Here is a 72089-nt window from a genome sequence, read left to right on the forward strand (position 1 = left end):
ACTATAGCAAGGAATGGAAAAATGAAAAAGATGAAAAAGGATAGTGGCTAAATATGCATACCACTTACACTGCATGTTACATTCTAAAATGTTCACAGTACATTGTAAAAAATGAAATATAGTATGACTGGGATTAAACAAGAGAAATGGAATATTTATTGGATTAAATTAAATTTTCTTTCATGTTTAGCATAATCTATGGTTGATATAAAGTAAGTGAAACTATACAATCTTAAAAACACTTTTAAACGTCTGTTTTTCACTTGATTTAATAAAGCTAACACCTGGATTTGTATAAAAACAAAATATGTCTAAAAGCCTGTCAAAGCTATTATTATAGATGTTATAAGTAAATATAATGTATAAGTTAGCATTTTACTATAAGCTACATTTTAAAAGCTGCATGAGAGCCATGCAGATGACTTGTTAATTTATTTACTTGTTTAGAATCTCAGAAACTTTTTTTTGTGTGAATCTGAAGAAAGAAAAAATTTAATTTTTCAGGTGAACTTTAAATGTTATGATTTCAAAGTCTGCCCCGATCTTTTTATCTTTCTTTTTTTTTTTTTTTTTCTTTATGAGATGGAGTCTCGCTCTTTCTCTGAGGCTGGAGTCCAGTGACGTGATCTCAGCTCATTGCAACCTCCACCTCCCGGCTCAAGCGATTCTTCCGCCACAGCCTCCCGAGTAACTGGTTCTACAGTCACGCACTACCATGGCCAGCTAATTTTTGTATTTTTAGTAGAGACAGGGTTTCACCATATTGGTCAGGCTGGTCTCGAACTCCTGACCTCGTGATCTGCCTGCCTCGGCCTCCCACAGTGCTGGGATTACAGGAGTGAGCCACCATGCTAGGCAGTCTGCCCCGATCTTAAATGAATGCTTTTTAAAACCACAGGTTAGTCGTTATCCTAAAATGCACTATTTTACTTTACGAGCGCGTGTAAAGGCCAAGACCACTGACAAGAAAAGAGCTGCTCTAGGGATGTGGAAATGTGAAGAGACAATACAATACACAGATATCCAAGTTAAGAAGACACGGATGAAATAGGAAGAGAAAGAGAGTGAAGCAAATTCTGAAGTACTTACACTTCACAGATCCAGAAGAGCTGATTTGGGCCATTTTTTGAAGGAGGTACATCACCAGGAGACTTTTCAAGAAGAGTTGGGACATTATTGGATAGAAAGAAGTTGAAAATCGGTTTCAGGCAAGAATGAAGAAGAGATGGTGCCATATAGGGAGAATGAAAAGCAACTGTGAGAAGATAAGATCTTGGTGGATAGTACTTTCTCTTTGTCATGTTTATTTAATGTTGAATTGAACGAACACATTAAAATAAAGAGTTTCTCTGTTACTACTTCATTTTCATATAAGTGTAAAAAAGCCTTCTTAAACCTTTCAACACTTAAAAACTTCCTCAGCCTAAATCTCTCACACCCATAATTAACAAAATAAAGGCAAGTGTAAAATACAAATTAAAGAAAAGTTCTGAAAACTTATTTGGTGGAAAAATCTGACCTGGCCTGAACTAACACAAAGCTAGTAAATATACAGGTATGAACTTTGGAAAATCTGAAGCTTTCTGAAGTCTGAAACATTTGCTCCTGTGGGCTTCAGATAAAGATTGTGGATCAATTAGAATCAGTTTTCACCCTTCCTTTCTGCAGCTAATTAATACCAACAATTTTTTTTTTGGCCAGGGCGGGGATGGCGGGTCTTTTTTGAGGGTAATTATATTAACCATTTTAATCTATTTCCTGTTACTTCTTTTGAACTTTCTTCAAATTCTTTATGTCCCTTTCAAAGTGACTGAGTCCAAATTTGGATGCAAAACTGAAGTCAACATCTGACCAATTCATATCATATGGTTTATTCCATTTTCACCTTTTCAGCATCTATAAGAATTTTTATAAAGGATCGTTGTTTGTTCTATTTAGAGTAAACAGGCATGGTTCTTCCTCAATATCAGCTCATAAATGATCAGTATCTAGCTGATGCTTTGCATGGAGTAGGCTGTCAAGATATGTTGGTGAATTTATCAAAACATGACTGACTACTAAAGTTCTACTCTTGTTCATGCATTGCTATCTTATGCATACTTTTTTAAATGGTAGTTTATATGCATCCCTGTCTTATGATTCCTCTCTGTCTTCCATTTGGGCAATTCCTTTTATATTCCAAAGTATGTCATTCTAAACTTGTCTTTCCTAAACTTTGTCTTTGATGACTCCTTATTAAGATTGTTTAAAATTCTAAGCATAAGTTCCATGATGATAACAGTTGCTCTTAGCTTTGGGTCATCTGCAAATCTAGAGTGTATTTTTAGAAACTTGTTTATTTCCAAAAGGAATTACCAAAAAAGGCATAAGTAAATACAGAATAAGAGTATTTAAATATTCTGAAATATTTATTTTACACTTAATCCTGCTACCTTCATTCTGCAGGGAATACACTATAAACACAAATTCTCAAAACTGACAATATGTGCAGTTTTTAGACATGGAGTTTTTAGCATTTCGATCATGTTCCATTACAGCTGAATAATAAATATAGTCCCTTTTTTCAAGAAGCTCATGGTCTTTTGAGGAGGCAAACACATGAACAAATAATTGCAATACAGAGATTTGAGTGCAACGACATGAGTATGTCTAAGGTACAGTGTTTGGGGAAAATTTGAAAGGAGAATACTGAAACAGAATATGACTGGAACTGCTCCTGGTGAGGGAATAGAAAGGATGTTTTGGGGAGATGAAATAACCATAACAGAAATATTAGTGACAGAAAACTACAACTAAACAGTACACAAAGATGCAGAGATGTGAGGGAAAACATTTAGGGAATGTTAACCTAACCAGTGTAACAGAGTCAAATAAACATATGGGCAAAATTACAAGAGACCACCTGGGCTATGGCAGGACTTTGTCTGAAGGCAATGAAGCACACTGATATGGAACCTTGCATGTCATTTAAAATAAATTTATTTTTTATTTCCTTAGGTTTTGGGGGGAACAAGTGTGTTTGGTTATGAATAAGTTCTTTAGTGGTGATTTCTAAGATTTTGGTGCACCCATCACCCAGGCAGTATACCCTGTATCCAATTTGTAGTCTTTTATCCATCACCACCTTCCACTCTCCCTTCTAAGTCCCCAAAGTCCATTGTATCATTCTGGTGCCTTTGCCTCCTAATAGCTTAGCTCCCACTTATGAATGAGAACATACGATGTTTGTTTTTCCCATCTTGAGTTAATTCAATTAGAATAATGTTCTCTGATTCCATTCAGGTTTCTCTGAATGCCATTATTTTTTCCTTTATATGGCTGAGTAGTATTCCATGGTATATGTGTGTGTGTGTGTATATATATATGTGTGCATATATATATCACAGTTTATGTATCCACTCATTGATTGATGGGCATTTGGGCTGGTTCCATATTTTTGCAACAGCAATTTGTGCTGCTATAAACATGTGTGTGCAAGTATCTTTTTCGTATAATGACTTATTTTCCTGTGGGTAGATACCCAGTAGTGGGATCGTTGGATCAAAATGTGGTTCTACTTTTAGTTCTTTAAGGAATCTTGTCCTGTTTTCCACAGTAGCTGAGCTACTTACATTCCCACCATCAGTGTAAAAGTATTTCCTTTTCACCAGATCCCTGCCAACATCTATTATTTTTTAATTTTCTTTTATTATGGCCATTCTTGCAGGAGTAAGATGGTATGGCATTGTGGTCTTAATTTGCATTTCCCTGATCATTAGTGATGTTGAGCATTTTTTCATGTTTTTTGGCCATTTGTATACTTTTGTTTTGTTTTTGAGATAGTATCTCGCTGTGTCACCCAGACTGGAGTGCAGTGGTGAGATCTCGGCTCACTGCAACATTAGCCTCCCGGGTTCAAGTGATTCTCCTGCCTCAGCCCCCCGAGTAGCTGGGATTACAGGCATGTGCCACCACACCGAGTTAATTTTTATATTTTAGTAGAGACGGTGTTTCACCATATTGGTCAGGCTGGTCTTAAACTCCTGAGCTAGCCCACTTTTGGATGGGGTTGTTTTTTACTTGCTGGTTTATTTGAGTTCCCTGGATTCTGGATATTAGTCCTGTGTCGGATATATAGATTATGAAGATTTTCTCGCACTCTGTGGGTTGTATATTTACTCTGCTGATTGCTTCTTTCACTGTGTAGAAACTTTTTAGATTGATTAAGTCCCATCTATTTATCTTTGTTTTTGTTGTGTTTGCTTCTGGGTTTTTGGTCATAAAGTCTTTGCCTAAGCCAATGTCTAGAGGGGTTTTTCCAATGATATCTTCTAGAATTTTTTTTTTTTTTTTTTTTTTTTTTTGAGACGGAGTCTCGCTCTGCCGCCCAGGCTGGAGTGCAGTGGCCGGATCTTAGCTCACTGCAAGCTCCGCCTCCCGGGTTCACGCCATTCTCCTGCCTCAGCCTCCCGAGTAGTTGGGACTACAGGCGTCCGCCACCGCGCCCGGCTATTTTTTTGTATTTTTTAGTAGAGACGGGGTTTCACCGTGTTAGCCAGGATGGTCTCGATCTCCTGACCTCGTGATCCGCCCGTCTCGGCCTCCCAAAGTGCTGGGATTACAGGCTTGAGCCACCGCGCCCGGCCTCTTCTAGAATTTTTATGGTTTCAGGTCTTAGATTTAAGTCCTTGATTCATCTGGAGTTGAGTTTTATATAAGGTGGGAGATGAGGATCCAGTTTCATTCTTCTACATGTGGCTTGCCAATTATCCCAGCACCATTTGTTGAAAGGAATGTCCTTTCCCCACTTTATGCTTTTATTTGCTTTATCAAAGTTCAGTTGGCTTTAAGTATTTGGCATTATTTCTAGGTTCTCTATTCTTTTCCACTGATCTGTGTTCTTAGCTTTATACAAGGACCATGCTGTTTTTGGTGACTGGCCTTCCAGTATAGTTTGAATTCAGGTAATGTGATGCCTTCAGATTTGTTCTTTTTGCTTAGTCTTGCTTTGGCTATACAGGCTCTTTTTTGGTTCCATATGAATTTTAAGATTGTTTTTTACAGTTCTGAGAATGATTGTGGTATTTTGATGGAAATTGCACTGAATTTGTAGATTGCTTTTGGCAGTACGGTCATTTCCACAATATTGATTCATGATCATGAGATGTGTTTCCATTGGTTTGTGTCAACTATGATTTCTTTCAGCAGTGTTTTGTAGTTTTGCTTGTGGAGATCTTTTACCTCCTTTGTTATGTATATTCCTAAGTATTTTATTTTATTTTTGAAGCTATTGTAAAAGGAATTGAGTTCTTGATTTGATTCTCAGCTTGATCGCTGTTGGTGTGTAGCAGAGTCACTGATTTGTGTACATTAATTTTGTATCCTAAAACTTTGCTGAATTCACTTATCAGTTCTAGGAGCTTTGCGGAGGAGTCTTTAAGATTTTCTAGGTGTATGATCATATCATCAGAAAACAATGATAGTTTGACTTCCTCTTTATCGATTTGGATGACCTTTATTTCTTTCTCTTATCTGATTGCTCTGACTAGGACTTCCAGAGCTATTTTGAATACAAGTGGTGAGAATGGGCATCCTTGTCTTGTTTCAGTTTTCAGGGGGAACACTTTCAAATTTTCCCCATTCAGTTTTATGTTGGCTTTGGGTTTGTCCTAGATGGCTTTTAGGACATTAAGGTATGTCCCTTCTATGCCAATTTTGCTGAGGATTTTATTCATAAAGGGATGTTGGATTTTGTCAAATGCTTTGTCTGTGTCTATTGAGATGATTGTGTGATTTTTGTAGTTAATTCTGTTTATGTGGTGTATCCCTGCATCCCTGTTATAAACTCACTTGATCATAGTGGATTATCTTTTTGATATGTTGTTGGATTCTATTAGCTAGTATGTTAAAAGGATTTTTGTATCTATATTCATCAGGGATATTGGTCTGTAGTTTTCTTTTTCAGTTATGTCCTTTCCTGGTTTGGGTATAAGGGTAATACTGGCTTTATAGCATAATTTAGGGAGGATTCCCTCTTTCTCTATCTTGTGGAATAGTGTAAGTACGATTGGTACCAATTCTTTTTTGAATATGTGATAGAATTCAGCTATGAATCCATCTATTCTTGGACTTTTATTTGCTGGCAATTTGTAAATTACAATTTCAATCTCACTGCTGGTTATTGGTCTGTTCAGTCGAATTCTTCCTGGTTTAATCTAGGAGAGTTGTGTATTTTCAGGAATTTATCTATCTTCTCTAGATTTTCTAGTTTATGCATTTAAAGGTGTTCATAGTAGCCTAGAATGATCTTTTCTATGTCTGTGGTATTGGTTGTAATATATCCCATTTCATTTCTTATTGAGCTTATTTGGATCTACTCTCTTATTTCCTTGGTTAATCTCGCCAATGGTCTATCAATTTTATTTATCTTTTCAAAGAACCAGCTTTTTGTTTAATTTATCTTTTGTATTTTGTGTGTGCATTTGTGTGTGTATTTCCATTTCATTTAGTCCTGCTCTAATGTTTGTTATATCTTTGCTTCTGCTGGGTTTGGGTTTGGTTTGTTCTTGTTTCTCTAGTTCCTTGAGGTGTGATCTTAGATTGTCTTTCTATGCTCTTTCAGACTTTTTGATGTAGGCATTTAAGGGTATGAACTTTCCTCTTAGCACTGCCTTTGTTGTATCCCAGAGGTTTCAATAAGTTGTGTCACTATTATCATTCAGTTTAAAGAATTTTTTAATTTTCTTCTTGACTTCATTATTGACCCAATAATCATTCAGGAGCAGGTTATTTAATTTCTATGTATTTGCATGGTTTTGAGGCTGGAGTTGATTTCCAATTTTATTCCACTGTGATCTGAGAGGATACTTGCTATAATTTCAGTTTTCTTAAATTTGTTGAGACTTGTTTTGTGGTCTATCACACAGTCTATCTTGGAGAATGTTCCACGTGCTGATGAATAGAATGTATATTCTGCAGTTGTTGAGTAGAATGTTCGGTAAATATCTGTTAAGTCCATTTGTTCTAGGGTATAGTTTAATTCCATTGTTTCTTTGTTGACTTCTGTCTTGATGGCCTGTCTAGTGCTGTCAGTGGAATACTGAAGTTCCCCACTATTATTATGTTACCGTCTATCTCATTTCTTAGGTTTAATAGTAACTGTTTTATAAATTTGGTAGCTCCAGGATTAGGTGCATGTATATTTAGGATTGTAATGTTTTCCTGTAGGGCTAGTCCTTTTATCATTATGTAATGTTTCTCTTTGTCTTTTTTTTTTTTTTTTTTTTTTTTTTTGAGACAGAGTCTCACTCTGTCGCCCAGGTTGGAGTGCAGTGGCATGATCTCGGCTCACTGCAAGCTCTGCCTCCTGGGTTCACACCATTCTCCTGCCTCAGCCTCCCAAGCTGGGACTACAGGCATGTGCCACCACGCACGGCTAATTTTTTGTATTTTTAATAGAGATAGGGTTTCACCGTGTTAGCCAGGATGATCTCGCTCTCCTCACCTAGGGATCCGCCTGCCTCGGCCTCCCAAAGTGCTGGGATTGCAGGCGTGAGCCACTGCGCCCGGCACTTTGTCTTTTTTAACTGCTGTTGCTTCAAAATTTTTTCTGTCTGATACAAGAATAGCTAATGCTGATCACTTTTGGTGTCCATTTGTATAGAATACCTTTTTCCATCCCTTTACCTTAAGTTTGTATGTGTCCTTATGTGTCAGGGGAGTCTCTTGAAGATAGTAGATACTTGGTTGGTGAATTCTTACTCATTCTGCTATTCTGTATCTCTTAATTGGAGCATTTAGGCCATTTACATTCAATGTTAGTATTGAGATGTGAGGTACTATTCTATTCATTGTGCTATTTGTTGCCTGAATACCTTGGTTTTTTAAAAATTAATTGTATTTTATAGGTCTTGTGAGATTTATGCATTAAGGAGACTCTATTTTCATGTACTTTGAGAATTTGTTTCAACATTGAGAGCCCCTATTAGGAGTTCTTATAGTGCTGGCTTGGTAGTGGCTAATGCACTCTGCATTTGTTTGTCTGAAAAAGACTGTATCTTTCCTTCACTTATGAAGCTTAGTTTCACTGGATACATAATTCTTAGCTGATAATTGTTTTGTTTAAAGAGGTTGAAGATAGGGCCCCAATCTCTTCTAGCTTGTAGGGTTTCTGCTGAGAAATCTGTTAATCTGATAGGTTGTTCTTTACAGGTTTCCTGGCACTTTTGCCTCACAGCTCTTAAGATTCTTTCCTTCTTCTTGACTTTAAGTAACTTGATGACTATGTGCCTAGGCAATGATCTTTCTGCAATGAATTTTCCAGGGGTTCTTTGAGTTTATTGTGCTTGGATGTCTAGACCTCTAGCAGGGCTGGAGAAGTTGTTCTCAATTATTCCCTCAAATACATTGTCCAAACTTTTAGATTTCTCTTCTTCCTCAGGAGCACCAATTATTTTTACTTTTGATCATTTGAAATAATCCTAAACTTCTTGGAGGCTTTGTTCATTTTTATTGATTCTTTTCTCTTTGTCTTTGTTGGATTGGATTAATTCAAAAACCTTGTCTTCGAGCCTTCAAGTTCTGAAGTTTTTGCTTCTGCTTGTTCGAGTCTATTGCTGTAACTTTTCTGTACATTTTGCAATTCTCTAAGTGTGTCCTTCATTTCCAGAGGTTGTGATTGTTTTTTATTTATGCTATATTTTTCACTGAAGACATTTTTCATTCACATCCTGTATCATGTCTTTGATTTCTTTAATTTGGACTTCACCTTTCTCTGGTACCTCCTTGATTAGCTTAAGAGTTGACCTTCTGAATTCTTTTTCTGGCAGTTCAGAGATTTTGTCTCTGTTTGGATCCATTGCTGGTGAGTGAGTGTGATCTTTTGTGGGTGTTAAAGAACCTTGTTTTGCCATATTACCAGAATTGTTTTCCTGGATTCTTCTCATTTGGGTAGACTATGTCAGAGGGAAGATCTGAGGTTCAAGGGCTGCTGTTCAGATTCTTTTGTCCTATGAGGTGTTCTGCTGATTTTGTGCTCTTCCCCTTTTTCTAGGGATCTGGCTTCTTGAGAGCCAAACTTCAGTGATTATTATTTCTCTTCTGGATCTAGCTACCAAGCACAACTACCAGGCTCCAGGCTGGCTGGGGAGTATCTGCAAAGCATCTACTCTGGTGGAGGTGGCAGGAGAACAAAATGGTCTCTGTGTGGGTCCTTAGCTGTAGTGTTATTTATTGTACTAGTTTTGTTCTCATTGACCTCGAGCCAGTAGGTGGCACTCTCAAGAGAGCATCAACTCTGGTAGTACAGGGAGGATCAGGTGATGGGTGGGGCTCTAGAGCTCTGAAGATAAAATGTTATTTGTCTTAGGCTACTAGGGCATGTAGAGAAAGACCATCAGTTTGGGGCTGGACTAGGTATGTCTGAGTTCAGACTCTCCTTGGGCAGGGCTTGCTGCAGCTGCTGTGGGGGATCCGGGTGTGGTTCTCAGGCCAATGGAGTCATGTTCCCAGGAGGATTATGGCTGCCTCTGCTGCTTCATGCAGGTCACCAGGGAAGTGGGGGAAAGCCGGCAGTTATAGGCCTCACCCAGCTCCCATGCAACCGAAAGGTCCGTCTCAGTCTCACAGTGCCCCCATTAATACCACCGAGTTTGTTTCCGGGCAATGGGTGAGCAGGGCTGAGAATTTGTCTTATGCTTCCAGCCCCCTGGCTGTGTAAGTAAGCAGGGTTTTCAGGTTTCATGCCTCCCTGCCTGCTGTGGCTTCTGTGCTGTGTCTGCACTCCAGATTCACCCCTGCCCCCGAGTTCTGTCCAGGAAACTTTGTGTTAGGTTGAAATAGTTACAAAGTTCGCTGGAAGTTTCCTTCTCCCTGTGGTCTTTTCCCAGTTCCTCTAGCAGCCCTCCCCAAGGACCTCTGCAAGGCAAAGTCATAAATGGCTTTCCAGGGGACTAAGAGAACCCACGGGGCTCTTCCCATTGCTTCTTCTACCCCTGTATTTTGCACAGCTCTCTGAAATTGTCTGAGCTTCAGGTAAGGTCAAATCCTTCTCTTGTGATCTGTACCTTCAGGTTCCCCAGTGAGGGTGTGTGTTCAGGGGTGGACGATCCCCCTTTCACACTTTCACACTTTGGGTACTCGCAGTTTTTGGGCTGTCCCCTGGGGCCTGAACTTCCTTCAAAGGGTCTGTGGATTCTCTCGGCTTTTCTGGAACGTTCCTGCAGTAGTTCTTGGAGCAAAAGTTCACAATGTGAGTCTCCACATGCTACTCTGTCTGTCTGAGTGAGAGATGAAATTTAGTTCTGCCTCCTATCTACCATTTTCCTCTGCATTTCAGAAAGGTGTTTCTGGATGTATTACTGAAGATAGGTGGAAGGTACAGAAATTTGGAGTAGGGGAGTTGTCATAGTAAGAGAGAAGCACTGATGGCTGAACTGAAGTGATTTGCAAGAACAAAACAGAGAGGGATAGGGAAATAGGGAACGATGTGGAGGGTAAATGTGTATAGAGTATTGGTAGTTTAAAATCACTCATGGTTGGAAAAGCCACAACACATAAATTAGCAAACACAAAAACTGACTTTTTTTTTTTTTTTTTTTTTTGAGAACTCTTGGTTAAATATTTACTGGCATACATCACTGAGAATATATTTGGAATAGAAACAAATTTATATTCTATATTTCTTTAGCTTGTAAAGGTAGTCATACATTATGTTAGTGGCACTGAGAGCAAACTACCTATTAAATTATTTTCATTACTTGGAGTCTTTTACAAAGACTATCCCTTCTCTCTGTTTTGAAAGTAAAAAAAAAATAAAGGAAAATAATTGTGTTTGGGGGTTATCACATGACTGGAAAAAGTGTTGAAAAGTCTTCTGCAGGTCTCTGCAGCTTCAGGCAGCTTCTGAGTCACCAAGTATATTTATTTTTATGGGCTCAGGCATGTCTTATGGTTAGAGTTATATACCATGTGAATTTTTCAGTTTTATAATATGAACAAATAAAATAAATACATTCTCAAGAATGGGGTTATATTAAGAATGTTGCCTGAAATAATAGTCCCTGTAATGAAAAATAAAGGATAATACTATAATTCAAATGGATTTTGGGGGGTGTATATAAGTTACAATTATTGATATATGGTTCTATAGAAAGCCATTCATAAATAGATGTATTTACAATGTTGACCTGGTCTTTCCATTATAAATACAGATAACTACTTTAGTGTCTATCTCTGATCACAAGTGCATTTATAATAGGTTAGCTGATGTAATTATTTAAAGTTTATTCTGTAAATAGTCATAGAAATGAGACTTTGATACTGGAAGTAACTTTCATAAAATGTATTAAGACCTTTTTCTTCCATTTTCTGTATTAGATATACTTAAATCCCGTATGCTATAGCCGCCCTTCCTTTCCTTTCCTTTAGCTCCCTCTCTTCCTTCCTTCCTTTCTTTTTTCCTTCCTTCCTTCTTTCCTTCCTTCCTTCCTTTCTTTCTTCCTTCTTTTCTTCTTTCTCCTTTCCTTTCTTCCTTTTTTTCCTTCCTACTTCCTTCCTTCACTCTTTGTTAGGTCTTTAATTAAAATTTTGAGTTAATAATTTAATCACATGCTTCAAACATTTAAAAATCAAATACAAATTCACAGTGGAAAATATTTTCACCTTTCTGGTCCTTCATCCTTCCTGTTCCCATTTCCTTCTTCCTCACAAGTGACAAGCATGGCATGTCAAATCACAGCTTTAACCATACTCTTATGCAGAGATAGATAGATAGATAGATAGATAGATAGATAGATAGATAGATAGTTATGAGCATCTATATAAATATAAATATATATTTATATTTATATCTTATCTATAGATTGATCTATAGATCTATCCTATCTATCTTAAATGTGTATGTATTTAGATTTAGATTTAGATCTTATCCATATATAGATATTATCTATATATATATTTTATGCCAACTATGAAAATAACTGTTATTTTGCATTTTAAGTATTAGTCTATTTACTTTTAGTAAGGATCAAGATGCAATCTAGAAAATGATGTAGAACATCCCTCACTTATGCCTGGTAAAATTTACTTATAGATTCTTAAGGATCTACCTTCCAACAGGCCAACCAATCAGAGTCAAAAACCTAGTCAGATTTGAATAGGTCTGCCTTACATTCCACCTGGGAATTAACAAGGGTGACACAGCTGAGATTTATCAGAAGGTAAAACAAAAATAGTGGGGATGAGGTAGCCTCCAAAGTGAGGGAGAACGGCAGGAACAAGCCTTTGAAAGAATTGTCCCTTTCTACATGGCCTCTGCTTTCCTTCTGCCAAGCAGTTCTCCAAAATGAGAAGGTTAGAAACTTTGCCACAGACACAAGGACATATGTGTATAGAACCAAGAACTCTCAAGATAGGGGAAAAGAAAATAACTGTAGGAACCCCAGGGTAAGGTTCAAAAAAGAATGAAAATAACTTGATTTTAAAGAGATCTGAATATGTTATCTACCCCAAAACTATATTTCACAACTATCCAGTCTATTGATACACAAATTTGTCTTCTTGGTTTCATGTTAATAAATACACCAGCAGCATTCTGATAAAGAATATGTAGATCTCACACCTAGTTTAGCAATATCAATAAAACATACTTTTTCTCATGTTCTGTTTTATAAAAACCTGGTTGACATAACCTTTCTATTGTAGTTTATTTTTGGCTCCACTTATTTTTCAATCTTTTTCTTACTTATATGTTTTTTCATATCACATTCATCTTTGTTATCCACCATAAGTTCTTTATTTTTAGAGAAATACTGCATGTGGTTGAATTACAAAAGTAAATTATTCAAGTAGAGAAATGTTGATGGTGACATTTCATTTGAAAATTGTTTCTGGAACAATATGGGTACAAGTAAGTAAGTTAAATAATGCCCACAGGAAAATGTTAGAACACACATTTCATCCAGGATATAGCCACTTGAGTGTCTTGAGGTCAATTGTTTACACAGAAATACCAATAGTATCTGCTTGCTCCTTGGCTTGCTGAGTGGGTGTACATTCTCTTCTCTCTTCCTTTACACCTTATCCTTTGTAAATGCACACTGTTTTAAAATCTCGGATGCACAGATAGAAGATCATGACTCATAAATTTTGTTTTGTTTGGTTTTGATTCAGAATTATATACCTGTTGGATTATACTCAACAGTAAACTTTGCAGAGGTATGTGAAGCAAAACCTCATTATATTTACCAAAATGTAAACATAGAGATTGTTGATTAAAATAAACTGATTTCAAAACAGTATGTATAATATCACATTGTTTTGTTAAAAAAAATACACATTTCTTTGAAAGTATTTCTTTCACAGAGTAAGATCTGGGAGGACATCTACTAAGATATTAGCAGTGTAGATCTCAAGGTGATAAGGATGTTTCTTATTATTTTTCAAAAACTTCATTGTAGCATAAATTACCATTCTATGAACTCAGATGTATCAAGTGTAAACTGTTTCACTACTCATATGTACATTATATTCTACTAGTAATCATTAATACTGCAGGCTTCTTACATTAATGTCATTACAAAAACCAATTTTATGAAAACAAAAAATTTAATAAAAGCAACCAGTCAGGGCATGTGCTGGAACAGTGCTTGATGCTGGGATATAATAGAGAGCAAACTAACTATAGTCATTTTTCTCATGATGCCCAGAGGCTAGGGGGACAGAAAAACAGACAAACCAGTTAAGGATTGAACTTACCACAGTGTGTAACCATAGAAATGTACAATCTGTTCACTTTAATGTGTACATGTTTGGTATCTTAGAGGCTACTCATAATTTAAATTTAAAACAAATTTCAGGCTGAGCATGGTGGCCCATGCCTATAAACCTAGCACTTTGAGAGGCCAAGACCAGAGAATGGCTTGAGCCCAGGAATTTGAGACTAGCCTGGGGAATCCCATCTCTATAAAAGTTTTAAAGATCAGCCAAGCACAATGGCATGTGCCTGTGGTGGCAGCTACCTGAGAGGCTGAGGTGGGAGGATCACTTGAGCTCAGGAGGTCGAGGCTACAGTGAGCCATGTTTGTACTACTGCACTCCTGCCTGGGTGACAGAGTGAAATCCTGCATAAAAAAAAAAAATTAAAACTATAAACATAAATAAATAAAATACATTTAATGGGAGATCAAATAACCAGCTAGACCTCATAAGAATCTGAATAAACCATTTCTGATATTATTGATTCATACAATGCATTGAAAAATGAATTTCTATCCCTCCAGAAAACTTTTATGTGGCATGTGAATTTGTATATGCTTTCAGAAAAAACATATAATATCTGACAATACCTATTATTTGAATCTAGCTTTTCACTTAATATTACTGGGGCAGTTTTCCATATCGTCATATAAATCTACTTTATTCTTTTAAATCCTGCATTAAGCTTGGCAATTTATTTAACCAGTGATCAACATTGATTTCAAGTTTCTTGTTATTAAACACATTTCATGGAATATCTAATATCTATCTATCCATACATTTTTGTGGTCTGCGTAAATATACTTGTAAAATAAATTTCTAAATGGGTAATTATGGCTAAAGAGTGTTCAATATTAATTTAAATAAATAGAGCCAAATTGTTCTTTAAACAGTTTTGCCTCTACTCTCTGTGTATGAAAGTTTTTGCTTTATCACACTAATTTTGTCATATTATTTAATATTTAGTAGATTTCTTTGCATATTTTAATACTAAATACAGTTAAACATATTTTCAAATTTTTGTTAAATTTTTTAGTAAATTAGCATTTGCTTTTTTTCTCATTCCTTTCACTCCACATTCATTTCATGACAGTTATTTATGGCCAATAATGTGCTAAGCATAATTACAGATGCTAAGAGCATAACAGTCAAAAAACAGAAGAAAATATTTTCCTCATAGAAACTATATTATAGAGGAAAGACAAAAAAGAACAAAATAGATACGATAATATTAGAAACGTTAGGTGGTGATAAACTCAATGGTGAAAATATGATTAAGAAAAATGGGATAGGAAATGTGAGGCATGAGGTTGGGCTATTGGGTAGCACATTCAGGGAAGGCTTCAGAGAAGGTGACCTTTGCAAAAAGACCATACGAGGTAACAGGAAAACCATGTTATATCCAGGCCAAGAACAGCCCATACTGAGGACTGCAGGTGCAAAGACTCTGAGCAAAGACCAACCCAGGATGCTAGAGGGGCTGAAGCTGAGCAAGCAGGGAGGGGAGCCTTGCAGGACACAAGATCAGCTTAGTAATGAGAGGCCAAACCAAGAAGGGTGCTATAGGATTTTGCAGGCCATTGTAAGGAAACTTGTCTTTCATTCTGAGTATAATGGAAAGCCCTTTGAGGGTTTTGAGAGAGAAGTAATCTATGACTCAGGTTTTTTACAGGATCACTCCAGTTGTTGTACTGAGATTCAGCTGTGGGGTGGAAGGAGTGCAAGAGCATGGGTAGGCAGACCAGGGGAAAGGTTACTGCAGTAAATCAGGGTAGAGACTCTGGTGCCTTGGGCCTGAGTTTCAGGAGTGGAAGGGGTAACAAGTGGTCAGATTCTGGATGTGCAGATGGTTCCTGACTTACGGTTTTACTTAATGATTTCTTGACTCTAAGATAGTGTAAAAATGATACTCATTGAACAGAAACTTTACTTCCACTGTACATACAACCATTCTGTTTTTCCCTTTCAGTATAATATTCAATGAATTAAATGAGAGATTCAATACTTTATTATAAAATAGGCTTTGTATTAGATTTTTCCCAACTGTAGGTTAATGTAAGTGTTCTGAGCAGGTTTAAGGTAGGCTAAACTAAGCTACAATGTTTAGTTGGTTAGGTGTTGATATGATTTGGCTCTGTGTCCCAACCCAAATCTCATCTCAATTATTAATCCCCATATGTGGAGGAAGGGACCTGCTAGGGGGTGACTGGATCATGGGGGCAGTTTCCCTCATGCTGTTCTTGTGATAATGAAGGCATTCTCACAAGATCTCAGGTTTTAAAAGTTGTAGATTTCCCTGTGCCCTCTTTCTGTCTCTACTGCTGCCTTGTGAAGATGTACCTTGCTTCCCCCTCACCTTCTTCCATGATTGTAAGTTTCCTGAGGCCTCCCCAGCCAAGCAGAGCTATGAGTAAATTAAACCTCTTTCCTGTATAAATTACCCAGTCTTGGGTAGTATTTTTATAGCAGTGTGACAATGGACTAATACAGATGTATTACATGCATTTTTTATTTCTGATATTTTTTACTTACTATGGGTTTATTGGGATGTAACTCGTTGTAAGTCAAGGAGCATCTGTAATTTAAATATAGAAAGTCATAGGACTTACTGATGGGTTGGTTATGGAATAAGAGACAATAATAAGGATGACTCTGATGTTTAGTAAGAGCTTTTGTGTAAGAAAGACATTAGATTTTGTCAGTCATTTGAAGTTGTTACATGGTAATGTTCAATATGTCTTGTTAAGTGACCTTCACTTACACTAACTAACTAACAACTAACACTGTAGTAGGCTGGCCGGTCGCAATTGTTGTGATAAGGTAATGTGGACCTTATTCATTGATTCATTAAATAAATACATATATTGAATGCCGACATAGAATGGAAACACTGTTCTAGGCTCTGGGTATATAATTTTAAGTAAGATACATAGATTCACCATAATCATAACACATGTAGATCAGGAATGTTGAATCATTAGACCACATTTATAATTAAACATAAGTGCTTATTCTATACAGATATTTAAAATATAGTTAATACCATATAAATTATAGGAATCATTTTCTATTTTCCACCTCCTATCTGGAGTATGCTACTTATCCTTCTCTACCCTAAGGCTGTGGGCCTCATCAAGCTCAGAAAACAAGGGGAGGGAAAACTAGACAACTTTAGCAATGCTTTCTAAGATAAAAAAAATATAGTCAAGGCAAACATAATCACACATTTCTGAGTTATGCTGTAAGTGGCAAATAAAGTCAACAAAAATTTTAAAAAAACTAAACAAACAAAAAAATCAACTTGATTATCTCACAGATAAGTGGTCCTCAATGGAATAAGGTGATGATTTTGGCACCCAGCGGACATTTGGCTATTTCTGTAGACATTTTTGATTGTCACAACTGGGTGAAAAGTTGCTACAGACATTTCATAGATAGAGGACAAGGATCCTGATGAAAATCCTACAATGCATTGAACAACTACTCACAACAAAGAATCATCTGGCCCAAAATGTCAATAGTTCTGAGAGTCTGAAACTCTTACCTAAAGGTTCTTAAAATATAGAGTATAATTATTATGAATTAACAAATAAAGCCCTACAACTATTAATGCTGGTTTATCTAAAATACTTATCTCTATGGATGTTATCTACTTTGGTATTATTAGTCAAAATATTGAAGCAGATTAAATAAACAACAAAATCTGAAAACTATGTCATCATAAAATTAATTTTAAGATTAATTATTTTGCCTAAGGTCATGGTGTGAAAATAAAAGAGATACAGCTGGAAGACATATCACATATCAAGACTTTGACTATAGAGACCTGAAGACAATGTGAAATAAACCATGAATTTATTTGGGTTATACCATGAAATCTACCCCCATAAGCAGACATGTATGGGAACTAAATTATAATCAGAAGATAACTTCACGAATATGGAATTAAACATAAAATGATTTATTTATTATCTAAATGATTATGTGTATGTTATATAATATCAAGTAAACAATTTTAATCCTCATTAAATCATAAATGTTTTAACTATTGACTACGATATTAAACATATTCCTAATATATGACTATAAATAAGCAATTACAAAAGGAAACACTAAAGGTATATAACTAAAAATTTTGTGTCATTTAGAATGATTTTGTTGCAAGTAAAAGAAAGACCTATCTCAAAAAGTTATGGACAATAAGTGGGTTTTCTAGTTCACATAACAAGAAGTCAAGAGGTGGTTTGGGTTTGATCCTTAACTATATTGTCAAAGGTTCAGGGTCTTTTGATCTTTCTGTTCTGCCATGTTGACCTGTTGGCGCCTGTCCTTAAGCTTGTCCTTTTGTGGTTGTAAAAATGACTGCAACAGCACCATAAACACATCCTCAGATAATGGTGTAAAATGTTACAAGAGGATTTCATATTTTTGTGTTCCGTTGGAAGAGAAAGAAATTCTCTTATTTGACCAATGAAACAAGAGAACATTTCCTGCTTTAAAGGAAGTTTCAAATTAGTCTCATTGATCAAATAAGCCACATGACCATTTTGTAAACAAATCTTTTATGGGAATGGAATGACCATGATTTTTCTGTATCACTGGTTCACAAACTTTGGTCTCAGACCCCTTTATACCCTTAAACATTATTAAAAATTTCTAAAAGTCTTTATTAATGTGGTATATCTATCAATATTTACCCTATTTGAAATTAAAATAGATAATTTTTGGTAACTGATTTACTAATTAATTTTAAATAACAATAAATCTATTATATAACATACATATTTTTATAAAATATCTGTATTTTCAAAAAATATTTAAAGAGAAGGGTGGCATTGTTTTCCATTATTCCAAATCTCTTTAACATCTAACTTAGTATAAAACATTTAGACTCTCATATCTGTTTCTGCATTTAATCTCATTCGATGCATTGTTTTGGTTGAAGTATATAAAGAAAATCAAGCCTCACTGAGATATGTAGTTGAAAAGGGAGAATTTAATAACCTTTTCAAATAATTGTAGCTATTTAATACGACATCAACACTTGACATGTTTTAGTATCTAAGAGGTTTGTTGTAATGTGGAATCTGAAGCCATATCAATTACTTTTCTTACTATGTAACCTTAAAAATCTATTTGTTTATTTTGCACTATGAATGGGTCTTCTACACATGCATGATTTTGTAATAGCTTGAATTGATCATTTACAAAATATTTGTTCTCTGAATTATACAGATATTCCAAGTTGACACATTTCCTTCTATAATATCAAAGCATCATATTTTAAATATCTCCACTAATTTCATCCAAAGAGTCGTTAAGAGTGAGGAAACTGTGCATGCTCACAATGGAGTATATGTTTTCTAAAATTCTAAATTTTGCTTAAAAGCCCAATTTTTATCATAGGCAACAAATGTTACAAATTGACAGTTTATTGAGAAATGGCTGTTAAAAACTGAAGTCTGATAACCATAGCTTGTCTGTGAGTCTTCGTTCAAGTAAAAATGCTGCTCCATGAAAAAAGTGGTGGTTAATTCAGCTCTCAACTTTAAAAATCAAACAAGCATTTTTCTGTGAAATAATTATTATACTTCAAAATTCAGTGTAGGTGTTTTCCATGTATAACAATAAACCTATTACATATTAATGAGTTTGTTTCTTCACAAGGAATTCCAAAATGGTAAGCATTCAAGAGTCAAGATTTAATAAAAGTAATAATTTGTACTGTTTCATGAACATTCTTAATGAAACTTGATATTCTTTCTGTGTTACTTTGAGTGTGTGGCGGTGAACAATATAATGGCTATTGGCAGAGTTTTTGCCCTTGCCTTGCTCTATGTTGAGGTGCTAGAAATTTTACCCAGCATTACTCTTGAGCTATCAGTTCAAATGTCAACACAATAGAAAGGTAATTAGTGCATTACTATTTGTATAAAAATAATTTTGATATTTTAGAATTATTCTTCTCATATTGATATTTGATTATTTTATAATATTGTGTATTGTCTATAGACAACATTTTGAGAACCACTGCTCTAAACTGAGATTCACCCACTGGGGTTAGAGTTGAATTAAGCGCCCTGGGAGCATATTCACCCATCAGCTGAACAAGCCTATGGTTCTGTTAACAGGAACTATGGCATGATTGATGAGCAAGCAACTATTGACAACATTGTATGCCATGGTTTATACATTTAAGATAAGCTTAGTTTATTAAGTGAAACTATTTTCTGTCAAGTGAAATAAGCCCTATGCCTGTCTGTAAAGTGAAATTTGAGAGTGGAAAACGTACATAGTATGTCTTACATATTGCTATAAATTCAATAATTTACAACCTTATTCTGTTACTGGTTAGATCTATTTTAGTATTATTCCTGATTTCATTACTTACTAACTGTGGCTTTAGGTAAGTTTTGCCTCTTTAGGTCTTAATTTTGTACCTTTAAAGTGGATACCTTGTAACATGTTCTACTACATGGTTATAGATAAGTATATTCTATTTCTAGCTAGAAAATAACTTCGTGCTCAGAGTGCTTACGCTGAAGTCAAAAAATTGGAAGAAATATTTCTTTAATCTTGATAAGAAGCCTAATGGAGACACCAGTAGTTGCTGTTAGCATACAATTTAACAAACCTTACCTTCTATTGTATGCTACCTTTGTACTTACCTGCTGTGGGTGTAAGAATATATTTAACTTCTGAGTGATTTGTGTAATAATTTCCCTTAGAAGTTAGCAGCATATTCAAGGAAAGACTTTTGTGTCTAATTTTATTTGAAATATGTGTTTCCAATTAGGTTTTTACTGAGAAAAAAAATAGTGTCTCTTCCAGAGAACACCAAATGACCTTTAAAAATAAAATGACAGAAGAACTATGTGTGCTCAATGAAATTTGCATACTTTCATATTCAGAAATTAATTCAAGGGAGGACTCTTAAGTCTCAAACAACCTTAGTATACTTTAAGAGCCCAGAGATGAAGCATTGGGAAGTGTATTTCAACTAAAATAAGATAAGGAGATTTTAAAAAAATTAACCTTTATAGAAGCTAGTAAACTGCCCAAGCTCTTCTCTATTTCTTTTATCTGTTCAAATTTGTTTCATTCTTTAAAGTGCTGGTTTGAATCCTTCCTCTTGTCTGCCATTTATCCTACCTTCTCCAAGCCTCAGGAATTTCATTTTCCTCTGGATACCTACCTTCTGTACCAAATATTTTAACATTTTATTCCATTGCATATTGTCGTTTCATGACTTTTAGTCTTGTTACTTGGATTACAAGTTTCTTTTGGTAAGAAATTACAATGTATAGGTCTTCTATTGTTCACCATTGCTTAACACAGTGATGAGCACATAGTGGGTACATAGTGAATATTTGTTGCTTGTTTTCAACTCTTTATTATAGAAAACTTGAAAATAATATAATGAACCCATGAATCTATCACCAGTTTCAACAATTTATCAACTTATGACCAATTTTATCATCTCATCTGTATCCCTACATAGTTCCTATCCCTGGGTTGTTCTGAAGCACATGCCTAAGATCTTATCATTTTATCTGCACCCACTGACCAGCACTGACTGTCCGACACACCCCAGTGAGATGAACCCAGTACCTCAGTTGAAAATGCAGAAATCTACTCGTCTTCTGTGTTGCTTACGCTGGGACCTGGAGCTAATGCAACTTTTAATCAAAGTCACAGCTGACTTTTTTTGGTGCAGAAATTGAAAATATGAGCCAAAAATGTATATGAAAATGAAGGGACCCAGAATAGCCAAAACAATTCCAAAGAAGTGTAAAATTGGTAGACATAGTTCAGGATTTCAAACTTTACTAAAATTCAAGAGAGTATGGTACTAGCATGAGAATAGGTATGTACATCAGTGAATATAACTGAGAGTCCAGAAATAAGCCCTTCAATTTTCTCTTAATTGATTTTCAATAAGGGTGCTAAGACCATTCAATAAGGAAAAATAGTATTTTCAATGAATGGTACTGACACAACTAGAAATCCAGATGCAAAAGATTGAAGTTAGACCCCTTCTTCTCACTAATCAAAGATTAAATCAAACTAGTTACCTAAACATAAAAGGTAGTACAGATGCTTCTTAATTTACTATGGGGTTGGATTTCAATAAATCCATCATGAGTTGGAAATATCATCAGTTTAAAATGCCTTAAATATATCTTACCTATTAAACATCATGGTTTAGCCTAGCCCACCTTAAATGTGCTCAGGACATTTACATGAGCCTACAGTTGGGCAAAATTATCTAACACAAAGCCTATTTTATAATAAAGTGTTGAATATCACATGCATTAATGTATTGAATACTGTATTGAAAGTGAAAAACAGAATGATAATACGGGCACTCTGAAATTACGGTTTTTACTGAATGCATATGTGTCAAAAAATGTTAAGTCAAACCATTGGAAGTTAGAGACAGTCTGCACTATAAAACTCAGGAGAAAACAGAGGAGTAAATCTTCATTATTGTGAGTTAATACTTCTTACATATGACACCAAAAGCAAAGCAACAAATTTTAGAAAATACATAAATTGGATGTCATCAAAATTAAAAACTTTTGTGCTGCAAATGATACCATCAGGAAAGTGAAAGAACATTCCACAGAATTAGATAAAATATTGGTAAATTATATATCTACCCAATAAGGAAATTTTAACCAGGATGTATTTTTAAAACTCTTCCAACTCAATAATAGAAAAATAAATAACCCAGTTAAAAATTCAGCAAAGGTTCCAAATAGACATTTCTCAAAAAGATATAAAAATGCCCAATAAGTACGTGAAAATATTCTCAACATCATTAATTATTAGGGAAATGCAAATTTAAACCTTAATGAGATACCATGTCACATTTTGTAGAATGTCTATAACAAAGAACACTGACAGTAACAAATGTTGGTGAGGATGTAGGAAAATTAGGAGCCATAATTCATTCATGGGAATGTAAAATGGTGAAACCACTTTTGAAAACAGCTTGTCAGTTCCTCAAAACGTTGAATATAGAGCTACATGTGAACTGGCAATTCTACTCCTAAATATATACCCAAGAGAAATACAAAGACATATTCTCAAAATCTTGTACATGAATTTTCAAAGAAGCTTTCTTCATTGTAGCCCCAAAATGGATAACATCCAAATGTCCTGCAAGTGATGAATGGATAAATAAATGTGGTTTATATCCAAAATATAAGACTATTCTACAATAAAAAAGAATGAAGTACTGACACATGCTATGGCATGGATGAACCTTCAAAACATGCTAAGTGAAAAAATCCAGTTACAAAAGAGAACATATATAGTATGATTTCATTTTATATGAAATATCTAGAAGAGATAAAATAGAGACAGAAAAGTGGATTATTCATTGACTAGGTCTGGGGCAGGATATAGAGTAGTGACAAATGACTGCTAATGGGTACCAGGCTTCCTTTTGCAGTGATAAAATGTTCTAAAATTAAGATGCAGTGATGGTTGCACAACTGTGAATATACCATAAATCATTGAATTGTACACTTTAGATGGGTGAATTTTGTGTTATTTAAGTTATATATGTAATTATATCTCCATAAACTGTTAATGACTTTTATATGTAGATTCATATGCAATTAGATCCATTTTTGAATTTTCTATCCTTTTCTATTGATCCATTTAATCACAAATACTATACTGTTTTAACTGCAGAACTTCATACTATGTCTTAGGGTCTGCTATGCTTAGTTGGTCCTCATTGCATATGTTACTGGCTGGAATGTTTTCTGGCTGTTCTTGCTTGTTTACTTTTCCATTTGAATTTCATAATCAGTTTGTTGCACTCCAGAACAAACCAAAAAATCCCATTAATGTTTTTTTTGTTGGTATTTGATTAAATTTGTTTGTCTTGCGGAGTAAAAAAACAGATATATAAATCTTTTGTTGATTTTAAGTAGCTGATGCATACTGAGTAACATGTTTTAGCACAATAGAAGGAGGGTGAATTTTGTATACATGTAGCTTCAGGTTTCAGTTTGCTCCGTCATTAAACATGCAAACTTGAACAAGTTGATTATTTTCTCTCTACTTGAGTTTTCTCATTTAGAAAGTAAAAGTAATAATACTCAAGATGCTGGTTGTTTGGAGAATTAAACCTTCACAAGTGTATGCGTCTTTTTCTGTTCTTTTTCTTTTTTCTATGATACATTTCCAGTGCTAGAACAGTGTCTGCTCCATAGTGGAAGCTTAATAAATGAATGAAACATCTATTAAAGTTCTCAGCATATATTGGGCAATAAAATGTTAATGCCTTTTAAAAATCTTTATTTTACGAACAATGCCAGCGTCAAATTTATAGTTGTATGTTAAGCAATTTCCTTTGGCTTTTCATATTATTGAAATATTTTGGATAAAAGCTAAGACTGAACATTTTTCTCTGTTGTATCTATTTTATTTATTATTTTTATTTATTTATGTATTTATTTATTTATATTTATTTTTGAGATGGGGCCTTGCTATGTTGCCCAGACTGGTCTCAATCTCCTAGACTCAAGCGATCTTCCTGTCTCAGCCTCCCAAATCACTGAGTGTTCGGGCTTAAGCCACTGTGCTCGGACTCTCTATGATGGTTACAATGACATTTTGATGTGATTGAATATGATTTTCTAAAGTTCATGTTTTAATTTCATATTTTCTTTAGTTTTGTACAAATAATAGCACTATGTAGTTGTATTCCAGAAGCAACTCATGTAAATAGTACATTAAGAGTGGACTCACAGGAATAATGAAAAGGCAATAAGTCATATCTGTATCATCGACATGCGTGATGCATGTTAACACTGTGGGGGATTTGCAGCTGGAAGAAAATGCCCTGAAGAGACATTTGTATTACTTTGACTTGTTTATGAGTGAGATCATGTTTGTTATTAAACAGTAAAATTTACATAGTAAATGATTGCAAAACAAACAAACAAATCCAACCCTGAAAAACATTAATACTCTGTGAATTGGTAGCGAGAGTAGAATGAGAAAATGACTAATGCACCTGTGAACAGATTCTCAGCAGTGGTAAAATTAAGTTTTAATTGCTGTCTCTCTCTCTCTCTCTCTCTCAATAAATATTCCCTCTCACAAAATGAGTATGATATATATTTAGAACATTCTATATAAAGAGAAAATATAGAATATTTTAAATATATAAAATGTAAAATATTTATTTAGAATAATTTAACATATTTAGAATATTCTAAATAAACAGAGGGAGAATATAGATTATATATGTGTATATGTAGTGTGTGTGAAAGAGAGACAGATTGTTAAATTACAATAAACACGGTTTATCTTTGTACAGATAAGTGCAGGGTAGAAAAATTCATGTTGATTTATTGATAGAAGCTCTAGCTTCTGACAGTAATTGCTGGAACATCTGGCATCCTTAATAATCCAAGAAGTTTGGGGTACTATGTGTGTATTTATAAAAACAAGATTGTCTTCCTTTAATTAACTGGAACAGTTCTCCTAATGATGTCATGGAGGAATACCTAAACTAGTTGTAAAAATAACTATTTTTTTTCTCAAAATGTCAAGGTTGTTTGTACAGCAACCAACACTAATTGGCTTAAAGATAAGCTTCCCTCCTGGCCTTGGCTCTTCTGTTATAAAATATTTCCTTCAAAATTCCCTCTTTTCATCTACATTGTTTTGGGGGGATTATTGTTATAATGGCACATACATATGATGAGATGCAAGTCTCTCTATATAATTGTGGTGTAGTAGAATGTGGAGACTTTGAAATCAAGGAAAAAATCAAATTTGGTATTATTTTTTATTAACTGAATGGCTGGGGCCAATCATTTAATTTCTCTAAACCTCAACTTCTTACTAAGGAATGGTGCAGAAACTTCATTGGTGCATATAGCTTCATTGGTGAATTCTACATAACATTTAAAACAGAATTAATACTAACCCTTCACCAACCCTTTCAAACAATAGAAGAAGAAAGAATACTTCCTAGCTCATTCTCTAAGGCCACTATTATTACCCTGACACCAAACCAGACAAAAACAGCACAAGAAAACGATAAAAAAATCTCTTATATAAATGCAAAAATCTTCAACACTATACTAGCAAACCAAATGTAGCAAAATATAAAAAGGATTATATACCAGGGACAAGAAGTATTTATACTATATAAGGTCAGATTAACATAGAAAAATCAATTCATGCAATATACCCTATTAAAAACCACAGAATGGGGAAAATATTCATAATCTATATGTGCGACAAAGGACTAATATTCATCCAGTGGGCCTAGTGTTCTAGTCATTTATTTGCCTGTCCTCAGATAAAAAGTTTCTTATAGCTTGCTTGCAGATTTTGCCTTTCTCATGCTTGTCTTGTGTAATTCCAACAACTATGAAATGCACTATCATCAAATAGCATATAATTCCCTATATGAATGGACCATGACTTGGGGGAATTGATTTTAAGTTTTGTCAACACAGAGTGGCTATCAAAGTACTGAGACTCATTCTGAGCCTTCTTTAGCCTGTTTTACACCAACAATGACCAAGCTGAGAATTATATCAAGAACTCAATCTCTTTTACAATAGCTGCAAAAAAATAAAATACCTAAGAATATACATAATCAAGAAGGTGAAAGACCCCTACAAAGAGAACTACAAAACAATGCTGAAATAAATTATAGATGACAAAAACAAATGGAAATATATCCCATGCTCATGGATTGGAAGAATCAATATCATGAAAATGACCATATTGCTTAAATTGATCTACAGATTCAATTCAATTCCTATTAAAATATCAACACCATTTTTCATAGAATTAGAAAAAAATTTCTAAAATTCATATGGAACCAAAAGAGAGTCAGAAGAGCCAAGGCAATCCTAGACATAAAGAACAAATCTGGAGGCACCCCATTATCTGACTTCAAATTATATGACAAGGCTGTAGTAACGAAAACTGCATGGTAGTGGTATAAAAGCAGATACATAGATCAATGAAACAGAATAGAGAACCTAGAAGTAAAGCCAAACACTTCAGCCAAGTGACCTTTGACAAAGCATACAAAAACGTAAACTAGGGAAAGAGCACCCTATTCAATAAACGGTACTAGGAAAACTGGATAGCTACATGTAGAAGAATAAATCTCAATCCCTGTCTCTCACCATATACAAAATTCAGCTCCGGATAGATGAAAAGCTTAAATCTAAAACCTGGACCATAAAAACCCTAGAAGAAAATCTAGGAAAAACCCTTCTAGACACAGGCAAAGACTTCATGATCAAGAACCTCAAAGCAAATGCAACAAAAATAAAAATAAATAAATAGGACCTAATTAAGCTAAAACACTTTTGCACAGCAAATAATAATAATCATCAGAAAACCCACAGAATGGGGAAAAATATAATCTATACATGCGACAAAGGACTAATATTCATAATCTGCAAATAACTCAAGCAAATCAGCATGATAGAAACCATCCCATCAAAAAGTGGGCAAATGATATGAATAGGCATTTCTCAAAAGAAGATATACAAATGGCCAACAAACATAGGAAAAAAATGCTCAATATCACTAACCATCAGGGAAATGCAAATTAAAACCACAGTAAGATACTTCATACAATTCATTAATGTATCCAAAAACTACTTCTACCCCTACAGCTATCAAAATAATAAAATAAATTAATAAATGAGGAATGATGGTTTGGATCATAAAGGGCATGTTCATCTGTGGGACCGGCAAAGCAAAAAAAATAACATGAAGTGTATAATAAACAAGTTACAATTAGAAACTGCAACCTTATACCCAAATGCAAAAATGAGGGTTAGAGTAGTTATGCATATATTTTCCTTGCTTTATTATGATGATATACATGTACATATTGATGAATCTTTCCATCTCTTTTTCCCTAATATTTAATATAAGGTGTATTGGTACATGTGAATCTTATAATCAACCTTTAATAATATCAGCCTCATCCACTTTAAGTAGCAAAATATCAAAAGGGGATTGTAATTGTACTGGAAGATCAATAAGCATTACTTCAAGATGAAAACAGTGACTTATAGGATTTGGGATCTTCCCTTCTTTGGAAAATAATGAATGTATCTTATACAAGGGACAGCTACATTAGGTAGGTGGAAACATGTTGTTTCTGTTTCAGTTTGTCAGTTTAAATGTGATTGAAGGATGTGTGTCAACACAGAGTGGCTATCAAGGCAATGAGACTCATTCTGAGCCTTTTTTTTTCCTGTTTGTTTATCATAAGGGGTACTACTGACCTGTGAAATGGAAGAAAGTCACGCTTTGGAGATGAAGACAAAGTCATCGCATCTGATTTTGTTTTCTGTCTACGTAGCAGGATAAAGCCCTACTTGCTCATGTCCTTTCCAAAGATGCGAATAAATGCAGCACATCTAAGCCTTCTCCAGGACCTGAAGTCCAGCCTTCCAGCCAATAGCTATTTTCTGTGCGTCAACACTTGCCAGCACTTGGAACCACATATGCCTTGGCCAACCCAAGGGAGAATGCGGCTGCTGCTATGTGGAGTGAAAGCCCTCCGGTTTGTAGGTTTAATGGGACTTGTTACAAAAGAGTTTTCAGATAGCTGTATCCATTTAGGAAATTAAGTTCAGTGTGCTCTTCAGCTACCAGTGATGTGGTCCCTGATTCCTTATTTGCCTGTCTTTGGGGAGCACAGATTTGGTTAAACAGCTGGAAAAAAAGAAGGCAGGTACAATTAACAAGTAGCTGGCATATAGCAGGCAGCTGTGGTACAAAAATACAGTAAGATACAGACCAGTATTCTGTTTTCTCTCTTCATTTTCACCCTGTAATCCTCCTCATCAGATCCCATGGATGGGAGCTTTTATCACTTAAAGGAGTGCAAAATCAGAAATGAAAGGAAAAAATTAATGATTATAAAAGAAGCTAATAAAATAAAAATTAATAGTCCAGAAAAGATTTGAGGGGAGGTGGAATCTAGCAGAACCAATTTTTTCTTTGTCCTTCAAATACATAAAAGTCCTCTGAGATGGGATTAGAAGAAAATTTAAGGAAACAGTTTGATGCCGGCACATGTATGCATATTGGGGTAGAGGGTGGGGGCTGTGCCATCCTCTTCCTCAGGCCTAACATAAAGAATAATAAAATAATGTGTGGATCTGAGAGTAAAGAGGACAAGTGCCCTGCTGCCGTCTTGTTTGCCTTGAAAGAGCAAATCTCAAGGAGTGCTTCCTTTTCCTCAGTGGTAGAATAAGGCCATGCTGCCTCAGGGCTTAGGTGTGGTCCAAGCGAGCCTCAGAGAGCCCACACCCTCACCTGGCCAATTAAACAGCTTAACACTTTTCTTGTGTGGCTATTTGGATACGGCATTGATTACTGAAAGATGGAAAGGGTTCCATGAAGTGGCCGATTAGGTGGCGTGGATGGTGAGCTGGCAGCCAGGTGGTGGGTGCTGCTTCCTTGTGGATTGCTGAGAGGGGAAATTCAACACTGAGAAGTGGGCAGGACTCCCCATTCATTTCCCACCACTGAATACAGCTGAGAATCAGCTTTGGGAAGAAATCCCTATAACTGAGTTTCAAACTTAAATGATGAGAAAATACTTTGAATGGTCTACTTACAAGTGACTCGATTAGATGGAAATTCAAAACAGAAACCAAGTCCTTGTATAGGGAAACAAAATTAAATATCTGCACACCTAATATATCAGCAAATATATGGTGTGGTTATAATTGCATTCTGTTTCAATTATTCTAATGAACCTCCTTTTGTTTTAGTGAGAGATGGGAGAAAGTGCTATTTTTACTTTTAGCAAATGCAAACGTTATCTCAGCACTGGTGGGATTGAAGGGGGGTCGGCGTTAAGTCTCTTGAATAGAGTTTCTCAAAATACTAGCATAGCATGCAATTCTAATAAGCAATACAACTATTTTAAAAGAGGTTTTGTAATTGGGCTTTAAAAATTGTTTCATATGTTTTAAAACACATATTACTATTCAACAGAGATTTTTTTACTTCACAATTGACTTACTTCTTCAATTTGTCTAATAATAAGCTGATAAAAATGCTAACAATCATATGGCTACTATATATTATCTATATATTAGTTAACTTTAAGACAAGAAAGTTACTTTCTGTAAAAAATACATATACATCATATATATTATTATTATCCTTACTATTCCCATTATCAATATTTTCATGATCTTCCTTCCCAGCCCAGGTGATTTGAAAGTACAAATTATTTCTTTGAAAATAACTTTTTTTTGAGAAAACATATGGAGAATTTAATAAAATAAAACAAAACTAGCATTTTCCTAAGGAATTTGTAGAGCAGAAGCTTCCCTTCAAATGCTGTTTTCACAAATGACTGAAAAGTAGTTGGTGTTCTTCAGCTTCTATTTTATCTTAAACAAAGTAAGACAAACGCTTTATCACATTATTTTCACTTGTTTTCTCACTGTAAGAACATTTTATTAGAGTTTCTTCTTCTGACGAATATGTGATTTTAGAATGGCTACGGAAGCCCAGATCCCTCATTATTATTTGTCTGTAAACTGTTAACTAAAAAGAGTTTCTTGAAGTGAGCATCACACAGCAACCTCCTGGAGAGAGGAAAGTTTGCCCAGAAAGCAACTTGTGGTTTTTAGAAACCATGTCTGCACCTACAATGTAAATTCAACCTGTCATTCCAAAATTACAGTCCCTTGAGACCGTAATTTACAAGGAAAAATGTTTTACTTTGACTCACATTAAAACCTCCTTCTATGACAGAAAGATAATTATAATAATGAACAACATCCCATCTCTGCCCTTCAGTCGTTTCAGTAGAACATGTAAGCGTATGCGCTACACTAGCTCTTGATCACTCTGCCTACAGATGAGGTTCTTTTCCATTTTTCAATCACTTAGAGACATAAATTGCACATAATACTTGGTACAGATGAAGAAGATAAGCTGTATTGGATCCATTTTTAACCACAACGGAAGGTTACTTATAAACTGTTGGCTCATGAGGGAGAATAAATGATCTTTATTAAAATGAAGGGAATTGCATACTTCTAAATCTTAAATAATTCCAACATTGCAGAAAGCAATATAATCCCTTGGCAAATCTTGATAGATTATTTATGCTTTGGAATAGAGTCATCCATGTGTACGACCATCCTTGATTAATAATGAATGTATATTCTGAATGATCATAGCACAGTATTGTGTTACATAGCCGGCACCAATCGTTTGGAATAGAAGCAGCAAATGTGGCTACTACTCTGTAATCAAAATAGAACAGCAAATAATGGCTCATCGAAGGAAAGTGTACAATATAATCGTGACTCTATTTATTGGCCTTATATAATGAAACACAGAAAAAGCCAGTCTAGATTCTGCTGATTGGTTTTAAGATAACCTTATTGTCATCCCCTTAAAGAGATGACCATGTTAGGTAGGTTTTAAAGGGGGCAAATGGACACAAGAAAATGAGGAATTTAACTCAACAAAATCAGGGTAATCATGAGTTGATATTTCGAACCCGTTCAGACTGCATTCCTCTCCTTTTTGTTCTCTTCAAGAATGCTGCCCAGGCTCTCTGACACCTTGCATCTTTTTATCAATGGTTATTGCAGAGGACATATTAAGCTGACCTCAGAGTTTGGGTTTGGATTTATCTTATCTTCTGTTCACCATAGACACTTCATATGTAATAGACAACATCATCTGTAATACCTCGTCTGACCTTCTCTGAAGGTTTTTTGTGGCTGAGGTATGTTCAGATAATCAGAGCTGGAATTCCCTGTATTTACTCTGACCATTCCCTGTATTTACTCTGCATGATCTCTACAACCTTAGTGTATCCCTATCTATGAATGTAGGTCACGTGCAGAGGAGTGCAGGCACCTACCCTGGTATTCCTTATGCAAGAACTCAGTTGCATCTTGATGTGAAAGAAAGCATTCACATAAGCCAGGCCTGATGGCCTGTGCCTGTAGTTCCAGCTACTTGGAAGGCTGAGGGAAGAGGACTCCCTGAGTCCAGAGGTTTGAGGCCAACCTGGGCCTACTGAAAAATTCTGTCTCTTAAAAGACAGAGAGAGAGAAATGGAGAGAGAGAGAGGCCACTTATGCATTGGTAATATTAAAGGACCACAAGTTCTGTAGAAAGATGAGAAAAAAACACACTGAACTTTAGGAAAATGTTGAATCTTTGAGTTCTGTCTTTCTATCTTCCCTCACAATGTCCCTGCAACTATTGTAAGTGGATTTTGTTATTGTGAAGATGAAATAAAATGGAAGTAAAAGTAGATTGCGAACGTTGTTTCTATATGAACGAGGCTAAACAAATATTATCCATTACAAAATTTATTCCTTAGAGCTAATCATGAGATATGAAATGGCTTTATAATGGTTTTGTATCCCAAACCTCTAAAGTTAGAATAGTTTCTGCTTTTACCAACTTAACCTTCCAATTAGGTGGCATATCTGACTCGATTTGAGAAATCTTTATAAGGAAGTTGAATAAAAAATTTGTTGAGAAGTGAAAAATATAACTTTCTCTTTGATTCCCCAAATAAGTTTTGGAGATGCAATAGAAAGTAAGAAAAGAGCCCAGTGCAGGAGTCACTGAAGGCTTAGTCTCTCCCACAAGCCTTCATTTTCTCTCTGTGTTGTCTTCCATTCACAGGAGTCTGGAAGAGGATCTATGCTTTCCTCCACACCTTCCTGACTCACTGAGTGTCTATATCCTCAGAAAAAATGTGTCTCAACCATTTGTTGCTCCCTCTGCACTTCTCTTCACACACTATTTCAGACAATAATAACGCTTTATAAATGCTTTTTGATGATAATGCTTTGTAAGTGGTACAATGGATTAGGAGTAAAGAGATATGACTTCTAATATCTTCCTCTGATTCATTTCTTTTGGAAATAGAATTTTCATGTATCAATTTTGTGTAAGAAGTGGGGGGTAAAACTTTATTTTAATGCAGTTGCATACGTGTGTGAGTGTGTGTGTACGTGTTTGTGCATGTTTAAAACGTGCATCACATTTTCAATGCCAAAATGTCCAAGCATTATTTACTTTAATGGTGTGATTTTAAGGGGACTGGTATTACATATAAAAACCAGATGTGGCCGGGCATGGTGGCTCACACCTGTAATCCCAGCACTTTGGGAGGCTGAGGCAGGTGGATCACGAGGTCAGGACATCAAGACCATCCTGGTGAACACTGTGAAACCCCATCTCTACTAAAAATGCAAAAAAAAATTAGCCGGGTGTGGTGGCGGGCACCTGTAGTCCCAGCTACTTGGGAGGCTGATGCAGGAGAATGCATGTGAACCTGGGAGGCGGAGCTTGTAGTGAGCCGAGACTGCGCCACTGCACTCCAGCCTGGGTGACAAAGCGAGACTCCATCTCAAACAAACAAACAAACAAAAGAAAAAACAGATATTTTGTTGTTACCCAGATATTTGAATTTTTATCTTTTTTATTTCTTTTAAAGTTTTATTTTTTCACACATAGAAAGAGGTCCTATAATCCCCCAGATTTAAAATGTATCTTCTGTTAATAGAAATTTGCAAAGTATAGAAAAAACTGGCCTTACAACCAATTTTCAAATGAAGTTAAACTTAATTTTTCCATTCTTAAAAGAGAGCATGGTGTCTATGGATAAGTGAGGTTTGCTTGCAGCTTCAGACCCATGGTCTGTCTAGCCATTTTCCATGAAAGTGCAGTCTTGAGAGGATCAAGAAAGGCTGCTTGACTACTAGAGACATTGCCATGACAGAGGCAGTAACCTCTCTATGCCTCTGTTTCCTCCTCTGTACAATGAAGATAATGTTTACTTCCAAAATTTATTGTGAAGATGAGTTGAGCTAATATGGTAAGCAATCTTGCTTGACATTATCAAACATTCATTAACATTAAATGTAGATACCACACTCAACATTCCAGTTGTGTTCTGAACATTCTTCTTTTAGCAACCAATTTCAATACTTTCATCTGTGAATCCACATAAACCTTTTGGAATGGTATCTGTTTTCCCTAGTACCACTGGTAAAGGAATGAGTGCCTCAGTTTTACGACTCTCCATTATTTGTAGGACTTTCCAAAATCCCAATATCTCCTCTTGTTCTTACTACTCTCGAATATGGCAAACTGCCTAGTTCGGCATTTCCTAGGTATCCATTCAGTGGACCTAGTGTTCTAGTCATTTCTTTGCCTGTCCTCAGGTAAAAAGTTTCTTACAGATTGCTCACAGATTTTCCCTTTCTCATTCTTGTCTTGTGTCATTCCAACAACTATGAAATGCACCATCAGCAAATAGCATGTAATTACATATATGAATGGACCATGACTTGGGGGAATTGATTTTAAGTTTTGTCAAAATGTAAAAAGATCTCCATGAGCAACTTTTGAAAAACATAGCAATGAAGACCCAGCTCTAACCTCAAGAGACTGGAATTTAATGGTACTCCTTTTTCTTACAAAATAGCCAAAGGTCTTTCAGAACTACACAATAAATGTCTGGGAAGGCCAGTACATTAAAAAACATAATAAGTGAGTTTCTTTCCTCTCCTTCCTTTAATGTACAGCTAAGGTGCTTTGTCAGTTGATTAAATCTCTAACGTCTGCTGCCCTTAGTGCCACCCAGAGAGAACATTGTAAAAACCTTCCTAGAAATTTTCCAGACTTGAGACTGGCTTTATTTCTAGGCTTTTCTCAAATGCACAGATCAAAGTTTTGGATTTTTTTTTCCTTTTTGAATACAAATCAGTAGAGTTTTTGACTATGAAAAAGCCATCTATGTCATATAAAGTAGCAACAAATCAAAGGATATGATGTCTGCAACCAGGTAATTGATGAGAAAATGGGTCCTTAGGAACATTCGTCAGTGTACCGTACTATAGTTGCACTTTCCAATGTTTGTATCACATCACAGCCACAGTATCTGTTAGCCACTTATTTTATGTTTATGGAGTTTATATCTATGTAATATGTTTTGTAAAACATGGGAAAGCATTTCACTACATTTTAACTTGAGCACATTAGGGGGTAAGTATTAATGGGCAGAAACTCAAGTGAGTTGAGATTTTTTTGACCATTCACTCTTTTTTATTTAAAAACACTATAAAACTTATTTTAAAGGAATCCTGAATAGATATAGCCTCCAAAGAACTTCCACCATTGCAGAGGATATAGAACATCTATTGAAAGTAAGACACAAAATAAAAGATGTAAGTGCCAAAAGAAAGAGCTACCCAAATTGTAGGGAAATTCAGAGTAGGGAGAAATTATAGGAAACTTCACTGATAAGGAAATGCTGGAAGACTCAGTGAGGAGAGATGGAGCCATGACGTGGATATGTGGAGTCAGATGAAGGACACTGAAAGCACCAGAATAGTGTAATCAAAGGTAAAGATAACCTGTCATTTTATTTGAGAAGAAAGCAGGCAGTAATGGTCACCATGTTGTTGGGGGTCTTGAATGTCAGAGGAAAAAGCTTAAACATAACTCTCTAGTCAGTGGAAAGCCATTGAAGACCTTTGATGAAAACATTGGTGTGAAAAGATTGATAATTAATCTAGTGGTGCTGTTTAAAAAATATTGAATAAGCAATGGAGAAAAGGAGAACTTTAGGAGAAGTGAAGAAAGGAATGGTATCTTTGGTATTTTTTTTGTTGTTGAGTATTTATGCTTCCTGCTTTGGTATTATCTCATTTACTATGTTACACTTAAAATATTCTTATTGCATTGGAAATTGAGGATCAGCACAGTTTTGTACATAAGGAAATTAAGGTTAAAAATTGAGAAGTAATTTGACAATGTGTGAAGCTTTGTGCTATGTGAGAAACAGCAAATTTCAAAGTCTTACAAAAGTATGTTCAGATCCTTGCTTTGCCTAGCTAACTAGCTTGGTGAAATTGTGGAATTTCTAAGAACATTAGTGACTCTCCAACCTGAAAAAAAGCTACCTTATGGGACTGATGTGGAGATTAAATGAGAGAACAGGAATGAAAGCCACTGATACAATTTAAATTTAACTTGTATCAGTGGCTTTAATTCGTCAAATAATTACTTGTTCAAGTTCACACAACTAGAGTGGAGTCAGAAGTCAGATCTACATTGTTTGCTGTTAAACCAGGCTCCCTTTGTATTTCACCACTCTGTCTGGTGAAGGCCTAGAGGATCAGAAATGAGGATGTGGAGCTTGGCAGGGGTAGTTGCAAAGAGGAAGAGAGGAAAGACACAATTGATATTAGACAGATAGGATTGCAAGGAATTGGCAAGTGACCCAATTAGTATTGGCAGCTGACCCAATTGGTATTGGAATGTGCCTTTTGCATGGACTTTTGTAGAGACTATGTTCTAGAACGTGTAATGGACACATTGATGATGCCAAAACCGTGCTGGCGTAATATAATCACTGTGCATTCACATCAAATGTTCAATGATGGACACAGGCCAAGGGAGTTGTTAGGTTGTTTCTAGTTTAGTCTTCAGTGTTGCTTTTATGTAACTGAAAATTTATATCTTGTTTGTGACAAAATATAACTTTGAAAAAGGCATTTTTCAGATAATAGGGCGATTCCTTTCCTTCAGATTCTTCACTACTAGAAATCTGCAGAGTCTACTCTGCTCCATATGAAAGTCAGATGAAGGAAAGTGAGTTTTCCCAAACAATATATTTGACACCTGACTACGTTAAAACCGGAATGAAAAACTGGTATTCAATATGAATAAAATAGAAAAATTGATAATACACTGGCTTGTGATGTCAAGGACAGCCACCCTCTTTCACCCCATTCTACCCACTTTTGAAGCACAAAACTGCTCATATTGCAGGAAATGATATTTGTACATCAAATCCACAAATTGTTCAATCGCATTTTCTTTGCTTTTAGAGTCAAGTTGCAGCATATTATATGCGGTAATTTGGTGTACTTGGGAGAAATGTCAGCTTTCTCCACCTGTGTCCACTCCATTACACAAGCAATGCTGCTCTCACTGCACCAAGGAAAATAATTTATCACATTTCCCACCTCCAAGGTGGCTGGTGAAGGCTTCAGCTGTACTGTGAAGGTTGACAGGGGCCAGTAAGTCTAGGAGAAGGGGCAGGAAGGGCTAAGATCCTTCTCTCCTTCACATGGGTGCCTTCAAAGGGAGAAGCCAGCCCAGCTGTTAAGAGAGATTGTTTGCGGGCCGGGCGCGGTGTCTCACGCCTGTAATCCCAGCACGTGGAAAGGCCGAGGCAGGCGGATCACGAGGTCACAAGGTCACGAGGTCAGGAGATCAAGACCATCCTGGCTAACAGGATGAAACCCCATCTCTACTAAAGATACAAAAAATTAGCCGGGCGTGGTGGTAGGGGCCTGTAGTCCCAGCTACTCAGGAGGCTGAGGCAGGAGAATGGCGTGAACTCAGGAGGCGGAGCTTGCAGTGAGCCGAGATCGTGCCACTGCACTCCAGCCTGGGCCACAGAGCCAGACTCCGTCTCAAAACAAACAAAAAAAGAGCTTGTTTGTCTACTGCATATTTATACTCTAAGTTTATTCAGAAATAAAGAAAGACATAGAGAGGGAGGAAGAATGGAAAGGAAGAAAGAAAAGAAGGAAGGAGGAAGAAGGAAAGAGAGTAAAAAAAGAGGAAAGATAGAAGACAATCTGAAGGAAGGAGCAATCTGACTGCAAACTGGCATTCCACTGCAACCTTGACTAATGAAGTTGTCAATTTACTACTTAATTTACTACCCTGAGATCGATTTATCCATCTGTGAAATGGATAAATAAAATAGCTTTATTTAAGATTCCTCAAAGGATGTTTCGATCATGTTAACAATGACTGACATTTTGCATAGCATTCTTTCTTGAGAAAAACAAAGTGCCAATGACATATTCTTCATAGACTATAAATTATCCCAGGAATGTAGATATTATATCAACTTTTCTCATCATCATCCAAACTCTTCTTTCATGAGAGGACCTCTATTTGATGGCATTTTAAAATTAAATTTCCAGCTGGGCACGGTGGCTTATGCCTGTAATCCCAGCACTTTGGGAGGCCAAGGTGAGTGGATCAGTTGAGGTCAGGAATTCGAGACCAGCCTGGTCAACATGGTGAAATCCCATCTCTACTAAAAATACAAAAATTAGTTGAGCGTGGTGATGCGTGCCTGTAATCCCAGGTACTTGGGAGGCTGAGGCAAGAGAATCACTTGAATCCAGGAGACAGAGGTTGCAGTGAGCTGAGATTGTACCACTGCACTCCAGCCTGGGCAACAGAGTGAGACTCCATCTCAAAAATAAAATAAAATAAAAAGAAAGTTAAACTTCCAAAGCAAAGAAAAAAGTCCATGTGATTATTTCTATTTTAATAACAGGGACACATTTAAATTGTTTTCAAATAGGAGACAAGTGAAAATTCCATTTAGTCTTGAAAAATTGGCAGTCTTTACAAATGTACCCAGCATCCCTACCCTTCCCAAGTGACGCAAAGAGAATGCCACAAATCTAATATCTCCCTTCCATAGGAACAGTTTCTTTAAAAAATTGGTAAAAACAGTACGTTTAACTAACTCTACCTGCACTATTTTTAGTAGGCTCGTTTCTTATCAGTAGGCTGTTTTGTTTTCAGGTAGGACCAGAGATTTCAGAATATTTAATTTTCGTGTTTTCTTTATAATAGACTTATAATTTGCATTGCTTTGGTGTGACCAAATAACTCTGCAATGCAGAGTTTATTTGCTTCTTAAGTATTGACTAGTATACTTTAAATTGCATGCTCTTGTAATAAGTTATATGACCCATGCTGTGTGTGCATGTTGCATGTGCATATGTGCTTTTAAAATCAGGATCCCTTCATGTTTTGTTTCTATATGATGCCTCAATTAAATGGGATAAGTTGACTAAAACTATTGAAAATCAGAGATATTTTTAAACAAATAAGACATTGAAACTTGTAAGTGATTTACGTTTATAGATTATCCAGTGCAAACATGAACCTTTACATAATTTTTCTGTTTTATAAGAAATAATTTCCACATTAGAAAGTCCCCTTTAAAAAAGACTTTCAAAATAGAAAAATCTAGAAATTTAGGCACTTAGCAAAATAGAGAAGTGCTTCCTGAAATTCAAAGAAAGAATTAGAAACATTTTCTTAGACTTTGTACACAGTACTGATTACCATGGTCATATCAATTCAAGGTTATTTAATGGTAAACAACATGAAAAATTGACACAGTTCAATAAAAAATTATAAACAATTCCAGAGATACTCTGGCACTCTTTAGTGAAGTCCTATTATAATCTGTTTGACTTTGTTTTAACCTTCTACAGAATAACTGTAAGCATCTGTGTACCTATGTCTGAGGGTAGCTTTTGATGACTGATCTTAACAAAAGATTATGAAATCTCCTAAATTCTGTGATTATAAAAATGCTCCTCAATTCTGTTTAGATATGAATGAGGAAAAGGTAAAGGGCCAGTGCTATCATAATCATGACATCATGGCAATAAGTTTTAACGTTTATTAATTTATTCATTTAATTAGTTCATCAATTTATTTATTAAATGTTGAGTACCTAGCAGGTAGTAAGTACCTTCTAAATACTAAATATTTAAATATTAATATGGCACTTTGCATAATCTTCAGAGGCTGGTCTAGTGGGAGTAAAGAATGTATGAAAAGTAACATAGATGATAAATGCCAAAAGAGAGATCTATCTGTACAAGGAGCCATGCAAACACAAAGAATGAATGGAGTTTGGCATGGGAGGAAGAGAGAAGGGGAGGACATGGCAGGATTTCCAGAGGAGATGTCATTTAATCTGGACCTTCCTTTTTCTGTTTAATAAAAGAAGAATAAAGGGCACTTAGAGAGACAAGCTAATCTGAACAAAGTCATGGCATACCAATTTTTAGGTACAGCAAATATTTTGATATGACCAGAATAGGTCAGATTAAGGAATATCAAGAAAAATAAGTTGGTTAGGGCTGGACTATGATGTGATATATTTTGTGCTGCACTGAGGAATATGTTTTTGCTCATATGGGCAATCAGAACCTATTAAGTATTTCAAACAGAAAATAAACATTGATGCATATGCATTTTAGAAAAGTAAAAAGAGTATATGTGTGGATTGAAAGTGAAAGACCTGGAAGCAGGAAATCTAGTCCAGAGAGACAAGTTCAGGTGGGTGATAGTGAGAGCCCAAGTTAGACACCATTGTGTTAATAGAAAGAAGGGGAAGTTGTAGGAATTTCTCGGTGATCAACTGAACATGGCTGGGAAGAAGAGAGGCAGCCATAGACAATTGTAGTTTCTAATATCATAGGGATACAAAGGTTTTCATAAGTAAAGCCTATCATTTTTGTCCAAGAAAGTTATACGAGTAACTGAAAGAAAAATTGACTACTAAATTTTTTTGGTATGAAAGTAATTCAAGAAAAGAAGACGTTATTTATATTTTCATTTTAACCCATATTTATTTGGCCAAAATCTCTTTCAAAACAAGTGAAACACAAAAGTTCATCCTTCTTTAAAGAGTTCCAACTTTCAGAGTAATAGAGAGGCTGAGTCTAGAATGGTGATGATGTTGTTGATATTGGAGACAGTCATTTTAATATTATAGTACCAGCTCAAATAAAAGGCCAAATATACTGCTAAGTATCAGAGTTTTGAAAGAATGAGTCTCTAAGATAATAAAATTGAAAATATAGCTGATAACATACTGTAAATTAAGAATTAGAAACTAGGAAGAATGAATGTGGTGAAACTCCACCATTACACTTTATAATGCACAAGATGGTGCATATTGGAGTGTTTGATGAATGCCATAATATGAGTAAACTTGAAAAAGTGTTTTTTAGGAACAAGGATCTCACTGTTACCTAGGCTAGAGTGCAGTGATGTGATCATAGCTCACTGCAGCCTCAAACTCGGGGGCACAAGCAATCCTCTAGCCTTAACTTCTTGAGTATCTGGAACTACAGGTGCATGCCTCTGTGCCAGTTAAGTTTTTAAATATTTTTAAAGATGGGGGTCTTGCCATAGTGCCTAGGCTGGTCTAGAACATCTGGTCTCAAGTGATCCTCCCATTTCAGCCTCCCAGAGCACAGAGATTACAGGTGTAATCACCATGCCTGACCTGAGAAAACTCTAATTCAGAATTAAAACTTTATTCAATATTCTTAAAAATCCATACTCAGTAGAAATCTTATAAATGTTGTATCAATCCCCAAACTAGTACCTCTGGCCATGTTTCTATTTTCCTAACTCTTCAATTAGTACCATCTTTCTGTAAGCTCCATCTTATCCCAGTTTCTATCATGAGCCCATCATGGGTGAGGTATTATTACCATCTCAGCCTTTTTATCTCCATTCTGGGGAGGGTTAGCACAACCACAGTATTTAAGCCAGCGACATGTGAGCCTGGAGCCATCTCAGATTAGTCCCGTCAGCTGTGGACTAGATTCAGATTCAGAATCAAGTGCCTCGGCAATGATTACTTGTGTTGCTCGCAGAATTGCAACTCTTCCTGCTCTTTAAGGCTTATTCTCAGAAGTGAGCTTCTCATCTAGGTCCCTGTGTTCTTGTCATTCTCTCTTCTGGACTGCAGTGCTCATTCCCAGAACATGGAGCTGTGTCCCTGAACTCTATTTGGTGCCTGGAACTCTAATTCCCTGTGTCTAGACACCTGGGCAATGACCAGCAGCTCCTGCCCCAAGATCACATGGGCTCTGCCCATCTACTAGGACCCTTAACCCCCTACTAGGTGCCAAGTGCTTTTTTGAATTGTTCTCAATATGTTGGCACTTTCCCTTCTTCATGCCCTGCCACCCCAGGACTCCACATTGTTAACCTTCATGCTAGGTACAATCTTCATCCTTTGACTTGTTCCAGTTGATCAGGGATTTGCACCAGTCCTGGTCCTGATTCCCTTACCCTCGTTACTTTCCTTGGTTTGCTATGTGCAGACGTCATGCTTTATCCTATAGCCAAAAAGAAAATGAGCAAGTACAAAAAAAAGGAGAGAGAGAACGAGAGCGAGAGTGAGAGCGAGAGAGAGAGAAAGGAGAGAGAGAGGAGATGGCTTTTAATAAGTTTAAGCATATAATCTGCTCTTCTTAATCCCACCCCACAGGACTAGGCCTGCAGTGACAGATTGCCAGGACACCCTCCTCTGACAAAATTGACCTTTTTTCATAGTCCAGGATGCAGTGGAATTATGGGGCTGTGCATGGAGCTTTTGTGAGCCCGGCTGCCACTCTTATCAAATGTGACAGGAAGCTCTGGCCCCTCATCCATGGCAAGGTGAGGCATGTGGGCAGCAGTCGCTCCATAGAAACGTACTGGGAAGCTACCTCCTACTTATAATCCTGGTTTTGCTTTATGGGGAACAGGTCTTTTCCATTTTAATCTACTTACACTTCTTCGAATGTTATTCAGGCCCAGTAAGGAGAAACAGCAACATGGAAGTTGGTAGTGAGAATAGATGAAGCCCACTTATCTCTCAAATAAGGAGACAAGGACTTGATAGCTAAAAATTGATATAGTTAGTTGGCAAAAAGATAGTGCATGTAAGTCTTGATCTTCTCTTAAATATATAAAGATAAGTAGGAGTCCTTGGAGAACATTTTGCATTCTTCTTCCTTCTTCAATTAACAGATAAATATATGTGACCCATCTGCTAACAATGTTTTCCTGGGTTAATTCTTATCTAAATGTGAAAAATTGTAATTATCAACAAAGCTGAAGGTCCCATTCATTGTTTTTAAATTACTTTTTAATTATATAATAAAACATGAATATATTATCTGTGTAAAAATTAAAATATTATACCTAAGGCTAAAGTGCTATCTGATCATCTCTATCCCATTTACTTTTGAAACTGTAAATTTATTTTTTGAGGTTAAGTATGTTTCCTCTTTACAATTATTGCTTAGTGTATCCATTTGGTATTTTACAAAAAATGTTTCTTAAGGACCTCTGGAAAGTTAAATATCCTTCAAGATTTTAAGTTTGCTATAGGTGACTCAATTTTGTTTGGTGATCCTGATAACTTGCTTATATGCAGCTCTGTGGGGAAAATGTCAGAAAGACAGAGGAAGAGGAGGTGACAGCCCACAGATGCATGTTGTATTTGGATTTCTCTCTAGAAGCAAATAAATTTGTGGAGGTAGTGCCTTTGCTAAGAAAAGTACACAGAGCCATTCAGTTGACAAAAATCTCAAGTTGACTATTGTATTAGTTTTCTAGGACTGCCTTGACGAAATACCACAAACTGGGTGACTTAAAATAACAGAAATATAATCTACTGTCTGGAGGCTAGAAGCCAAAATCAAGGTGTTGGCAGGACTGTTCTCCCTCTGAAGCCTGGAGGCCAATCTTTTCTAGTCTCTTTCTGGCTTCCAGTGTTTATTGGTATCTTTGGTCTTCCTTGGCTTGTTGCATTACTCCAATCCCCCATCTTCACATGAGTCTCTTTCCCCGGTGTCTCTTCACATCGTTTTCTCTCTGGGCATGTTTGTGTCTGTGTCCAAATTTCCTCTTTTGACAAGGACATTAGTTATATTGAATTAGGGCCCATCCTAACGACCTCATCTTAGCTTGATCATACCTGCAACAACCTATTTTCAAATAAGGCCACATTCTGAAGTACTTGGAGTTAGGACTTCAACATATCTTTTGGGAGTACACAATGCAACACATAACAAGTAGAAAAACAAAAACAAATAAATCAGTTGGTTATAAAAATAAAGTATTTTTATCTAACAAGAGAACCTGAGAGAAAGCCGGCCTTTAATTAAATAATAAAGGATTCTTTTCCAAAGGAGGGAAGCAATTCTGTTAAATCTGCATGAAATTAATTACGATTTTTAATGGGATTCTGATCTCTTGAAATTCATATTAAGCATTAAGTGATTGATACCTCAAAAGATTTAATGTTATGGAAAATAGAAAACCATTAAACTACATTATACTATAAAATCCTTGTGAAGAGTTACTATTCCATTACTCGGGTAAGAGTAACTTGTGAAGAGCTCAAATAAGTCTTTGCTAAAATGAATGTTGGCATTTGTTTTCTTCTGAAAAACTAAACTTAAAGGATGATATATTTTTATTTCAGAAGTTTATAGTAAATTATTAAATACGTAATTTAGTCTGTGAATTGGTTTCTGAAAAATTTGTGTTTCAGCACAAACTAGACAACAAGGTGAATGCACTGATAAAAGCCTGACAGATGTGAATGATGGATTCTTTGCATTGTCAATAAGTCCATTCCATCTTCTAGAGATATGGCACAGTACTCAGGTGTAAATGGCTGACTTCCACATTACATTTGGGTGTTGAGTTTACTATAAAGAAATCCTGACTGGCACACCAGCATTTGTTCTGGGTCCCATCAGTTTCACAAGTTGTGTTTTTTGTTTGTTTGTTTGTTTGTTTGTTTTAGCAATGCTTTGTCTAGACTACCTTACCAAGGAGCCTGGTCACTTTGAACACACTAACTGATACTATACTGGCCTCTAGTTTACAATAAACAGATGGCAAATATGTTCTCTGTCCACAACATGTGGGGTTTTCACACTGCCAAACCCCATGCCTAAATACAGAACTAAGTCAATTCTATCCTACATGTCCTGTAGGGTATGTAGCTTTCATTATGTCAAGTCATCCTTACTGGCCAAATCTGGAATTGTGTCCCACCTTTCTTAAATTCTTGCTCTCTTCTACCTCTTGTATTTATTTTTGGTTACCTGGCCCATGCCCTTAATCCTTCTTTTAAACCCTGAACACTCACTGTATATTGAATCAGAGTATTTAAGGGTTAATTTGTCTTATACACCATTTCTGTGGGAAGATATCTGCTGCATTCCAAACAATTTATAGATAGGCTTAAAATCACAGTCTGTGACTATGTTTTAAATTTTTGAGACTTTGATTGGAAAGTCATTCAATGTGAACAAATGGATACATGATTATGAGAAAGTATAATACGGCAACCAAAGAAACTTAGAGTTGGTCTATCAATGAACTCACTTTAATTGGATTTTGTTCTATAGTAATTGGAAATGAATAGCAAACATCTGATTAAAATGACTAAAAGTCTTTTACTTTGAAAAAAGAATTTGTGGCTGGGCGTGGTGACTCACGCCTGTAATCCCAGCACTTTGGGAGGCCGAGGTGGGAGGATCACCTGAGGTCAGGAGTTTGAGACCAGCCTGACCAACATGGAGAAACCCTGTCTCTTCTAAGAATACAAAATTAGCCGGGCATGGTGGCACATGCCTGAGGCTGAGGCAGGAGAATTGCTTGAACCTGGGAGGTGGAGGTTTCGGTGAGCCGAGATTGAACCATTGTACTCCAGCCTGGGCAACAAGAGCAAAACTACATCTCAAAAAAAAAAAAAAAAAAGAAAGAAAAAGAAAAAGAAAAAAGAATTTGTTTGCCTAATCTTTCAGAAAAAAAAGAGAACCAAATGTAAAGGAGGCTATTCTGATGTGTCTCTGAAGATTTCTGAATGCCCTTTCCCTTTCCAATTTTTTTTTTTTCTTTAAGCTAGGATACCACCTACAATATTTCACTTAAGTGAGGCCTTCCTGGAAAGAGAAAGAGGGGCAAAAATCGTGGCTTGCAGATATCTTCTTCCAGCTAAGTGGAGAAGATAAATGGTGGGAGATTCTGAGGAACAGTTATTTTGATGTCCAAAGGCAAGATCTTGGATATTTGGCCAAAAGCAACCCACTTGCATACTCCCGCTTTTCCTCCCCAGGGAACTCCCATTTCCTGAAATATTAGCGATAGATTCCTTTTGTTCACCAGCACCCTCAGGAATCATTCTCATAGTATATATTAATTTACTTATCTTGGTTTCTTGAGTTAGATACAATGCTCTGGAATTTTGGTGATAGGTGGGGTGCCAAGTCGGGAAAGGATTAAGTTTGAGTAAAAAATAGTTTTAGAACACTGACCATTTTAGAAGCCATCAGAGTAGGTTGGGGTCCTCAGTAGCAAAAGCTGAAGGCATCCCAGTGGGCCATATGAGGTACTGGGTCCAAGAGAGGGAGCGAAACCCAGTCGAAGCATCTTGCTGTCCCATCTGGTCTGCACCTTCCCAAGTGAGAATTCAGTGCAATTGCCCTTTGAGGAGAAGCAGATGAAGGTGTATCCAGTCTGAGAAAGGGAGTTTCTTGCCCTTTCCTTCACAGCAGGACTAGAAGAGCCATTCTTATGCCCATGCCTTCCAGATCTATTTCTTGATTTCCGGTATCTCTTACTAGACTCCCCTGTGACTCTGACGTTACTTTCTCTTGAAGGAACAGAATAGGGGAGTATTTTGCCGGAAATGACTTTTGGGTGCTGAAAGAGTGAAGATAGGATTGTTCCTCTTCCAGAGCCCTACGAGCTGCTTGTATCTTTTGTGGATGATGGTACAGGTTGCCAAGTTTAGTCAATTACAGAGATAAACAGAGAAATAAGAAAGGAAGTGGGGGGCAGGGGGGTGTTGGCTAAAAATCTACTTATTGAGCCTATTGAGTGCTATGCTCACCACCTGGGTAATAGAATCATCTGTATCCCAAACCTCAGCATCAAGCCAACATACACGTATAACAACTGTGCATATGTACTGGCTGAGTCCAAATAAAAAAAAAAAAGATTTTTAAAAGAAAATAATATAATTTAAGTAATTTTTCTTAAAAGGAAAGAAAAGTTAAACCTGCCTCATCAGAACTTTAGGCATGCAAGTAAAAAATTTAAAAGATATTTTAAAGTCTACAAATCTAATTTTGAGCCGCTGTCTCCCTAAGTTGGTGGAAAGTTCAATTTGGAGTTCTGTAGTCCCTGGATTCTCATGAAGGGCCAAAACGTTAAGGAGTGCCTATTGGGCACTGATATGCTCTCCACTGGTGTTATCACCAAGATAACTTCTGTATCAGCCTACATTTTCTTTTCATGTCTCGTATTCCAATGCTTCTCGATTATGCTTGGGGCATAAAAATTGATAGTTCAATAAATAATTTTTCCATATTGTTAAAAATGTTTTTAGGTGTTAGGTCTTTGAGGAGTGCTGCCAGATAAATATTAAAGACTCTGTAGTATTCACAATATTATCTTAAGCTCTTTCTATAGATTAAAACATAGATGATTGGAAAAGCAAATTCACTACATATGGTTTTTAGTTTCTCAGTAAATTTACTGTAAGTCTTTTTGAATGGGCGTGGTCACAAATTTAGTTGTTCTTACATTTGATTGTAGTCTCTGGAATACTGGAGAATGTTTAATATTTCCTTATCCTCCAATCAATAAAGCCTAATAAGTGTGATATTATGTTGAAATAACCTGCTATGGGCACTGGAGAAAGGAAACCATAGCTCTGATCCCAGAACTCTGTACAAACTGAACCAGACCACCCCCAACCCATGTGTCATAAGGGATAGTAATGACCCTTATAATTGAAGATCTTGCTGTTGGACCTGTAACTGATCCCTATGAAATTGTATTTAAAATGCTGTATTTGTTTGCATTTCTTTGGGGAATTCGTCGATAGCTTTTCTTAATATCTCAAAACTCTCATAAAAGCCCTATATAATTTCAACATTCTTCCAAGGGTTCCCCATGCTTAGTGGATTATCATGCCTGATTATGTTACTCAGCACTCTTAAGTGTTAATTTATTCTCAGACAATGATCCTTACAAGACTGATGATTAAGTTGGATGAAGCAGCATTTCGCTAGCAGAATCTAGAGGTCTGAAAATATGCTTGCAGTTCTTGCAGTTACTGACATAAATTCTTTTGGATTCTGAGGTGATTTAGTGTTTTTGTCTAGAAAACAAGAATCACATGTTGTTCATCTTTCTAAGTCATAGAAAATAATTGTGATGCATAACAATATTAAAATTCTATGAAAGAAACATATGACTGCAAAGTATTTCTATTACCAAGGACTCAGAGTCGCACCTCTGTTATTTCGCTTTTATGCCAAGGAGAACAAGGTCATTAAATGCAGTCCAGACCCACATATTGCATTCCCACTGGCTCAAGAGGATGCTGCCTGCAAAGAATGTAGAACAATTTAGTAAAACTGTTAAGAGCTACCTGAAAAAGAATTTTAAAATGCAGAGGGTAATTTGACAAAATTGAAATCTTTTATAATAGCACTGCAAAGATTAAAATAATTATAGCACAAGATAATTCTGTCACACTTTATCATTCTGTTCTTAACATCTGGAGATGTTGTGAGGTACATTTGGCATCCTACTATAATTTCTACCAGCATGTGCTATTATTTCTTTCCATCAACCCTGCAAGGCAAAGCTCACCCAAGTGCATTAAGTCATTCTCTGGCACATGATTTCTTTCAGTTATTTTAGAGCAGGAAAGTTAATGGTACTCTAGCACTCTCCTGTGACCAACTGAGCATAACACCTCCAGGCACTCTATGCCTTCTTTTCGCAAGTAAGCTTAATGACATTAATTTGGCACAACAGTCTAAAATTCTTTATAATCTGTCTCTCTCCTCTTTACTCATGCTTGCATAGGTATATACACCCACATCTGACAGATTTATAAAATGTTTTCTAGTTGAAAGCAAAATATTTTCCTTTCATATGACACTGGAATGATAATTACTGCACGGTTGGTCATTAAACCAATAATTCTATAGGGAAATACTGCAATGATTGAACAAATTCCTTCTAAGACTTTAAATCAAAATGTCTTCAATGAATATGAGTATGTGTCATAGTAAAGTTGTTATTGAATTGCACATGTACATTTAAGATATTTGCTATAATGTGACTGGTCTATTTTCAAATAACAACAAAACCAAGATACAGAAAATGATGATTCATTATTCTGCAAAGTTCTAGAGTGCTGAAATGCGCAGCCTTAGATTTTAAAAAGCAATATTCTCAGGCATTCTGTAAATACTCAGTGAGCTGAAACTGGGCCGAGTTTCTTCCACACTTACAATAGTCTCTTATCTTACTCAGATTTTATACTGCAAAAAAAAGGGACTCTGCTACTGTGGAAAACAGCTTGGAGATTTCTCAAAGAACTTAAAATGATAACTATCATTTGACCCAGTAATCCTATTACTGGGTGTATATCCAAAAGAAAACAAATTGTTCTACCAAAAAAACACATACATTCACATGTTCATCACAGCACTATTCACAATAGCAAGGACATGGATTCAACCTAGGTGCCCATCAATGGTGGATTAGATAAAGAAAGGGTGGTACACATGCACCATGGAATACTACACAGCCATAAAAATGAATGAAATCATGTCCTTTGAAGCAACATGGAAAGAGTCGAAGGCCATTATCCTAAGTGAATTAACACGGAAACAGAAAATCACACAATACATGTTCTCACCTATAAATGGAACCTAATATTAGGTACTCATGGACATAAAGAGAACAATAGAAACAGGAGCTACTAGAAAAAGGAAGGAGGAATGGGGCTAGGGTTGAAAAACTCACTATTGGGTCACAGGATCATTTGTACCCCAAAACTCAGCATCACACAATTACCCAGCTAACAAATCTGCACATGTACCCTCTGAATCTAAAATAAAAATTGGAAAAAAAATGTGGCTTTACAAAAGTACACCTAGATAGGAAGAGTAAGTTCTAGCATTGTATGGCACTACATGCTGACTATAATTAACAAAAATTCATTTTATATTTTCAAATAGTTAGAAGAATAGATTTCAAACACTCCCAACACAAGGAAACAATACATGCTTAAGGTGATGAATATACTAATTACCCTGATTTGAGATCATTACATATTGTATACATGTGTCAAAATAGCACACTGCACCCTGTAAATATGTATAATTATGTGTCAATTGAAAATAATAAAAGCCAAAAAAAAAGTAAGCCAAAAGTGGCTTTAGGTTAGTTAACATTTCATCAACTTTTCTATATTAACAAATCTAAAAATGTAAAATAAAAAATAAATACATTTAGTCATCAAATTACTCTGTCTCTTGTTTCTTTGGGTAGGAATAGGAATGCCAAAAACAGAAAAAAATTGATGTTTTCTTTTTATTATTTGGTTCCCTATAGAAATGAATAATTTAAATAATTATTATGGTACTATACTTATTAAATGAGCCTGCTGACTCATTTCTTGATGAAATGATCAGTATTTGTAGAAAGAAGACAGAAGCTGCTTCTTTTCCATTTCATCCATACCTCTCAGCTCAATCTTTCATTATTTCATGCCAGAGACAACTACTCTAGCTTTTAGGATATCATTCTTCACTTCTCCCCTCTCTAATTTCTCCATTACTACATTATTCCCATTGTGTCACTTAGCAACAAAACACCTACAATAATAATACCTTCCATGACCTAAAAGATGGAAACGTAACTGTTTTCAGCATTGTAAATGTACAGCTAACTTTTCAACACTGTCTACCATGGCCATCTTCCTTAAATCCATGAGAATTAAATGTCTGCCCAATTCCACATTCATTCCTGATTTGTGCAATATTACTCATAAACATCTCACCTAGAATGCCTTCTCTCTGCTTATCTCATTTTAGCTATTTCTTATCCTCCTTCCTCTGGCTGATCAGATTCCCTCTTCCTAACAAAATCTTCCCTCAAAGTTCAATCCAAAGTGATTTTTTCCACAGTGAATTTCATTGGTCTGTTTTCCTCTTTATGTATTCCATCATATTCTGTATTATGATATTTAAGAGAATAGAGAATTTCATTCACCTGAATTTCAGAAGAGCTGTTCTTCTTACAATAAGTGATCACACCAGGGAAGTGAAAGTACATCTCTGTGGACTCTATTGGTGGGGAAGGGTGAGAAACTGTGAGTGTGAGGAGCAGAAGACAAGAGGCAGAGGAGGAGGAGAGTGATATGGTTTGGCTGTGTCCCCACCCAAATCTCATCTTGAATTGTAGCTCCCATAATCCCCATGTGTTGTGGGAAGGACCCAATGGATGATAATTGAATCATGGGGGCAGTTTTCCCCTTACTGTTATGGTAGTGAATAAGTCTCATGAATTCTGACGGTTTCTATAAGGGGAAACCCCTCTTGCTTGATTCTCTTTCTCTTTTTGCCTGCTGCCATGGAAGACATGCCTTTCACCTTTTGCCATGATTGTCAGGACTCCCCAGCCACATGGAAAGAGCCACTATACCTCTTTCTCTTTATAAATTACCTAGTCTCTGATATGTCTTTATCAGCAGCATAAAAATGGATTAATACAGAGGGGATGGAGGGAAATGTGGTGATGAGGGGACTTCGGGGATAGAGAGAAGAGCTGTCATGAAAGCAAAGTACTAGAGAGAATTAAACTATCAGAAGATATTTAGAAAATTGTGTTGAGAAAGGTAGTATGTTATCTAATCTTCCATGCTATTTCTAGAAGAACGACTACTAGAAGAGTGTTATTTTTCAAGGTTATCAAAATGAAATATGAGGCTTTTCAAATACACTGAGACTAGACACAAAAAGATGTAGGTTTATAAATAAGGCGTAAGATTTATTAATAACTTTTAAATTTTTTATTTGAAGGAATATTTAAATCTTTTTATGAATTTATGATGTCATTCTTATTTACACTCTTGAGAGGAGAAAATGTATTTTTTTTAATCTTAGAATATGTAGTCTACAGAATAGGACTAATAATGTAAGTTTTTCTCTAGTGCTTCTGTAGAGAGTCCGGAAAACTTTTTTGAATAAAAGGTTTCTCAGTGTCAGTTACTTTAGAAATAGAGTTTTGTTATGCAGATTTTAAAACTATACTTAGTGACTCAAGGAGATGTCAACCTACCACTTTTGACTCAAGGAGATGTCAACTTACTTTTTTTTTTTTTTTTTTTGAGACCGAGTCATGCTCTGTTGCCCAGGCTGGAGTGCAGAGGCCCGATTTCGGTTCACTGCAACATCCATCTCCCAGGTTCAAGTAATTCTCCTGCCTCAACCTCCCAAGTAACTGGGATTACAGGCGCACACCACCATGCCCAGCTAATTTTTGTATTTTTAGTAGAGACAGGCTTTCATCATGTTGATGCTGGTCAGGCTGGTCTTGAACTCCTGACCTCATGATCCACCCACCTTGGCCTCTCCAAGTGCTGGGATTACAGGTGTGAGCCACCATGCCCGGCCTCAACCTACCACTTTTCTCTCTCTCTCTCTCTCTGTGTGTGTGTGTGTGTGTGTGTGTGTGTGTGTGTTTTCCTGGCATTAAAAGCTTAAGGGACAAGTTAGTTAAAATATTCAAAAAAGAATTAGGAAGCATATAATCTGCTCCTTTAAAAGAAGAGTAAGAATAAAGAGAGGCAGTAGCTGATAACATCAATTCTGAGTTCCTTATGACATTTTTATTTTAATCCCCTTATTCAAATACCAATGCTGCTGGAGTCTATTCTGAACTCATTGTGCCTAAGATGAAAGAACTTTCCCCAAAAATGCAACTAGAGCATCAAAATCCATTTTTATGCCTGAAAGCCAGACGGTGGAGTACAGTGGATAGTTTCCTATGGTGGGTAATTTTGTGTAAGAAAAATAAAAATTTTTCCATCTTCTTTTGTTTATGAAACAGTGAGTCATGGTCTAGGAGACTGAGGAACAGAAAGAAGTGGGAAGAACCAGAATCTATTCCTGGACCTGCCCTTGATTCATGGAGTATATTTGGACAAATCTCTAAATACTTCTCTGTTTTAGCATCGTTAGAACATTGATTTATTAATTCACTCATTCATGCATGCAACATTAGTGAGTAAATGTAAGGTGCCCACATATGAAGATGAAAAGCCATAGTTCCTGAAACACACAGTCTGGGAAGAGTCAGATATATAAGCAAGCCATTACAATTCCTTGTGACATGAATATAATACATGTACTCAAGGTACCGTGGTGGGACAAACAGGTATGTTGACTAGGACATGCTAGGGTAGGGTTCAGAGAAAAAGAAACACCTAGGTGTGCCTTGAAAGGTAGGTTAAAGTTTATTAGAAGGGGTTGGAAAAAGAGGATTCCAAGTACAGGGAACAATATGTGCAAATACATGGAAATATGAGAGAACATTGCAGGGGGTACTGTAAATAGTTTAATATGAAAGCATAAGGGGGGTGGGTGGGAGGCAATGGAGGACGAAATTGGGGAGAGAAAACAGTGCCAAATATTGGAGGACCTTATATGCTATGCAAAGAGTTTGGCTGAATGTTTTAATCAGGATAATAATATAATCTTATTTCTGTTTTTCAGGAAGATTGCTGGTCTTATGACAGCTAGATGGCAGGGTGCAGCTAGAGTTAGGCAAGCCATTTAGAAGTAAATTGCAATAATCCAGGCAGATGATGATATGACCCTGCACCAGAACAATGGGAATGAAGAGGCTGAAGCAGATATTAATGATGTAAAGGAAGTAAAATGTAAAGGAAACCTGTAGAACCATTAGAAATGGAAGGAACAAGGGGAATCTATGGGAATACCTCCCAGATTTCTTGCTCAGTTGACAGGTTACTCACTTATGTCATTAATTTATTACTAGGAGAAAGATAATGAATAATATTTATGTGTGTTGAACTTTAGGTGGTAAGCAAAAAAAAAAAAAAAAAAACTTGGGAAATTTCATTTTTCTTTCTCAATGAAATTTTCTCTTTTTAAAATTATACTTTAAGTTCTGGGGTACATGTGCAGAACATGCAGGTTTGTTACATAGGTATACACATGCCATGGTGATTTGCTGCACCCATCAACCCATCATCTACATTAGGTATTTCTCGTGATGCTATCCCTCTCCCCTAGCCTCCAACTCCACAACAGGCCCTGGTTTGTGGTTTATGATGTTCCCCTCTCTGTGTCCATGCGTTCTTATTGTTCAACTCCCACTTATAACTGAGAACATGTGGTGTTTGCTTTTCTGTTCTTGTGTTAGTTTGCTGAGAATGATGATATTTTCTAAAGATTAATCAGTACCTTTTTCAGAGTCTGGAGTGAGTCCAGTGAATTTTACAGTTACACACTTTTCTCTCACAGAAGGTTTACCAATGGTCTCTTTCTAAAACTTCCTTTCTGTTCACTTTTTTCCCTTTAATTTTGGTCTTACAGAAGATGACTGTGTGGCAATACAGAATTATTACTGAGAAATTTGGAGGATGACACCTACAAAAAACCTCATAAGAAACCACTCTAGACTTTCACACTGTCGTTGTTAATTTTTAAAAAAGGAGTTTCTTTTGATTGTTGTTGCTATACTAAGAGGAAAATGTCAGCACTATTTGCCCATAGTTACACAAATTCTTCTAAATGAATGAGTTTATCATGTTCAAAATGAGATGATGTATGATACTGACTTAGGTTTTTCATAATTAAAAATAGTTAATCCTGGTCAAAGGCTATTATTTTTGTCCAAAGTAGAAAAGCAGAAAGGGAGGAGAGAGGGAAAGCTAAATAGTGAAAGAGAGAAATACCAAAAACTTCCCTAAACTATCTATTAAAAATGAATGAGAGGTTTATATTCTAATATTATTATTATTTTCTGGGTATTTTTGTATTTCTTGCTTACCCCCTGGAAAAAGAGTTCTGATTTAACATTTTCTCTTTGAACATCTTTTGTCAGTAATCAAGCTGACTTGAGTTGATTGCTCCAAATAAAGTATTTCTGTCAATTTGGAATTAGTTGTAAAAAGGCATGAGATGCCATGAAACAATTCCATCCTTTAATATGACTACAAGAAAGAAAGCAAATCATGGCTAATTCAATCCATAATGAGTTGTCCACATTTCCTAAAGGGCATTACATTTATACACTCCAGTGTGTTACATATACTAAACTTTCAAAAATACCCATCAGAAATAGTTGTGCTTTTAGTCAAAAATTAAGCTAAAAATAAATATCCATTTTAAGAATAGCCAAACAAAATATCTCTTTATATTTTCCAATTCCACATTCTTAAAGCATCAGCTTTCCTTTTTCTGCAGCATTACATCAGTTTTTTTTAAAGGTTTTAATATTTTTATTTCAATAATTTTGGGGGTTAGAATGGTTTTGGGTTTCTTTTAATCATTATTATTATACTAAGTTCTAGGGTACAAGTGCACAACGTGCAGGTTTGTTACTTATGTATACATGTGCCATGTTGGTGTGCTGCACCCACTAACTTGTTATTTGCATTAGGTATATCTCCCAGTGCTATCCCTCCCCCCTTCCCCCACCCCACCACAGGCCTCGGTGTGTGATGTTCCCCTTCCTGTGTCCAAATGTTCTCATTGTTCAATTCCCATCTATGAGTGATAACATGTGGTGTTTGGTTTTTGTCCTTGTGATACTTTGCTGATAATGATGGTTTCCAGCTGCATCCATGTCCCTACAAAGGACATGAACTCATCCTTTTTTATGGCTGCATAGTATTCCATGGTGTATATGTGCCACATTTTCTTAATCCAGTCTATCATTGATGGACATTTGGGTTGGTTCCAAGTCTTTGCTATTGTGAATAGTGCCGCAGTAAACATACATGTGCATGTGTCTTTATAGCAGCATGATTTATAATCCTTTGGGTATATACCCAGTAATGGGATGGCTGGGTCAGATGGTATTTCTAGTTCTAGATCCTTGAGGAATCACCACACTGTCTTCCACAATGGTAGAACTAGTTTACAGTCCCACCAACAGTGTAAAGATGTTCCTATTTCTCCACATCCTCTCCAGCACCTGTTGTTTCCTGACTTTTTAATGATCGCCATTCTAACTGGTGTGAGATGGTATCTCATTGTGGTTTTGATTTGCATTTCTCTGATGGCCAGTGATGATGAGCATTTTTTCCTGTGTCTGTTGGCTGCATAAATGTCTTCTTTAGAGAAGTGTCTGTTCATATCCTTTGCCCACTTTTTGATGTTTTTTTTTTTTTTTCTTGTAAATTTGTTTGAGTTCTTTGTAGATTCTGGATATTAGTCCTTTGTCAGATGAGTATATTGCAAAAATTTTTTCCCATTCTGTAGGTTACCTGTTCACTCTGATGGTAGTTTGTTTTGCTGTGCAGAAGTGCTTTAGTTTAATTGATCCCATTTGTCAATTTTGGCTTTTGTTGTCATTGCTTTTGGTGTTTTAGACATGAAGTCTTTGCCCATGCCTATGTCCTGAATGCTGTTGCCTAGGTTTTCTTCTTGGGGTTTTTATGGTTTTAGGTCTTACATTTAAGTCTTTAATCCATCTTGAGTTAATTTTTGTATAAGCTGTAAGGAAGGGATCTAGTTTCAGCTTTCTGCATATGACTAGCCAGTTTTCCCAACACCATTTATTAAATAACGAATCCTTTCCCCATGTCTTGTTTTTGTCAGGTTTGTCAAAGATCAGATGGTTGTAGACATGCGGTGTTATTTCTGAGGCCTGTGTTCTGTTTCATTGGTCTATATATCTGTTTTGGCACCAGTATCATGCTGTTTTGATTACTGTAGCCTTTTAGTGAGAGGTGACAACGTGCTGGCATCCCTCGCTCTCTCTCAGCCTCAGCGTCTGCCCTGGCCATGCTTGAGGAGCCCTTCAGCCCGCCTCAGCACTGTGGAGCCCCTCTCTGGGCTGGCCAAGGCGGGAGCCGACTCCCTCTGCTTATGAGGAGGTGTGGAGGGAGAGGCAGGAGCGGGAACCGGGGCTGCGGACGGTGCTCAGGAGCTAGCATGAGTTCCGATTGGGGGCATGCTCAGCCGGCCCTGCACTCAGAACCTGGCCGGCACTGCCAGCCCCGGGCAGTGAGGCGCTTAGAACCCCAGCCAGCAGCTACAGAGGGTGCACCTGGTCCCCCAGCACTGCTGGCCTGACCACGCTGTGCTCGAATTCTCTCCAGGCCTCAGCCACCTCCCCACTGGGCCGGGCTCTCTCCAGCCCGACTTGCCCGAGCCCACCTTGCCTGCGCCCTGCCCCTAGTGGGCTCCCGGGTGGCCAGAGCCTCCCCAATGGGCGCCTCCCCCTGCTCCAGGGTTCCATCCACTGCCCAAGGGCTGAGGAGTGCAGGTGCCCCATGTGGGACTGGCTGGCAGCTCCCCCAGCAGCCCCGATGCGGGATCCACTAGGCAAAGCCAGCTGGGCTCCTGAGTAGGGTGGGGACTTGGAGAACTTTTTTGTCTAGCTAAAGGTTTGTAAATGCACCACTCAGCACCCTGTTTCTAGCTCAAGGTTTGTGAGTGCACCAATGTGTGCTCTGTGTCTAGCTAATCTAGTAGGAACTTGGAGAACTTTTGTGTCTAGCTAAAGGATTGTAAACATACCAATCAGCACTCTGTGTCCAGCTAATCTGGTGGGTACTTGGAGAACTTTTATGTCTAGCTAAAGGATTGTAAATACACCAATCAGCACTCTGTCTAGCTCAGGGATTGTAAAGACACCAATCAGCACTGTGTCAAAACAGACCAATCAGCTCTCTGTAAAATGAACCAATCAGCAGGATGTGGGTGGGGCCAGACGAGGGAATAAAAACAGGCTGCGGGAGCCAGCAGTGGCAACCTGGGTCCAGTTCTACACAGTGGAAGCTTTGTTCTTTGGCTCTTTACAATGAATCTTGCTGCTGCTCACTCTTTGGGTCCATGCTGCCTTTATGAGCTATAACACTCATTGCAAAGGTCTGCAGCTTCATTCTTGAAGCCAGAAAGACCACCAACCCACCAGGAAGAACAAACAACTCGAGACTCACCACCTTTAAGAGCTGTAACACTCACTGGGAAGGTCTGCAGCTTCTCTCCTGAAGTCAGCAAGACCACGAACCCACCAGAAGGAAGAAACTGCAGACACATCTGAACATCTGAAGGAACAAACTCCAGACACACCATCTTTAAGAACTGTAACACTCACTGTGATGGTCTGCAGCTTCATTCTTGAAGTCAGCAAGACCAGGAACCTACCAATTCCAGACACAGCGGTATAGATTGAAGTCAAGTGTGATGCCTCCAGCTTTGTTCTTCTTTCCCAGGATTGTCTTGGCTATGTGGGCTCTTTTTTGGTTTCATATGAAGTTTAAAGTAGTTTTTTCCAATTCTGTGAAGAAAGTCAGTGGTAGCTGAATGGGGATAGAATTGAATCTATTAATTACTTTGGACAGTATGGTCATTTTCATTGATTCTTCAATATTCTTGCATTTGTTTGTGTCCTCTTTTATTTCCTTGAGTAGTGGTTTGTAGTTCTCTGTGAAGAGGTCCTTCACATCCCTTTAAGGTGGATTCCTAGGTATTTTATTCTCTTTGTAGCAATTGTGAATGGGAGTTTATTCATAATTTGGCCCTCTGTTTGTCTGTAATTGGTGTATAGGAATGTTTGTGATTTTTGTACATTGATTTTGTATCCTGAGACTTTGCTGAAGTTGCTTATCAGCTTGAGGAGATTTTGGACTGAGATGATGGGGTTTCCTAAATATGCAATCATGTCATCTGCAAACAGAGACAATTTGACTTCCTCTTTTCCTAATTGAATACCCCTTATTTCTTTCTATTGCCTGATTGCCCTGGGCAGAACTTCCAATACTATGTTGAATAGGAGTGGTGAGAGAGGGCATTCTTGTCTTGTGCCAGTTTTCAAAGGAAATGCTTCCAGTTTTTGCCCACTCAGTATGATATTGGCTGTGGGTTTGTCATAAATAGGTCTTACTATTTTGAGACATGTCCCATCAATACTGAATTTATTAAGAGTTTTTAGCATGAAGGGCTGTTGAATTTTGTCAGAGGCCTTTTCTGCATCTATTGAGATAATCATGTGGTTTTTGTCTTTGGTTCTGTTTATATGCTGGATTACATTTATTGATTTGCATATGTTGAACCAGCCTTGCATCCCAGGGATGAAGCCCACTTGATCATGGTGGATAAGCTTTTTGATGTGCTGCTGGATTCAGTTTGCCAGTATTTTATTGAGGATTTTTGCATCAATGTTCATCAGGGATATTGGTCTAAAATTCTCTTATTTTGTTGTGCTTCTGCCAGGCTTTTGTATCAGGATGATGCTGGTCTCATAAAATGAGTCAGGGAGGATTCCCTCTTTTTCCATTGATTGGAATAGTTTCAGAAGAAATGGTACCAGCTCCTCCTTGTACCTCTAGTAGAATTCAGCTGTGAATCTATCTGGTCCTGGAATTATTTTGGTTGGTAGGCTATTAATCATTGCCTCAATTTCAGAGCCTGTTATTGGTCTATTCAGGAATTCAACTTCTTCCTGGTTTAGTCTTGGGAGGGTGTATGTGTCCAGGAATTTATCCATTTCTTCAAGATTTTCTAGTTTATTTGCATAGAGGTGTTTATATTGTTCTCTGATGGTAGTTTGTATTTCTGTGGGATTGGTGATTATGTCCCCTTTATCACTTTTAATTGTGTCTATTTGATTCTCCTCTCTTTTCTTCTTTATTAGTCTTGCTAGTGATCTATCAATTTTGTTGATCTTTTCAAAAAACCAGCTCCTGGATTCATTGATTTTTTTGAAGGGTTTTTTGTGTCTCTATCTCCTTCAGTTCTGTTCTGATCTTAGTTATTTCTTGCCTTCTGCTAGCTTTTGAATATGTTTGCTGTTGCTTCTCTAGTTCTTTTAATTGTGATGTTAGGGTGTCAGTTTTAGATCTGAAGCAGGGTGAGGTATTGCCTACCCGGGAAGTGCAAGGGGTCAGGGAATTCCCTTTTCTAGCCAAGGGAAGCGGTGACAGATGGCACCTGGAAAATCGGGTCACTGCCACCCTAATACTGCACTTTTCCAATGATCTTAGCAAATGGCACACCAGGAGATTATATCTCGCACCTGGCTTGGAGGGTCCCACGCCCACAGAGCCTCACTCGTTGCTAGTACAGCAGTCTAAGATTGAACTGCAAGGCAGCAGCAAGGCTGGGGGAAGGACGCCCTCTATTTCTGAAGCTTGAGTAGGTAAACAAAGCATCTGGGGAAGCTCGAACTGAGTGGAGCCCACTGCAGCTCAAGGAGGCCTGCCAGCATCTGGAGATTCCACCTCTGGGGGCAGGGGGCATAGTGGAACAAAAGTCAGCAGAAACCTCTGCAGACTTAAATGTCTCTGTCTGACAGAATTGAAGAGAGTAATGGTTCTCCCAGCACAGAGTTTGACATCTGAGAACGGACAGACCGCCTCCTCAAGTGGTTCCCTGCCCCCCGAGTAGCCTAACTGGGAGGCACCACTCGGTAGGGGCAGACTGATACCTCACAACACCGGGTACCCCTCTGAGATGACGCTTCCAGAGGAATGATCAGGCAACAACATTTGCTGTTCAGCAATATTCGCTGTTCTGCAGCCTCCGCTTCAGATACCCAGGCAAACGGTCTGGAGTGGACCTCCAGCAAACTGCAACAGACCTGCAGCTGAGCATCCTGACTGTTAGAAGGAAAACTAACAAACAGAAAGGACATCCACACCAAAACCCCATCTGTACGTCACCATCATCAAAGATCAAAGGTAGATAAAACCATAAAAATGGGGTAAAAACAGAGCAGAAAAGCTGAAAATTCTAAAATTCAGAGCACCTTTCCCCAACCAAAGGAATGCAGCTCCTCACCAGCAACGGAACAAAGCTGGATGGAGAATGACTTTGATGAGTTGAGAGAAGAAGGCTTCAGACAATCAAACTTCTCCAAGCTAAAGGAGGAAGTTTGAACCCATTGCAAAGTAGCTAAAAACCTTGAAAAGAGATTAGAAGTCTAGAATAAACAGTGTAGAGAAGTCCCTAAATGACCTGATGGAGCTGAAAACCATGGCACAAGAACTACGTGACAAATGCACAAGCTTCAGTAGCTGATTCGATCAACTGGAAGAAAGGGTACCAGTGATTGAAGATCAAATGCATGAAATAAAGCAAGAAGAGAAGTTTCGAGAAAAAAAGAGTAAAAAGAAATGAAAAAAGCCTCCAGGAAATATGTGAAAAGACCAAATCTATGTCTGATTGGTGTGCCTGAAAGTGATGGGGAGAATGGAACCAAGTTTGAAAACACTCTGAAGGATATTATCCAGGAGAACTTCCCCAACCTAGCAAGGCAGGCCAACATTCAAATTCAGGAAATACAGAGAATGCCACAAAGATACTCCTCGGGAAGAGCAACTCCAAGACACATAATTGTCAGATTCACCAAAGTTGAAATGAAGGAAAAAATGTTAAGGGCAGCCAGAGAGAAAGTTTGGGCTACCCACAAAGGTAAGTCCATCAGACTAACAGCAGATCTCTTGGCAGAAACTCTCCAAGCCAGAAGAGAGTGGGGGCCAATATTCAACATTCTTAAGGAAAAGATGTTTCAACCCAGAATTTCATATCCAGCCAAACTAAGCTTCACAAGTGAAGGAGAAATAAAATCCTTTACAGACAAACAAGTGCTGAGAGATTTTGTCAACACCAGGCCTGCCCTACAAGAGTTCCTGTAGGAAGCACTAAACATGGAAAGGAATGACCAGTACCAGCCACTGCAAAAACATGCTAAATTGCAAAGACCATCGTGCTACAATGAAACTGAATCAACTAATGAGCAAAATAACTAGCTAATATCATAATGACAGGTTCAAATTCACACCTAACAATATTAATCTTAAATGTAAATGGGCTAAATGCACCAATTAAAAGACACAGACTGGCAAATTGGATAAAGAGTCAAGACCCATCAGTGTGCTGTATTCAGGAGACCCATCTCACCTGCAGAGACACACATAATAAAGGGATGGAGGAAGATCTACCAAGCAAATGGAAAACAAAAAAAGGCAGGGGTTGCAATCTTCATCTCTGATAAAACAAACTTTAAACCAACAAAGATCAAAAGAGACAAAGAAGGCCATTACATAATGGTAAAGGGATCAATTCAACAAGAAGAGCTAACTATCCTAAATATATATGCACCCAATATAGGAGCACCCAGATTCATAAAGCAAGTCCTTAGAGATCTACAAAGAGACTTAGACTGCCACACAATAATAATGGGAGACTTTAACACCCTACTGGCAACATTAACTTTCTGATGAGACAGAAAGTTAAACAGGATATCCAGGAATTGAACTCAGCTCTGCACCAAGTGGCCCTAATACACATCTACAGAAATCTCCACCCCAAATCAACAGAATATACATTCTTCTCAGCACCACATCGTACTTATTCCAAAATTGACCACATAATTGGAAGTAAAACACTCCTCAGCAAATGTAAAAGAATAGAAATTATATCAAACTGTCTCTCAGACCACAGTGCAATCAAATTAGAACTCAGGATTAAGAAACTCACTGAAAACCTCTCAACTACATGGAAACTGAACAACCTCCTCTGGAATGACTACTGAGTACATAACAAAATGAAGGCAGAAATAAATATGTTCTTTGAAACCAATGAGAACAAAGACAGAACATACCAGAATCTCTGGGACACATTTAAAGCAGTGTGTAGAGGGAAATTTATAGCACTAAATGCCCACAAGAGAAAGCAGGAAAGATCTAAAATTCATACATCAGTTTTTGAATGCAATCAAGCTTCCATTATTTAAGACCTGATTAGCAAATTCTATTACACCTGTTCTCTGTTCACCTCCTTCATCTCGCCCCTAAAGAAAATCACTATGATTTGATGAAAAAGTAGAAAAATATGAAGTCAAATATTAATCAGTCTAATCTGCAATTTTAATAGTCCTGGAAAAAATATTTGTTGTGGAAGACTTTGAAACTAAATATTAAGGTTAAGAAAAAATAAAAAAGGATAAAGGAGAAAAAAAGAAACCAAAAAAATTCCTAAAACCAAAAATTAAAACCACCACATCTGCCTTAATATAAGAACTTGAGTTATTGTTTGCTCACCGTGTGTGATCAGCATAAAAAGTTGGCACTGCCTAGTATGAGTGGAAAAGTATGTTTTTAATATGAAACCTTCTATTCCATTGGTTACTGTCCTTTAGCTTCTCTGCTTTTTAACATATCACATAAATGTAAATTCATTATGAAAATTATACATTGACCAAATAATGCAATTATTACAAAAACTAGTAAATTACTTATTTAGTATTTATTTATTCTCTCTCCTATACCTTTTTCTTGTTTTTCTTTTTCTTTCTTTCTGTCTACTTACCTGCTTTACCACTAAGTGACTTTATCACTAAGTGATAAAGAGCATAATGGTGTTAGTTCAACATTATCAGGCAAAGAAAAGGGTGGTAAAAGTAATAGCTTTACTCAGAAAAGATTAATGAGAAAATGAGATTACCCTGACAAAATGATTTAGATTTTCTCACACCTTTAAAAAAATGCATTTAATCATTTTTATCTGAGTCTATGTTACTTATAAAAAGAAAGTAATTAGAATAGTTCTCCAAAAAAACATTGTTAATGCCTCAGTGTTTTTTTCTTATAATTGAAATTGTACAACATGTTTATGATGGAATCATCTATTTCCAAAGGTTTAAATGTTGTAATGATAAAATTGTGTTTAGACTTGAAATATGGTAAGCTAATTCAAGTTAAGAAAAATACAACTTGTAAGAAAACTTAAAAGAAAATATGATTTTTTTCATAAAAGCTGATGACAAAGAAAAATATATTCAATTCCAGCAGGCAAAGCCCACCATTGCAACAGGGCTTGAATAAATACTATATTTGTTGAAAAGAGTACTGAACCAGGTAGCAAAAGACACAGGTACATCATGAGTCAAGTTACTTTCCTTTCTGTTCCTTCAGCTTTTTTATTACAAAATGGGAGTTTATAAGAAATGTTCTTAAATTCCAATTCATAACATTTGAATTCTTTTTAAAAAATTATCTTTTTTCATGAGTTATTGAAGAACAGGTGGTATTTGGTTACATGTGTAAGTTCTTCAGTGGTGATTTGTGAGACTTTGGTGCACCCGACACACTAGCAGTATACACTGCACCCTATTTGTAGTCTTTTTTCCATCATCCCCTCCCACTTCTTCCCCCAAGTCCCCAAAGTCCATTGTATCATTCTTAGGCCTTTGTATCCTCATAGCTTTGCTCCCACACATCAGTGAAAACATACAATGTTTGATTTTCTACTTGTGAGTAACTTCACTTAAAATGATAATTTCCAGTCTCATCCAGGTTGCCATGAGTGCCATTAATTCTTTCTTTTTTTTTTTTTTTTTTTTTTTTTTTTTTTTGAGACGGAGTCTTGCTCTGTTGCCCAGGCTGGAGTGCAGTGGCCGGATCTCAGCTCACTGCAAGCTCCACCTCCCGGGTCTACGCCATTCTCCTGCCTCAGCCTCCGGAGTAGCTGGGACTACAGGCACCCACCACCTCGTCCGGCTAGTTTTTTGTGGTATTTTTTAGTAGAGACGGGGTTTCACCGTATTAGCCAGGCTGGTCTCGATCTCCTGACCTCGTGATCCGCCCATCTCGGCCTCCCAAAGTGCTGGGATTACAGGCTTGAGCCACCGCGCCTGGCCCAATTCTTTCTTTTTTATTGCTGAGTAGTATTCCATCATATATATATATATATATATATATGCAATCAAGCTATATATATATATGTGATATATATGTGTGATATATATGTGATGTGTGTGTGTATGTGTATATATATATATATATATACCACAGTTTCTTTATTCACTCATTGATTGATGGGCATTTTGGTTGGTTCCACGTTTTTGCAATTGCAAATTGTGCTGCTATAAACATGTATGTACAAGTATCTTTTTCAAAAAATGACTCTTTTCCTCTGGGTAGATACCCAGTAGTGGGATTGCTGGATCAAATAGTAGTTCTACTTTTAGTTCTTTAAGGAATTTCCACCCTGTTTTCCATAGTGGTTGTACTAGTTTATATTCCCACCAGCAGTGCAGAAGTGTTCCCTGATCACCACATCCATGCCAACATCTGCTGTTTTTTTACTTTTTGATTATGGCTATTCTCACACTAGTAAGGTGATATTGCATTGTGTTTTTTATTTGAATTTCCCTGATCATTAGTGATGTTGAGCATTTTCTCATATGTTTGTTGGCCATTTGTATATCTTCTTTTGAGAATTGTCTATTCGTGTCCTTAGCCCACTTTTTGATGGGATTGTTTCTTTTGTTGTTGTTGATTTCTTTGAGTTTGTTGTCTATTCTGGATACTAGGCCTTTGTCCAATGTATAGATTGTAAAGATTTTCTCCCACTCTATGGGTTGTCTATCCTGTTTATAATTGTTTTTGTTGCATTTGCTTTTGAATTCATGAAATCTTTGCCTAAGCCAATGTCTAAAAGCATTTTTCCAATGTTATCTTCTAGAATTATTATCGTTTCAGATCTTATATTTAAGTCCTTGATCCATCTTGAGTTGATTTTTGTGTGAGGTGAGAGATGAGGACCCAGTTTCATTCTCCTACATGTGGCTAGCCAATTATCTCAGCACCATTCACTGAAAAGGGTGTCTTTTCCCCACTTTCTGTTTTTGTTTGCTTTGTCAGAGATAAGTTGGCTCTAAGTATTTGGTTTATGTCTGGGTTCTCTATTCTGTTCCATTGGTCTATGTGCCTATTTTTATACCAGTGCTGTTTTGGTGACTATGGCCTTATAATATAGTTTGAAATCAGGTAATTTGATGTCTCCAGATTTGTTATTTTTGCTTAGTCTTGCTTTGGCTATGCAGGCTCTTTTTTGGTTCCATATGAATTTAAGATTTTTTTTTAATGCTGCGAAGAATGATGGTGGTATTTTGATGAGAATTGTGTTGAATTTGTAGATTGCTTTTAGCAGTATAGTCAGTTCCACAATATTAATTCTACCCATCCATGAGCATGGGATGTGTTCCCATTTGTTTGTGTCATCTATGAATTCTTTCAGGAGTGTTTTGTAGTTTTCCTTGTAGAGGTCTTTCACCTCCTTGGTTAGGTATATTCCTAAGTATTTTTTTGCAGCTATTGTAAAAAGGAGTGATTTCTTGATTTGATTCTCTATTGATGTATAGCAGAGCTACTGATTTGTGTACATTAATTTTCTATCCAGGAACTTTGCTGAATTTATTTACTAGTTCTAGGAGCTTTCTGGAGGAGTCTTTAGGGGTTTTGAGGTACACGATTATATCATCAGCAAAAAAATGACAGTTTGACTTCCTTTTTATGGAGGGAATAAGGGCATTTTGATGCCTTTTATTTCTTTCTCTTGCCTGGTTGTTCTGGCTAGGACTTCCAATACTATGTTAAAGAGGAGTTGTGAGAGAGTGGCCATTCTTGTCTTTTTCCAGTTTTCAGAGGGAATACTTTCAACTTTTCCCCATTCAGTGTTATGTTGGCCACGGGTTTGTCATAGATGGCTTTTATTACATTGAACTATGTCCCTTGTATACCAACTTTGCTGAGGTTTTTATTCATAAAGGGATGCTGGATTTTGTTGAATGTTTTTTCTGCATCTATTGAGATGATCATGTGATTTTTGTTTTTAATTCTGTTTATGTGGTGTATCAAATTTATTGACTTGAGTACATTAAACCATCCCTGCACTCCTATTATAAACCCACTTGATCATAGTGGATTATCTTTTTGTTTTGTTGTTGGATTTGGTTAGCTAGTATTTTGTTAAGGATTTTAGCATCTATGTTCATCAAGGATATTGGTCTATGGTTTCCGTTTTTAGTTATGTCCATTCCTGGTTTTTGTTATTAGGGTGTTACTGGCTTTATAGAATGATTTAGGGCGGGTTCCTTCTTTCTCAATCCTGTGGAATAGTGTCAAAAGGATTGGTACCAATTCTTCTATGATTTTCTGATAGAATTTTGCTATGAATCCATCTGATCCTGGACTTTTTTTTGTTTGTATTTTTTTAATTGCTATTTCAATCTTGCTGCTTGTCATTGGTCTGTTCAGGGTATCTAATTCTTCCTGATTTAAGCTAGGAGGGTTATATCTTTCCAGGAGCTTACCTATCTCTTCTAGGTTTTCAAGTTTATGTACATAGTAGCTTCAAATGAACTTTTTGTATTTCTATGATGTCAGTTGTAATATCTCCTGTTTCATTTCTTATTGGACCTTCTTTCTTCTTTTCTTGTTTAACCTTGATAATAGTCTATTACTTTTATTTATATTTTCAAAGAACCAGATTTTTGTTTCATTTATCTTCGTTATAAGAACTGCTAAAAGAACCTCCAAATCTTGAAACAAATCCTGGAAATACATCAAAACAGAACCTCTTTAAAGCCTAAATCTTACAGGACCTATACAACAAAAATACGATTAAAAAAAAAAAAAAGGAAAAAACCAAGGTATACAGTCAACAAATAGTACAATGAATGGAATGGTATCTTACATCTCAATATAAACGTTTCATATAAATGGCCTAAATGCTCCACTTAAAAGATACAGAACTGCAGAATAGATAATAATTCACCAACCAATCATCTGCTGCCTTCAAGGGACTCACCTAACACATAAAGACTCACATAAACTTAAGGTAAAAGGGTGGAAAATGACATTTCATGCAAATGGATGCCAAAAGCAGGTAGGAGTAGCTATTCTTATATTAGACAAAACAAACTGTAAAACAACAGCAGTTAGTAAAGACAAAGAGGACATTATATAATGGTAAAAGTCCTTGTCCAACAGGGAAATATCACAATCCTAAACATATATGCATCTAACACTGGAGCTCCCAAATTTATACAACAATTAGTAATAGACCTAAGAAATGAGATAGCAACACAACAATAGTGGGGGACTTCAATACTTCACTGATAGCACTAGAGAGGTCATCAAGACAAAAAGTCAGCAAAGAAACAACGGATTTCAACTATACCTTGGAACAAATGGACTTAAGAGATATATACAGAACAGTCTATCCAACAACCACAGAATATACATTCTGTTCAACAGCACATGGAACTTTCTCCAAGATAGACCATATAATATGCCACAAAATGAGCCTCAATAAATTTTTAAAAATTGAAAGTATATCAAGCACTTTCTCATACCATGGTAGAATAAAACTGGAAATTGACTCCAAAAGAAAGCTTCAAAACCATACAAATTCATGGAAATTAAATAATTTGCTCCTGAATGGTCATTGGGTCAAAATAAAGTCACGATGGAAATTTAAAAATTCTTCGAACTAATCACAGTAGTGACAAAACACATCAAAACCTCTGGAATACAGCAAAGGCGGTGCTAAGAGGAAAGTTCATAGCCCTAACAGACTACATTGAGAAGACTTTGAAAGGCACAAACAGACAATCTAAGGCCCCACCTCAAGGAACTAGAAAAACGAGAACAAAGGAAACCCAAGCCCAGCAGAAGAAAGGAAATAACCAAGATCACAGCAGAACTAGGTAAAATTGATTTCTTTATTACAATACTTATTATTTAAGTTCTTTATAGATTCTTGATATTGACCTTTGTCAGATGCACAGTTTGTGAATATTTTCTCCCACTCTGTAGGTTGTCTGTTTTGGTTGTCGGTAATTTCTTTTGTTTTTCAGAAACTCTTTATTTTAACTAGGTCCCACTTGTCAATTTTTATTTTTGTTAGAATTGTTCTTGGGAACTAGCCATAAATTCTTTGCCAAAGTCAATGAAAAGAATGATATTTCCTAGATTTTCTTGTAGGTATTTTATAGTTTAGAGTCTTAAATTTAAAGATTTTAAGTTTAAATCTTTAATCCATCTTGATTTATTTTTTGTATATGATGAGAGGTAGGGGTTCAATTTTGTTCTTCTTCATATGAGTATCCCACCACCAGTTACTAAATAGAATGTCTTTTCTCTATTGCTTATTTTTGTCTTACACAAATCAACAATTAAAAAAACAACTAATACCATTAAAAATGGGCAAGGGTCATGAACAGACACTTCTAAGAGAACACATGCAAGCTGCCAATGAACACATGTCAACATCACTCACTAATCATCGGAGGAATTCACATCAAATCTACAATGAGATACTATTTCACAACAGTCATAATGATGACTATTAAAAAGTCAAACAATAAGGGATTTGAGTGAGGCTGCAGAGAAAAGGGAATGCTTATGTGCTGTTGGTGGGAATGCAAACTAGCTTAGTCGCTGTGAAAAGCAGTTTGGAGATTTCTCAAAGAACTTAGAATTACCATTCAATCCAGCAATCCCATTGATGGGTATCTATCCAAAAGAAAACAAATCGTTCTATCAAAAAGACACATACATCTATATGTTTATTGCAGCATTTTCACAATAGCAAAGACATAGAATCAACCTAGGTGCCTATCAATGGTGGATTGAAAAAAGAAATGTGGTACATATACATCATGGAATACTATACAACCATAAGAAAGAATGAAGTCATGTCCTTTGCAGCAACATGGATGGAGCTGGAGGCCATTATCCTAAGTGAAGTAACACAAGAACAGAAGACTAAATACCACATGTTCTCACATAAATAGGAGTTAAACATTGAATACACATAGGCATAAAGATGGGAACAGCAGATACTGGGGACTGCTAAACAGGGAAGGAAAAGAGGGGGGCATAGACTAGAAAACTACGTACTGGGTACTATTCTCAGTACTGGGTGATGGATCCTTTGAAATCCAAACCTTAGCATCACACAATATACCCTTGTAACAAACCTGCACATGTACCCTTTGATCTATAACAAAAGTTGAAACTAACAAAAATAATTATTGTTAATAAGAATAACAAAAACAATAGAGAAAATTTCTGAAAACAGACAAACAAAAAAGTTCCCTTTCTCTCTAAGACTTGACTGAAATGACACGGAAAATACAAATAGAGGAAAGCTGTTGTCATTAGTAGAAGCTCAGAACAATATGCCATCCACATACTACAGACACTAAAGAATATTGTCTCTATATGAGATAAGGTAGATGGAACAAGATAATTAAGGGTAAGAAAACAGTGTGTTTCCTGGGGAGGCAGACAGGGGATCATCACTGAAAATGTGTAACTTTTCCTAATTTGAGTGACAAAGGATGGAGAAAAGTACAGGCCAAGAGATAGATGAGAGATGCTAATTTCCAGGGAGAGGCCTACAGACAGCAAAGAAAAACCCGTGGGAGGCAAATGTCTTTCTCAAGAGTCTAATCACTGACCTGAGGGGACTTTGTAATATGGCAGGCATCACTACCTCACGGGAGGTGAGGCGGCGCAACGTTGTTTCCTGCATGCAAAGACTGAACCAAGCAAACAAACTCTTATGCCTTTCCACCCGATAAGGGAAATAATGGATGCAACTTCAGGCTTGGCTGTCACCCACAGGCTTCTAGATTATGTACAGAAAAACAGAAACTTACAGAAAGGAGCATAAAGTTAGAGAACAAAAAGAGCTTACAAGAAGGATTTCCCACACTTTTGGGAAAACACCCTGACTCATCTTGGTCTCTCCTCAAACAGAGTGAGAAAAATTAATGTGCCACAGCTAGCTTGTACTGGCTTCAAAGACCCAACTGCTAGCTTTTTAGGAATAGTGCAAGCCTCTTTTTGTCATGTCAGCAGTTTGAAGTCAGCCATTAAGAAGTTGCAAAGAACAGTAATAACCAAAATGAAAAATTCTCTACAGAGGCTCAAGAGTAGATTTGAGCAGACAGAAGAATCATCAGTCTTGAAGATAGATAAAAAAGATTAGGCAGTCTGAAAAACTGAAAGAAAATGAAGAAATATGAGAAGAGATTCTCAGATGATTTTGAGACAATACTGAATGCACCAACATATGTGTAATGGGAGAACCAAAGAAGAGGAGAGAGGGAAAAGGGCAAAAAAAAAAATACTTGAAGAAGTAATGCCATTTACAATTTTTTAAAAAGAATTAACTAAATAGGAATAAACTTAGGGAAAGAAGTACACAGCTTTTATACTAAAAATTACAAAACTTTGTTGAATGAAATTAAATAGCTAAATTAATGGAAACACATCCTATGTTTATGGATCAGAATACTTTACTATTGCTAAATAGTAATACTCCCCAAATTCATCTGCACATTTAACATAATTGCTATCAAAATTTCCAGAAATCGAGAAGTTGATTATAAAATTTATTAAAAAGCAAAGGATCTCGAATAGCCAAAATGATCTAGAAAGAACAAAGTTGATGGACTCACACTTCCCAATTCCTAAACTTACTACAAAGCTAGAGGAATCAAGCCAGTGTGGCTGGATGCAGTGGCTCACACTGTAATCCCAGCATTTTGGGAGGCTGAGGCAGGTCAATCACTTGAGGTCAAGAGTTTGAGACCAGCCTGGCCAACATAGTGAGACCCCATTGATACTAAAAATACAAAACATAGCTGATTGTGGTGGCCTATGCATGTAATCCCAGATATTTGGGTGGCTGATGTTGGAAAGTCACCTGAGCCTGAAAAGTTGAGGCTGCAGTGAGCTGAGATTGTGCCACTGTACTCCATCCTGGGCAACAGAGAGACCCTGTCTCAAAAATAAGTACATAAATAAAAAAGAGAGTGTGGCTCTTGTGTTCATATGGACATATAGATCAATGAAATAGAACCAAGAATCTAGAAATGAACCTTTATATTTGTCATCAATTGCTTCTTGACAAGGGTGCCAAGACAACTGAATGGGCAGAAATAGGCTTTTTAACAAATGATTCTGGGACAACTGGATAACTACCTGCAAAAGAATTAAATTAGGTCCCCTAATTCACACCATATGCAAACATTAACTCAACATGGATTATAGAACTAAATATAAGAGCTAAAACCATAAAACTCTGAGGACAAAACATAAGAGTAAATCTTAGGACCTTAGATTAAGCAATTTTTCTTAGGCATGACACCCAAAATATAAACAACAAAAAAATTGATAAATAGAACTTTATTAAAATTAAGAACTTTGTGCCTCAAAGGACACTATCAAGAATATGATAAGACAGCCCATACAATGGGGAAAATATTTGCAAATCATATATATAATAAGAGTCCTGTATTCAATATATATATATATACACACACACAATTCAATAGAAATAAGAAAACCCAATTTTAAAATTGACAAAGCATTTGAAAATATTTTTCCAAAGAAGATATACAATTGGCCAAAAGGCATATGAAAAAATGTGCAATATCTTTATTCACTAAAGAAATGAAAATCAAAACCACAGTGGGATGCCACTTCACACCCACTAAAATGGCTAAAATAAAAAAGACAGACAATAACCAGTGTTGATGAAGATATGGAGAAATTGCAACCCTCTTGCATTGCTAGTGGGATTGTGAAAATGTTGCAGCCACTTTAGAAAATACAGTTTAGCGGTTTCTCAAAATGTTAAACATAGATTTATCATTAGTCCAAGCAATTGTATTCTTAAATATATACTCAAGAGAAATGAAAACATGTTAATAACTAAACTTGTACATTAATGTCTATAATATTAATCATAATATCCAATAAGTGAAAACAACCCAAATGTCCATCAAATGATGAATGGATT

Source organism: Macaca fascicularis, chromosome 2, assembly GCF_037993035.2.
Source record: "Macaca fascicularis isolate 582-1 chromosome 2, T2T-MFA8v1.1".
NCBI classification, from domain to species: domain Eukaryota; kingdom Metazoa; phylum Chordata; class Mammalia; order Primates; family Cercopithecidae; genus Macaca; species Macaca fascicularis.